The following is a 72089-nucleotide window of genomic DNA, read 5'->3' on the forward strand; positions in this document are numbered from 1 at the left end:
CGAGACAATTTAAAACTCCCAATAATTTAAAACGAATTAAAATTCCAGTTTAAAAAAATTAAACGAAGGGGAGAAAATTAGGCCAGGCCAGCCTGCTGGAATAGAAATGTCTTCAAAGCACGGTGGAAAGTGCGCAGATCCAGGATCCTCCGTATCTCCGGGGGGAGCTCGTTCCAGATAGTAGGTGCTCCCACAGAGAAGGCCCTCCCCCTAGGGGCTGCCAGTCAACATTGTTTGGCTGACGGCACCTGGAGGAGCCCCTCTCTATGAGAGCGTACCAGCCGGTGGGAGGCTGTTTGTGGTAGTAGGCGGTCCCGTAAGTAGCCAGGTCCTAAGCCATGGAGCGCTCTAAAGGTGGTAACCAAAACCTTGACGCACACCCGGAAGACCACTGGGAGCCAGTGCAGCTCGCGCAGGAGACGTGTCACACGGGAGTGCCATGTTGCTCCCATAACCACCCGCGCGGCCGCACTCTGCGTCAGTTGGAGCCTCCGGGTGCTCCTCAAGGGGAGCCCCATGTAGAGAGCGTTACAATAGTCCAGGCGGGAGGTGACAAGGGCATGAGTGACCGTGTGTAAGGAGTCCCGGTCCAGAAAGGGATGCAACTGGCGAATCAGGTGAACCTGATAAAAGATCCTCCCGGTCACGGCCGTCAAGTGCTCTTCTAAAGACAGCCGTGAGTCCAGGAGGATGCCCAAGTTGCGAGCCCTCTCCCTGGGGGCCAGCGATTCACCCCCAATAGTCAGCGATGGCATCAACTGACTATATTGGGATGTCGGAAACCACAGCCACTCGGTCTTGGATGGGTTGAGCCTGAGCCTGTTCCTCCCCATCCAGATCCGCACGGCCTCCAGACACCGGGACATCACTTCAAGGGCATCGTTGGGGTGGTCCGGAGTGGAGATGTACAGCTGGGTGTCATCAGCGTACTGATGGTACTTCATCCCGAAACCACGGATGATCTCGCCCAGCGGCTTTACATAAATGTTGAACAAAAGGGGCAAGAGGACCGACCCTTGTGGCACCCCACATATGAGGGGCCTCGGGGTCAACTTCTGCCCCCCTGCCAACACAGACTGCAACCAGCCGGAGAGAAAGGAGGAGAACCACCGTAATACAGTGCCTCCCACCCCTAACTCTTCCAACTGGTGCAGCATGATACCATGGTCAATGGTGTCAAAAGCCGCTGAGAAGTCTAACAGGACCAGGACAGAGGAGCACCCCCTGTCCCGAGCCCTCCAGAGATCATCAACCAACGCGACCATGCCATTTCCGTGCTGTACCCAGGTCTGAAACCCGACTGGAACGGATCCAGATACGTCGTCTCATCCAGTGCTGGGGAAGCTGTTGTGCAACCACACTCTCAACAACCTTCGCCACAAAACGAAGGTTGGAGACCGGACGATAATTAACCAACATTGCCGGCTCCAGGGAAGGCTTCTTGAGGAGAGGCCTCACCACCGCCTCTTTCAAGGCGGCGGGGAAGTCACCCTCACCCAATGAAGCATTTATAATCCCCTGGAGCCAGCCTTGCATCACCTCCCGGGAAGCCAGCACTAACCAGGAGGGACACGGGTCCAATAAACAAGTGGTCGTGTTCAGTCTGCCCAGAATCCTGTCCACGTCCTCAGGGGTCACAGGATCAAACTCATCCCAGATAACATTCTCAAGACCTGCCCCAGTCCCTTCCCCTGAGACTACCCAGTCGGAGTCCAGATCTTCCCGGATCTGAGTGATTTTGTCATACAGATACTGAACAAAATCCTCGGCTCTACCCTCCAAGGGGTCCTCCTGCGCTTCCTGGTGGAGCAGGGAGCGGGTCACCCTAAACAGGGTGGCCGGGCGGTTATCTGATGATGCAATAAGAGCAGCAAAATAACTACATTTCGCTGCTTTTATTGCCACTAGGTAATTCCTAATATGTGATCTTACCAGTGTCCGGTCCGATTCAGTAAGACTGGCCCTCCAACTACTCTCTAGGCATCTTTTCCGCCGCTTCAACTCCCTCAGCTCCTCAGTGAACCAAGGAGCCAAATGAGATCGGTGCTGGGTCAGAGGCCACAAAGGCACGACCCGATCCAGAGCTCCAGTGGCCGCCCTATCCCAGGCGGCCACTAGGTCTCCAGTCGAGGCGTGTGCCAGAGCCTCGGGAAATGGCCCAAGCTCCATCTGGAACCTATCAGGTTCCATCAGGCGCCTGGGGTGGAACCATCTTACCGGCTCCGCCTCCCTGTGGCGGGGTGCAGCGGTTTGAAGGTCGAGACGAAGGAGAGAGTGATCTGACCATGACAAGGGCTCAGTAACTATATCCCCTATCTCAAGATCACTCAGCCACTGTCCAGAGACAAAAACCAGATCCAGCGTGTTTCCCCCCGTGTGGGTAGGGCCATGAATTAACTGGGTCAGGTCCATGGCTGTCATGGAAGCCATGAACTCCCAAGCCACCTCAAACGCCTCACCCATGGACGGCAGGTTGAAATCCCCCATGACCATAAGCCTGGGGGTATCAACCGCCACCGCGGCGATGACGTTGAGTAGCTCGGGCAGGGCTGTTGCCACGTGGCAGGGAGCCAGGTACGTGATCAGCAAACCCATCTGAACCCCATGACCCCACTTCACGAGAAGGGACTCACAGCCGGCCGTCTGAGGAACAGTGGCCTCCCTCGGTCTCAGACCTTCTTTAATAATAACCGCTACTCCCCCGCTCCTGCCCTGTAACCTCGGCCGATGGAATGTGAGGAAACCTGGTGGGCACATCTCAATGAGGGGGACCCCCCCTCCTGGCCCAACCAGGTCTCCATAATACCCACCAGGTCCGCTCCCCCCTCACAAATAAGATCACAAATGAGGGGGGCTTCATTTACTACGGACCTGGCATTGCACAGCATCAGCCGAAGGGTTGGGTCCTGAGGGTCTGTGCAACCTGGGGAACGGGTGGAGCCTTGGGGGCCAGAGCATGCCACCGCTTGTAAACAGCGGGTACGTGCTCCCTTGACTCGATATGGCCCCCTGCTCCCGTCATACCTACCCCTCCCACTCACGGTAATGATATTCAGAGCACTATCTGGACAAACTATGACTCCCCCCTCGACCCCGAGATCCCCACCTCCCACGCCGTGCTTCCTTGCCAGGCCCGCCCCTCCCCTTTGTGGGCTATCCCTCATACCCACGACCCGCATTCCAATCAAACCCTCCCCCTCCCTAGAACCCCTTAAAAAATTTACAAAAATTTTTGATATAAAACCCCTCAACCCTCTAGTTTACTCATGCCACCTCTCGGGGTTCCAAAGCCCATCATCGAGGTGGGCCCTCGATAAAGTGGAGGGCCAAACTTGTGAGAGGGGGGAGTCTCGCAATGCTAGCAGGTCGGCTTTCTTGTACATCATTGTACGTCCGAGTCCAAGGTGGAAAAGAGGGCCAGTCCAGGGTTCAAAGTCCAGAGAGACCCTTCAGGGTACAGATGAATTTCATAGAATGTAATAGAATAGAAGGAAGTTCAATTGAACATAGTGTGACTTTTTTGCATGACTGGACTGTAAATCTTGAATTTTATATTTAATCATCATGATACATGACAAAAATCAGACTATATTAATATTTCAACTCCCTAGTTTCTCCTGGCAAATTTCTTATTTTACAGCCTCCTCATCTGTCACATAATATGAACAAAGCTGAGAACTCTTCCTCAAGGCCATGTTAATGTGTATTCTTCCATTCTTGAATTTGCAGAAAAAGTATGCCAGAAATCATTGTTCATTCCCAACTTCTATTTTGCCTCAGTACTGAGAGTGAGGTGGTGCTGTCTTTACAAATACACTGTGAGACAAGTTAAGAAAAGCAATTGGTGAACTCCCCTGTTTTTGTTTCTTCTCCCATCAAACTTCTCAACTGGCAGGAAATACATTCATTAATCACTTTCCCTGGCATAGTCTGGGGAAAATTTTGAGGTTGGCTAATTTTGATGATTGATTTAAATTTCATATTTTCCCAGGGCATCACTCAGAATTCCCTGAAGATTAGATAGTTTATCCTACAACTATTAGTCTTGAGATTAACCTTGAGTGATGTGAATTTTATCAAAGTTTCAAAATCTGATACCAAGACAGGTGTAGTTGTATTTTACCCTACAATTTCTTTCTTGCATTTTCCACTGTTTTTAAATTTGTTTTTAAGAGTGTAATGCTTTTCATTTGAATTATCATATAAAATATCGTTATCAAAAAAGATATGAACATGGGAGAAGTGAATTTTACCGCTTTATCCTGATAGTAAAGAAACATGATTATGTGTTGAGAGAAAATAAAACCAATAGATTCATTCATGCCTAAATGAATTAGATTTTAGACTTTTAGTGTATATCAAAGAACAGAAGAATACAAAGGCAAAAGAACATGGCTTAACTAGATAAACTAGTTAGATATACTATTAGAACTATGACAAGAACAAGAGCAATATATAATTATGTAGCAAGTTATAATTCACCAGCAGTACACAATTAGCTATTTCATATGAAATTAAATATTGTTGATTGATTCACCTGCCTTATTTATAAAATATGTATATTTAAATGTTCTAACTACTGATTATAGAATCTACAAGATTAGTTTGTCTCCCCTCCCCCCTTCCCCCCTCCCCCGGTTGCAGTGGCATTGTGGTGGGGAGCAGTCACAAGGTCAAAACAAGCAAGATGATGGTTGTGGCACATATCTGAAGTCTCTCTCTTTTGTACATGCACATGACATTCACATACATACAAAAAAAGTTGGGCTTGAATTGAGCTTCTGCCAGGGATGAAATGCTCCCAGTTCGGACCGGATCACCCGATCTGGTAGCGATGGAGGCGGGTGGTTCGGAGAACTGGTAACAAAAATCCCTGCCCCCCCCCCCATGCCCAGCTGAGCCGCACAATCATCAGAGGCTTTTTTTTAACTTTTAAAAGCATTTTTTCTACAACCTTTTCAGCCGAAAAAATGCTTTTAAAAGTTTAAAAAAAAAAGCCTCTGATGATCATGTGGCTCAGCTGGGATCGTCAAAAGCTTTTAAAAGAAAAAAACCCTTTTTTTCTTTTAAATGCTTCTGATGATCCAAGCTGAGTTGCCTGATCAGCAGAGGCTTTTTTCCTTTTAAAAGCCTCTGATGATCCAAACTGAGTTGCCTGATCGTCAGAGGCATTTAAAAGAAAAAAAGCCTCTGCCAATCAGGCAACTCAGCTGGGATCGTCAGAGCCTTTTGAAAGCATTTTTTTACAACCTCTTTGCCGAAGAGTGTAGGATCCGGTGGGCAGACATAGACAGAGGCTTGGTTGCTGAGAACAATGACTTTGTTAACACGAACACACAACAGCAACTGAAACAGTCACAGAGTGACAGGATGACAAACGCTGTCTGACAGCTGCTTAAATAGTGAGCTGTCAGACCCGTGCACCAATGAGCGAGCAGCAATTTCCCTCCACTTCGCTGCTCGCGTCTGAACCAATCAGCATCACCCGGCAACAGGCACGGGTGCCTATAGTCGTAACTATGAGTCCTTCCCACCTGGACTGCGCATTCGTAGTCCTACAAATATGCGGGCCGACGACGGCACCGCCCAGACTGGCGCAGGAAGGGCGTAGGTGACTCTGCTGCCGGAACCACACCCTCCAACCAAGGAGCTGGTGGAGCCTGCACATCACTTGAAGAACTGGAGGAACTCAAACTCACCACCGGGCTTCGATGTTCAGGTAAGTCCTCTGCCAAGGACTCATCGGGCCGAGGTGGTAGGTTGGACTCCGGTCTGGCTGGTGTCACTTTGGGGTTGTGGTCTCTTATGGCGGCTGCCAGGTCATGGGCAGGCCGTGGTTCTGCCACGTCCGTGGCCTGACATCTCAGCTGGTTTACATGCCGCCTCTAAAGTCTCCCATCGGTGAGTTGGACCCTATAAGAATAGGGCCCCATTATTTGTGTTATCTGCCCGGGCAGCCACCGAAGGTCTTTATCGAAGTTCAACACGTAGACCAGAACCCCCACCCCGAAAACCCTGGGTGGTAAACTAGCCCCCAGGGGTGGGTCCTGGGCGTAGTTTGGGTGCAGGCAGTCCAAGGTCGTTTGCAGCCGCCTGCCCATTAGAAGCTCGGCAGGGCTGTGTTTTGTGGAAGAGCAAGGGGTCAAGTGTTGTGCCAAGAGGTACTGGCAAATTTTATGGGGCCAATAGGTGGTGCCCAAATGGCGTAGCACGTCCTTGGCTGATCTAACGGCCCTCTCCACCAGCCCATTAGCAGCTGGATGGGAGGGAGCCGTCTGGGCATGGGGGATGCCCAGCCGGGCTAAAAACAGCTGGAAGGGTGCCAAAGTGAACTGCGGGCCATTATCAGTGACTATAGTGTCTGGCAGCCCATGGGTTGCAAACAACCCTCTAATATCTTAATTACAGCCAGGGAGATGGTAGAATGCATGGTCAGTTCCACCCATTTGGAATGCACGTCTACCACGATTAGGAATGTTTGGCCCATGAAGGGACCCACCAGGTCCAGGTGGACCCTTGCCCAGGGAGCCCGAGGGGTGTCCCATGCCTGCACCAGAGCCGCTGGGGGAGCCGGCCGTGAAAGTTGGCATTGCTGCCAATGGCCTACCCACTCCTCCACATCTCGTTCAAACTACGGCCACCATACGTAACTTCTGCCGAGGGCCTTCATGCGGACAATTCCCGGGTGGGCATTGTGGAGATGAGTCAGAACCTGGACCCTAAGATCAAATGGCACGACCACCCTGTTACCCCACAGCAGGCAGCCCTGTAATACCGCCAGCTCCAGGCACCTGTGGAAATAAGGAAGGACCGCGGCAGACTCTGGGGCAGCTAGCCAGCCTCGGCGTGTCCAGTCTAGAATCTTGGACAGAACAGGGTCAGCAGCAGAAGACGTGCGAACGTCATTCGCCGACACCAGAGACGGTCGCTTGTCCACCAGTAGGACGGATGCCGTGGGGGCCGGGTCATGGACAGGTAAGGGAAGTGGGCAGCGGCTCAGGACATCAGCGTGCCCTATTGCCTTCCCTGGCTTATAGATAAGTTGGTAAGAATAAGACGCTAGAAACTCAGTCCAACGCAACATGCGCAGGGACAGGATTTGGAGGGTCTGCCTGTCACCCGCTAGCAGCCCCAGGAAGGGCTTGTGATTGGTGACTAGATAGAAAACCTGCCATAAACGTAGTCATGGAATCGCTTGATTCCTGCTACAGCCGCTAAAGCTTCCCTATTGATCTGGCTGTAATTCCTCTCTGCAGCTGACAAGGTCCTGGAGTAGTAGGCAACAGGAGCCTCTGCACCATTGGGCAAGATGTGGCTCAGGATTGCCCCCACCCTGTAGGGGGAGGTGTCACACGTCAAAGAAAGAGGCAAGCTGCTGTCATACTGAACCAGGACAGCGTTCGAGGAGAAGACGTCCTTAATGGCTTGAAAGGAAGCGGAGGCACGATGGTCCCAATGCCACGGGGATTTGGCATCTAGCAGCCTATGGAGAGGCTCCGCCAAGGAAGCCTTATGGGGCAGAAAAACTGAATAAAAATTGAGAAGGCCAAGAAAAGCCTGCAGTTGGGCTTTGGATGTGGGGGCACGGGCATTTTTTATTGCCTCCACTTTGGTCGGTGCGGGTCGGATTCCGGAAGCGTCAACAAGGAACCCCAAAAACTCAACCCTGGGAACCCCAATGTGGCATTTTTCTTTCTTCAGTTTTAACCCAACATCCCTAAAGCGAGTCAGGACAGCCCTCAGTTTGACGACAAGTTCGTCCTGATCAGCGGCCATGACCAGGACATCGTCAAAATAGGGCACCACCCCCAGGAGGCGATGGAGCAGCCGCTCCATGAGACTCTGGAAAATCCCTGGGGCCACACTGACCCCAAATTGCAGCCGGGTGCACTTAAACGCACCGTGGTGCGTGATGATTGCCTGGGCCATGGCAGTGTCGTTATCAACCGGAAGCTGTTGATAAGCTTGGGAAAGGTCCAGCTTTGCGATGATTTTGCCACTGCCCAAAGAGTGTAGCAAATGCTGGACTACGGGCACCGGATAGTGGTTGGCCTGAAGCGCCCTATTGAGGGTGCCCTTGTAGTCGGCGCAGATCCATCCTGTTTAAGGGGAATCACAATAGGGGTCTCCCATTTGGAATGTTCAATGGGCTGGAGGACCCCCTGAGAGATTAACTTGTCAAGCTCCCGGTCTACCCTGGGCCGCAGTGCAAGAGGCACCCTCCGTGGTTTCAGCCGAATGGGCACTACTTAAGGGTCCAAATTGAATGAAATAGGGAGGCCTGTGTATTTACCAAGTTGACTGTCAAACACATCTGCAAATTCACACATAAGCGCAGCAGCAACATCAGAGTTTGCAGCGTGAATGCCGGAGAGATCGAGGCGAAGGGCAGAGAACCAGTCCAACCGACGCAAACAGGGGAGGCTGTCCCAGACAACAATCAGAGGCAGGGAACCAGAAAAGGAGCCATAGGCTACGTGAAACGTGCCACAGCCTAGAGTGGGTATGGGTCTCCCTTGGTAGTCCTTCAAGATGACATGACAGGGCAGCAACCATTGGCGGGAGACAGTGAGTATCAAGGCCTTGAGGACGGGCCAAGCTATTAAGGACCTGGAGGAGCCCGTGTCAACTTCCATCTGACAAGGGGCCCCCTCCAGTAGGACGGTCAAGTAGATCTTACTATCGGGAAACGGGGAGGAGGCATGGCTAATGGAGACCACTGCTACATCGGCATCGTGAGAGATCGCGAAACTCTCTATCGGCAGCCCGGGTGTCGGATCTTCTGGCGCTTGGATCCCAGCTCCCCTGCGTCGTCCATGTCTGGGAAAACTGCACGGCATACTCTGGATAGATGCCCTTGCTTCCCGCACCGTCGGCAGACGGCAGATGGGAACCTGCACTTGGCGCGATTGTGCGGACCCCCGCAGCCCAGGCAGCCACTCTGGGGTGTCTTCGCAGAGGCTGGCCACTTTTTCTACAGAGTCATTTTGAGGCGGCTCACCTCACCATCCGCGTCATAGGTTTCATCTTCGTCTACCTCCCCATAGTGGACAGACTGATGGCCATTGGACAGGCCTCTGGCCCCAGACTGGAATCGCTGGATTTCTGCTGAAGACTTGGCAGACATCTCGGTAGCCCGGGCTTCGTCTAAAGCGATTGGTAAAGTTAAGTCAGAATGGGCCAGCAACCTCTGCTGCAGCTTCAAATTCCTCACTCCACACACTAACTCGTCCAGGAGCATGTCATCGAGCTCCTGGAACTCACAATGCAGGGCTGCGGTTCTTAATGAAGTCATATATTCATTGATGGACTCTTCCTCTCTCTGGGACCTCTGGTGAAATGCGTGCCGCCTCGCGATCTTGGATGGAGCGGGAGAGTAATGTTGTTTGAACTTTCCCAGCAAGGTCTCCCAGGGCACCTCAAACACAGGCTGAGGGGCGGCTAGAGCCCTAGCCGTCCCAAAGATTTCACGGCCGCACGAGCTGAGAAAATAACCCCTCTTACGAGTACTGGATATTTCTGACAGGTCATTTGCCTGCAGGAAGCACTCAAACCTTACGAGGTAGTCCTCCCAGGTCTCCAAAGCTGGCTCAAATGGGGTGAATGCCGGCAGCCCTGTCACCATGGTTGATAGCCGCTCGTAATACGCTCACCACGAATTCGGTCCGGACTCAGGCAACCGTCACCTCAGAAGGATCCCACCTTCATCGCCACATGTAAGATCCAGTGGGCAGACATAGACAGAGGCTTGGTTGCTGAGAACAATGACTTTATTAACACGAACACACAACAGCAACTGGCACAGTCACAGAGTGACGGGATGACAAACGCTGTCTGACAGCTGCTTAAATAGCGAGCTGTCAGACGCGTGCACCAATGAGCGAGCAGCAATTTCCCTCCACTTCGCTGCTCGTGTCTGAACCAATCAGCATCGCCCGGCAACAGGCACGGCGCCTACAATCGTAACTATGAGGACTCAACAAAGAGGTTGTAGAAAAAATGGTTTTAAAAGTAAAAAAAATAATTTGGCCACACCCACCCAGTCACATTACCCCCCGCCCCACCAAGCCACACCCACAGAACCGGTAGTAACAAATTTTAGATTTCACCACTGGCTTCTGCCCTGTGCTTGGTTTGGATGCTCTTTCTCTAAGAAACTGTGGCCAGGTTTTGCAACTGTGTGACACAAGGCTGGCCTCATGATATGCTTTTATCATGTTGATGAGAATATTAGACCCCAAACACAATTAACTGCAAAGCAAACCATCAGGAGAAAAAAGTGTTGTGGCTATTGAGGACGTAATCTCCCCAAGAAGTACTGAACTGGTAGACACCTGAGGCCACCATTTTTTTTTTTTCAAATATGCAGTTTATTTGTTTACAATTTATCTACAGTTTGTCTACAGCTTATCCCAGTAACTTTTATACCCTATGTCTTGGATTCTTTTCTTCTCTTCTGCCTCTTTAGCATCTTGATTCTTTAGATAAAGATGATCCCTTATTCTTTGGATAAGGGAATGCAGATATGAAAGGATGTTTTGATGAAAACAATGACAATTTTGTTTGGATTCCAAAATGATTCAATCTCCCCAATCAGAAGGGATAACAATGACAAATAAATTGGGTAAGTTCTCAGTCCATTCAAAGTCAGTGTAAAAGAGTTTTTATTACAATATTGAAAGTCACATTTAACTATTTTGCCAGTTCCTGGATATTGAATCGAAGGCCTGCTTAAAATCAAGGAAGGCCACAAAAAAGAGGAATTTTTTTTATACGTGTATTTTTTAACCAGTTGGTGAAGTACCAAGATATGATCCACCGTTGATCTTCCTTCTCTAAAACCAGCTTGTTCATCTTTGATTATCCCCCCTGAAATTAGCCAATCCTGAAGTTTATAGTTTAGGTGTTTGGCATACAATTTACTAATAACACTCAGAAGACTAATGGGTCTATAATTGCCTGGGTCATTTCTATTACCCTTTTTATAAATTGGTATAATAATTGCTAATCCCCAATCTCTTGGCATACGGCCCATTTTATCTATAAATGTAAACAGAGATGCTAAAAGTGAAGCCCACCAACTGGCATTCTTTTTGATTATTTCTGGCAGGACATTATCAGCACCAGATGCCTTATTAGCCTTGAGGGGATCAACCGATCAACTGGGATATCTCTTCTGGTGTAACAGAGGGCCTGTAAGAAGTTTGGTCCAAACTAATTTGGCTCTCCTTAGTTACATAGTTGGGGTCTGTATATAGCTCTCTAAAATATTCTTTTTTTTTAATAGACTTTATTGAGATTTTTTACAGAACAAAAAGGAAAAAAATGAGAAAAACAAACAAACAAACAAACAACAATCATTCAAACAATAACATAGAACACATAAATATAATAAACATTTTCAATTTGTATCGGATATGCAGTGTTTTAACTATTTACATAAATAATACTTGTTGATATTTTGACTCACTTTTAACCAATATTTAACACACCTTTGATCTTTCTTCCATTTTATCATGCAACCACTTGTACCACCTTTCCCACACCATATAGTATACTGACTTTTCATCATTTAATTCATAAATTAATTTAGTCATCTCTGCGCACTCGAGTATTTTCTTAATTGTAAGCTCTTCTGGTGGTTGAATTTTCTCTTTCCAAAACTGTGCGTATGCCAATCTAGCGGCTGTAATTATATGGATCATTAAATGTGTCATTTCCTTTCTATATGGCTTCTTTATTATTCCCAGGAGAAAAATCTCTGGTGTTAGTTCAATATCTTCCCCAATTATTTCGTGTAACCATCTCCTGATCTTACTCCAATATCCTTTCGCTTCCGGGCATGTCCACCACATGTGAAAGAAGGTGCCTTGGCCATGGCCGCATTTCCAACAATTGGGATGTATATTGGGATATATCTTCGCTAGTCTGGCCGGGGCTAGGTACCACCTATGAAGCATTTTGTAATGATTTTCCTTATATGCCACCGCTCTAGTCAATTTAAGATTTCTATTCCATGCCTCCTCCCATTCCCCGAAATTTATATTGCACCCTATATTTTTCTCCCATGCAATTATTTGATTCTTTGTAACATCTTCAAACTTCTCATCGCTTAGCAGATAATTGTATAATTTTGCCAGAATCTTTTTATTTGTTCCCATCAGAACTTTGTCCAATCCATTTGGTCCCGGTTCTATACCATATTGTTCTTTGTCCCTCTGATATCTGGATTTTACTTGTGAGTAGGTCCACCAATCTAAGGTTATTCCTTGCTCTCGTAAGGTATCATTTGGTTTAAGCCTCCCTCCTTTGTCTAGAATATCTTTATATCTGGCCATTTTCTCCCTCTCCCACCTATTTGGGTGAGTCAGGGCCTCCATCGTTGAGAGCCAATTTGGGATTTTCTTGTAGTGTTTTTGTCTGATCTGGGTCCATGTTTGTATCAAGGAATCTCTAATTTTATGTCTATGGAAATATGTCTTCTTTTTCCTCTCCATTTCCCAGATGTGGGCGTGCCAGCCTTTTTGCAAGTCATGGCCTTCTAGAGTAAGAATTCTCGCATTTTCCAGGGTGATCCAATCTCTTATCCAAACTAGCTTGGCTGACCTATAGTATGTTTCCCAATCCGGGAGTCCAAATCCACCTATATCTCTTTTGCCTCTTAAAATTTTAATAGAAAATCTCGGTTTTTTCCCCTCCCATATAAATTCTCTAATGATTTTGTCTAATTCTAGAAATAATTTTTTATCTAAATTTATTGGTATATTTTGGAATAGAAATAATATTCTGGGGAGGATGTTCATCTTAATTGTGGCTATCTTGCCCAAAAGTGACAATCTTATTTTTTTCCAGTTATCTAGGTCTTGTTTTATTTTTCTAATTAGGGGAATATAGTTATCATCTTTCAGAGTCGAACATCTTGATGTAATCCAAATTCCTAAGTATTTAATTTTTTTGGCAACCTGTAGTCCTAATACTTCTTCTATCTCGTTTTGCTGACTCTCAGTTATGTTCTTAATCAATACTTTAGTTTTAGTTTTGTTCAATATGAAGCCTGCCACCTCTCCATATTTACTTAATTCCTCCAATACTTTAGGTCCCGACTCTATAGGGTCTTCAAGGATTAGGGCAACGTCATCTGCAAATGCTTGTGTCTTATAAGTCTCCTTCCTGATCTTCAATCCTTTTATTTCATCGTTAGCTCTAATTTTCCGTAGAAGGACTTCTAGGGCCAGAATGAACAATAGAGGGGATAGGGGACAGCCTTGCCTTACTCCCTTACTAATTTGGAATGTTTTAGTCCTATCCCCATTCACCAGGATACTCGCCTTTTGGTTGTTATAGATGGATTTGATCATCATTTCAAAATTTATTCCGAATTTCATAATCTCAATTTGTTTAATCATAAATTTCCAATTTAGGTTGTCAAATGCCTTTTGAGCATCGACGAAAATCAGAGCCATCTGTTTTCCGGGGTGTTCCTCATAGTACTCTAGCGTATCTAGCACAATTCTCATGTTATCCCTAATTTGTCTCCCCGGTAAAAATCCGTTCTGGTCTTTATATATCCAATTATTTAAAATCTTTTTCATTCTTTCCGCAATTATGCCCATGAATAATTTGTAGTCCGTATTTAGAAGCGAAATTGGTCTGTAATTTTGAATTTGTTTTAGGTCGGCACCTTCTTTCGGCACGAGTGTGACATGCACCTCTTTCCATGACTCTGGAATTTTATGGTCCAACAGTGCGTAAAGATTTCTACTAATTTCGGTTGGAGTATTTCTTCTAATTTTTTATATATTTCCCCTGGAAATCCGTCAGGTCCTGGGGCTTTATTGTTTTTCAATTTGGAGAGGGCTATTTTTAATTCTTCAATTGTAATCTTTCTATTAAGCATTTCTTTCTCTTCATCAGTTATTTGTGGGAGTTCTGCTTTTATCAAATACTTTTCTATTTTGTCATCTGATGTCTCCCCTTCTTTATATAGAGATTCATAATATTCTCTCACCCTATCTCGTTTTTCTTCCTCGTTAGTCAATAATTTGCCCTTAGAGTCCTCTAAAGTATGGATTATTCCCCTTTCATTTTCCTTTTTTAATTTATAGGCCAGCCACCTCCCCCATTTGTTAGTGTTCTCAAAAAGATATTGTTTCGTTCTTTTCATTCTTTGTGCTAACTCTTCTTGCTCCATGATATTTACTTTATGCTTCCACATCATCCAATTTTCTTTGGCTGCTTCATCTTCTGGATCATCTTGGAGTTTTCTTTCTGCTTCTCCTATATGATTTAAATAGTCTTCCAGGGTCTTCCTTTCTTGTTTATTTTTATGAGCGGTGTATGAAATCACAACTCCTCTCAGGTAGGCCTTCATTGTATCCCAAACTATTGCACGGGATGTGCCTTTATTTTCATTTTCCTTGAAAAAGAAATTTATTTCTTCTTTGAATTTTTGTATACAGTCCTTGTCGCCCAGTAATTTAGCATTGAACCTCCACCTCCGTTGGTATTTTCTCTGAACAGGCTTCCATCTAATCTCCAATGGATTATGGTCTGCCCAATCATTTGGGTTAATTACAGCTGTTCCAATTTCTAACCCCAAACTCCTACTGATCCATGCCATGTCAATTCTAGACCACGACTTTTGTGGGTTTGAAAAGAAGGTATATTGTCTGTCATTTGGGTGCAAGGTACGCCAGATGTCAATTAGATCCAATTCATCAACTAACTCAAAAAAAGCTCTCGGTAAATTTGTCCTTTTATTTTTTTTTACTTTATTGCTCTTGTGGTCCTTCTCCGGATCCACGATGCCATTAAAATCCCCTATCATACAGATTTCATTATATGCCATTTTCACTAATTGTTCGTGAAGTTTCTTAAAAAATTCTCCCTGTTTTTTATTCGGGGCATAAATGCCCACTAATAATACCTTGGAATTCCCTCTCTTAATTTCAACCATAAGGATTCTACCCTTTGTATCTTTGAATTTCAATTCTGCTTCAATTCCTTTTTTTACGTAAATAGCCACCCCCTCTTCTTTTTCTCTGCCAGCGAATCAAATGTTTGACCAAATTTTTTATATTCTAGACATTTACTTTCTTCTTTTTTTATGTGTACCTCTTGTAAACACATTATATCAACATTTTGTTTACCTAGTTTTGTTAATATTCTTTTCCTCTTTTTATATTCATTTAGTCCATTAACATTTACAGATATTAGCTTCAAGTCATTCATCTCTATACCCCTATCTGATTATTGGTTCTTGTTTGTTTCTTATGGCCCTTACTGGTCTTGCTTTCTTCTCTTTGGCTTCTTCTTCTTCTTCTGTCTTCTCCTCTACAGTTGCTTCGTTTGTGTTCTGTTGGTGTAGGGCTTCCTCCTCCACTACTGCTGTTTCTAGTTCTTCCTTGCTCCCCTGCTCTTCTTCCACACCTCTTAACTGGTCAAGGAAGTCTTGTGCTGTACTCAGGCTTTCTATTTTTATTTTTCTTCCTTGCCAGGTTATTAGCATCCCTTCTGGGAGAAGCCACCTAAATAATATCTTTCTTTTATTCAACTGTATGGCCAAAAATCTATATCCCTTCCTCATCTCCCGGACTCTTCTTGGTATCTGTTTTAAAATTATTATTTCTTTTCCTCAGTATGTAATCTGTTCATCCCTTGCCATGTTGTAAAGAATATCTCTAACTTTTTTCCGTGCGAAGCGGATATGTACTTCTCTAGGAAGCTTGTTCCTTCTTGCATAGTTAGTCTGGACTCTATATACGTCGTCCAGCTCCCTGATTATCGCCTGTTTGTCTTGGTGAAGTGCCTCAGCTATCAGCTCCGCCATCTTTTCACCTAGGTCTTCCTCTTTGTCCTCGACAACATTCTGAAATCGTAAATAGAAGGAAGCCCGGTCCATCTCCAATTGGATTATTGTATCTTCAATCTCTTTATTTTGGCTCGTTAATGTTTGGTCCACAATATCTAATTTCTTTTCAGTTTGGTCAATTCTTGTTTCGGCTTTTTGAATTCGCACTTCATTATTAACTATTGATGTTTGGATATCATTCATTTTCTGGTCCAATGCATGTATGTCTGATTTTAATTCAACATGGTTATTTAACAGTTTTTCCTGCATTGCCATCATCGTTTCTTGAATCAAAGTTAATGATGCTTGCAGAGTTTGCATTGCCAGGCTTTCTGTTGATTTTTGTGTTGCCGGAGAGGTTGTCGCTATAGTGGGATTAGAGGGGGTCTTTTTTCCTGTTTTCCCCACTGTGGATGCCATGCTTGTCATTTCTTTCAAAATTTTCTTTTGCTCTCTAATTATCCTATCAATATTACACTAAATTTTCATTCGCCAGTTAGCGCCTCTATTATCTTTTTTTAATTATTATTATTATTTTATATAAATGTATATTTGTATATATATATTACTGTATCTACTTTTTCCTTCTAAATTTATAGACAAGTATAGCTAGTTTTCCGGTGGGCAATCAATATCAATATCTATACTGTAATTCTAAACTCCTCCTCACAGTGGTAGGCTCATCCTCCTCACAGTGTATTATTTAAATGTATTAAATATTAAATTGGCTTAATAAATATAAGTTAAATAGTTCAATACTATATAAATCAAAATATCAGTTAATCAACAGTTTACAATCAATATATCAAATGTAGCAATATAGCAATTAATTTGGCTAAATATTGTACTTTTAAATACTTAAATACTTAAAATACTATAAATACTATAAATAGAGACTTTTGAATATTTAATTTTAAATGCAATTATGATTTTAGATACTATAAAAATACTGGTAGATACTATAAATGCTAAGCAGCTAAATAAGTTTATAGAAAGATTTAAAATATCAAAGCTTGAGAGTATATAATTTTATCTAGTCCAAGAAGAAATCAATTTATCAAGATATGTTCAATTTTAACAGTCAGGATACTGAAGATAGAATATCTGGAAGTTCAAGTGCTATTATTAATATATATATATATATATATATATATATATATATATATATATATATATATATATATATATAATTTTTTCTCCTTCTTGGGATATACTCAATTCTTTTTTGCTCAGTCTCTGGTCTTCTGTAAGCTCAGGACGTTCCTCCAAGTTCAGCACTCTATAGTATTTCTTGCTGCCAAACTGTCCACCGCTAGGCAGATTATTCCTCCATCCTGTCACACTAATGGCTGAGCTTCCTGTTCATTGCAAAAAAGAAAGCCAGACTCGATCCACCCAATTTCAACCTCCGCTGGGTCTGCTTGTATTCACAATAAAAAAGGAAAGAGGAAATAAATGCTGGTCTTAGATTTTCTCACCGATCCTCTCTTGGCACGCACACTGTCAATACAGATTTCCTTTCTTATTTCGATGCCGGCTCGTCGGGCTCTCTCTCTGCCAGGATACTCAGGAAACTTTCAATCGCCGCCTCTCTCGTTTGTGAGACGCTCCTGCCCGACTTCACCGGCCCCTTTTTTGATGTCTTCTCTCCTCGATGCAGGGAAGGTGTGTGTCAATCCTCACTGCAGCATCCGATCTCTCTTGCTTCCATCTGGCTGCTGGTTACCACGGCTTCGCGTCGGCCATTAATTTGGCCGACTCACGCGTGCTGGATTTGACAGAGCCGCCCGGTCTTGCGATCAGCGTTTTGCGCCTGCTTTCACGCTCGCCCGGCTCGCTCTCTCGTCCGTGGGGCTCTCCGGGCTCCACGCCCCTCAGGGGTCCCCAAAACACGGTGACTGATGGTGTTGAGGAGCAGCGGTCACTCTCTCAATGCCATATCGCCGCGGGTCACCAACCGGAAGTCCAGCTCTCTAAAATATTCTTTCCTGTTGTGTATAAATGCCCACCGTTGCCCATCCCCAGGCATGATAAGGGTTAACACCACATCCACCTAGATCCTCCCCTGACCCCTCCTTACCTCAGCTCCGCCTCCCAGGTACTTAAGACATGGTCCAGGCATCCAGAGGTCACTTCCAGCCACATACCTGTAAATGAAACATTGATTAATAAAGAGAATTGATTCACTGCATCCTATGTTGGAGTTATTGGGTAAGATCCTAGAAATAAGTCACAAGTTGGTAGCAGAGGATGGTTTACCCACAACTCACAGAGATGGCAGAATCAGGAACCCAGACAGAGGCAGAGAAAAGAATGGCCACCAGAGCCTACACCAAGCAGATGAAAGAACTGCAGGCTCTCGAAGGTGCCACAGTGAGGATCACCACAACCAAAGATGATGAAGACTACAACCCGAGTCCACTACCCAGAGATGAAGGGCCAAGAGAAGAAATCTACTATTGCAAAAGGACAGAGCCACCGAGCAATGAAGAATTCCGATCCACCATCCTGGAAATGATGGAAGCGACTGCCAGCAAAGAGGAGCTCATCGTGAAACTCCATAGCCTACTCGAAAGCAATAGAGCAGCTATGAGTATCCAGCAACAAAGAAAAGAAATCACCAGCCCGGCAAGGGAAAGGTATCCCCAAGCTGAAGCTCCGGACATGGAAGATTTCATTTCCGTGCCATGCTCTCGGCGGCCATCTTGGAATGGCCAACAGCCAATGGGAAGCCGAGATTCAAACCGAATGGCGCGAAACAACGAGAACCCCAACTTCGATGGGGAAGAACCCAAAAATAACACCAAAGCAAGATCGCAAGCCTCCAGCAACCAGAAAGAAACAAACCGACGCTCAACAACCCCAAAAGAGCGGCAGGGTAGCCACCGGAACCCTTGCAACACCCCAGCAGACACCACGCAGGACAACGCACCCCAGAAACTACAACCAAGACCCGACCGCCTGCAGGACTGAATACCCTCAGGATTCGCACTCGCCACCCGCCGCACCAACTTCCATAGGCCGCAGAATAAGGAGAAGAAACAACAACTCACCAGCCACGCGGCCTCCACCAGGCTTCCTGACCCATCCGGAGGTCCTCCAACGTCGCTCAGGGTCCACCGCCGCTGCCTCCTTCACCGCCGCCGCTGCACCCAAGATCCCCAAAGGTCCTCGACTTACATCCGCTGCCGCCGCACCGCCGAGCTCCAGGAGTCCTCGACCTATGACCAGCTCGCCGCCCCAGCTGCTCCCATTCTTCGCCGGGGATCCAGAGGCCCAGCCACAGCCTCCGCCATCCAGGGAGGGCTACGGGTCCACCAGGGGCGAGCCCAACTTCCCAGCAACAGAGAGCTCCGCTCCCGACGACCTCCAGTGCGAAATGAGCCTCGCGCATGCCCAGTCGCCACCTATAGGAAGAAAAGAGAACATAGAGATAAATCCATTCAGACTAGCAACAAGCATTCCCCCAGCGTATTGCGAGTTCCCTCACATAAAGAACCATGGACAGCACCAGACTGTAAGTAACATAACTTTTACTGCTGACAACCACAAGTTGAAATTAGATGGGTCTAACTTCTTGGAGTGGAACCATCAACTCCAAATTGTTTTTCTAAAGGAAAATATGTTGTATCTATTTGATGACCCACCAAAGAAACCATGGACTTTTGAGATTGACTGTTTACACCACAGGGCTTACTATCTGTTAATGTCTAGCTTGTCACCCAGCATTTACCCCAGTCTTGGCTGCCACTTAACCGTGGCAGAGATACTACAAAAAATATTTAATTTGTTCTACAGCAAAAGTGCAGCCACAACAACCAAAATATCCAGGGAATTTTACTCAGCCAGGCATAAGGCAGGGACACCCATGGGGGAGCACATACTTAAGCTAAACGCCACCAGGGCAGAACTCATACAAAGGGGGGAAACCATATCTGATGATAGCATGAAAAGCGTCATCATAAACTCTCTAGACCCCAGTTGGGAAAACTTTATTATGCAACTGGATAGTCTCAACATAGAGCACCTCTCTTTAGAGACGTTATCCAATAGGCTGATAGCGGAGGACAGCCTAAGAAGGGACCGTTCATCAAGCTGTAGGGAGAACAGACCAACAAAAAGGGTAGACTTTCAGACCAGGGACCAAGACAAACCAGAATGCTTTAACTGCGGCTCTAGGAATCACTATAGGAGAGATTGTCCCAGAAACCAGAGGGATAGAGACTACGGCTATCGTAGGAAAAGACAGGGCCGCAAATCAGGACACTCAGACAGGCACTCCCCAGAAAGCAGGTTCAGGCGCAGGGACTCACCCAACCCCAGAGAAGGAGAGGATATAGAGATAGCTCCAGGGATAGCCAGACTGGGTCACTATATGAACTCAGGGACCACCAACACTCACACACCCAAACAAAAGGAAAGAACACATGGCTCATTGACTTAGGGGCCACCAACCACACCACCAATAACAGAAACATACTGAAGTCATTCACGCCAAGGGAATATCACATCAATGTAGCCAATCAGAACAAGGTATTCGTGACAGGAGAAGGAAGTGCACACATAAATGGGATAGGGAAGATAGAGGGAGTGCTACTCATCCCTGAGATACCCCACAATATATTAGCCATACTCAAGCTCAGTAGAGACTTGGGCATTGAGACAACCTTCAAGGAAGGGAAAGCGTACATGACTAAAGGAAAGAAAAACATAGGAAAAATCATCATAGAATCATCATACTTAGTACCCCAAGAACACACAAACACAAACACTAACTCAGAAAGTAAGAAGAAAGAGACAAGTACACCCACGGAAACTAGAGGGGGTGAAAGAGGACACACTGCAGAAGGCAAACCCACCTCAGACACAACACACATAGAGAAACCACTCATTCATGATGAGTGCGCCCACCTACTACATAGAAAATTAGGCCACGCTAGTTTTCCAACGGTACAAAAAATGAATGAATGTTCAAATGGCTTACCATTAAAGAACTGTAAAAATTATTTGGAGTGTTCTGTGTGCAAATGCTCAAAGATCAAAACCAAACCAAGGCCCAAGAAGGCCTCCCGCACCACCAATTCAATATTCCAGTTAGTTCACATGGACGTGGTGGGACCCATGAGACCCTCTATTAAATACAAGAAGAGGTTCTTCCTAACCATAGTCGATGACTATAGCCATTATGGATTTGTGTACACCCTCAATCACAAAAGTGAGGTGTTCCAAAAATTTAAAGAGTTCTACACGAGGGTAGAAACTCAACATAACATAAAGATAAAACAAATTATGACAGATAGAGGCTCAGAGTTCCTATCAAGGGACTTCTCCAATTGGACAAAGAAACACGGGATACTACACTTCTCCTCTTTGCCTTTTTTGCCATTCCAGAATGGAGTATCAGAACGCAGGAATGGCATATTACAAACAATGGTAAGGTGCGTCCTAGAAGACGCCGGGCTGGGGCAACACTTCTGGGCAGAGGCACTCACATATTCAAATTACACACTGAATAGAATATGGTCAAGCGTAGTGAACAAAATTCCCTATGAGGTCATGTATAATAAGAAGCCCCAGATAGCTCACCTACACATATTTGGGGTAACTGCAGATGTACATATACCCAGACAGTTAAGGAGAAAAGGGGACAAAGTGTCGAGGAGACTAAGATTCATGGGGTATGAGTCCGGAACCAAGGGGTACAGATTCATTGACAAGGACAACAGATTTGTCATGTCCAGATCAGCTGTGTTCCACGAGAACACAAACTGGTCAAGAATACACCTCAACGAGGTACTGCCCGGACAAGGAGCCAATGACAATGTTAGAACCAACAACAAACCAGACACAACCAATAACGAGACACACGAGAAACAAAAACCCAAACACAAAGGGGTAACCACCAAAGAATGGAAGGAGAACCACCCCATCATAAAGGTAAAAGTAGATGCACTCACAGAGAGAGAAGCCCAACACATGCACGACTCAGAAACAATGCCCAGCAGACCCATAAGACACAACAGAAACAAAATGCCAAAAAGATTAGACGGTTACATACTTTCAATATACACAGGCACCACAACACCCAACTCCTACGAGGACATTCTTAGGTTACCATGAGAGGAAAGGGCCAGATGGGAGGAGGCCATAGATAAGGAGATGAACAGCCTGAAAGAGTTAAACATGTATACCCCATCCAGAGTACCAGAGAACAAGGTAGCCATCGGGACTAAATGGGTTTTCAAAATCAAAGAACTAGAGGACAATAAAAAACTGTACAAAGCTAGGCTAGTAGCACAAGGGTTTGCTCAAAGGTACCCAGAGGACTACACAGATATATACTCACCCACGGTCAGGACAGAGAGTGTAAAAAGTGCTCTGATAGTAGCCACAATCCTAGGACTAGAAGTCTACCAGTTCGACGTGCAGAAAGCCTACCTCCACGCGAAGCTAGATAAAGAGATCTTTGTCAGGGCACCCCCGGGGAGAAAGACACAAGGGGAGGACACGTGGTTACTGAACAAAAGTCTGTATGGGCTGAAACAGTCCAGTAAGAGGTGGTATGAGTGCCTAGCAAAGATCCTCAAGGACATGGGGTTCACAGCCACCTCCGCCGACCTATGCTTTTTCACCAAGAGGGAGGGCACATCCATAGAGTACGTACACATCTACGTGGATGACATTTTGTACTGTGGTTAGCATAAACAAAATTGTGACAAGTTTGCCAATCAGTTGGGGAAACATTTTGCCCTAAAGACTCTGGGAAAGGTGAACAAATACCTGGGTGTCCAGATTGATAGAACTCAGAAGGGATTCAGGATCTCCCAAAGGGAGAAAATATTGGACCTGTTAATTAAATGCAACATGAAGGAAGCCAAGCCATGCGATACGCCCATACACATTGACTTCCTGAAACACATGAACGAGGAAAGTGAGACTTTCAAGGACAATACCCTCTATAGGTCTGTTGTTGGGTCACTACTGTATATAGCTAATTGGACTAGGCCAGACATCCTCCTGGCAGTCAACCTGCTATCCAGACATGTCAGTAATCCAAAGATGTACCACTGGGAGGGTGTGAAACGTGTGCTCAGGTATCTAAAACACAGCATGGACGCATACCTGAACCTAGAGCCAGAGATGTCCAAAGAACCCATCCTAACCTACTGTGCCGACGCTGACTGGGCAGGGGACACAAAAAGTAGAAAGAGTACATCCGGCTACGTGTTTCTCATCAACGGCTGCCCAGTACATTGGTACACCAGGAAACAAAACCTGGTAGCCACTTCCACAGCCGAGGCGGAATACATCTGTCTCTCCAAAGCAGCTAACAACCTGACATGGTTTGACGACCTGCTTACCAGCATCTGGACCGAACCAGCCTACCCGATAGTAATATATGAGGACAATAAGGCAGCCATAGACATATCCACGGCAGAAGCAGTAGGCCAAAGGTCCAGACACATAGACATTAAGCACAAGCATGTCAGAGAATTAACGAACATTAGTTTTATTAAGGCTGTACATTGTGAGACCGCCGAGCAAGCCGCAGACATCCTGACCAAACCTCTACCAAATAAACAAATTAGAGGTGCGGGTGCAAAACACACAAGCAGGTCCAACTGTTGGGCATTTAGAGGGGGATTTGTTGTGTATAAATCCCCACCATTGCCCATCCCCAGGTATGATAAGGGTTAACACCATATCCACCTAGATCCTCCCCTGACCCCTCCTTACCTCAGCTCCGCCTCCCAGGTACTTAAGACATGGTCCAGGCATCCAGAGGTCACTTCCAGCCACATACCTGTAAATGAAACATTGATTAATAAAGAGAATTGATTCACTGCATCCTGTGTTGGAGTTATTGGGTAAGATCCTAGAAATAAATCACATTTCCAAGCATGAATCAGTACCTCACTAGTTGGGGGTAGGGGGGATTTTCCCAAGCCTCCAGTGGTTTACCAGAAAAGGGATTTATTTTTTGTCTTGACTAATGCAATTAATCTATGCCAAGATACACTTTTCTTTTCTTTTGGGAGGGTCTTATTTGTGCCTTCAACTGCTTTAAGTACTGAGTATGATCCTCAGAAGGGGCGTTTTTACTTTTTCTGTACTCCCTGTTATATATCCTTTTCAGTTGCACGCAATCTCTATCAAACCATTTTTTATTTTTTAAAACCGGCCTTTTGGAGTGATCTAGTGTTCTGTTAGTGAGAACTGATTTCAAATTTGAAATTATGATTTCAAACCCCTATAGGTATGATCCTTCAAACTTATTTTTTAGTAGAGATGTACTTCATTCTATGGTTTCTGGAACTAACATCCATTTAGTAACATCCTTTGCATTTTGCTCGGTCCATTTAATTTTTACCTGGGTATTTTGGCTCTCTAACCTGGGTAGGTAGATTGAGCCAGCCCTTAAAAATTTCTGGTGTAATGTAAGAGTAAGGATTACTGTATTATGATAGTTTTCCAGTCATGAGTCTACCTCCATCTTCTGTAAGAACTTCTGGAGGTCGTATGATATTATCCAGTAATCAACTGTGGATTTTCTTCCTGTTCCTCGATAAGTATATTATGTTGGGTAGTCGCCCCATGTGGAACCATTAAGGATACAAAGATCCAAATGTACAGTCATCCGTTTTACACACAAACCTGCCCGATTTGCTTTAGGGTCTTTAAATTGTCTGGAATGCAGGGGTTCTCCCGATACATTCTCATCATAATGGATCTTAAATTGATTAAATAATGCTTCATCATTTGGGCCCATCCTAGTGTTAAAATCGCCCCCCCCCAATAATTATTGCTGCTGTGGGGTATTTGTTTGAGCAGCCAAGGATAAAATCTTCTATGTCATCCCAAATCTTGTTGATCAAATTATTCTTATTAAGTGGAGGAATATAGATATTAAAAAGCAAAATCTCCACCTGTTTAATTAAGAGTAAGGTAGTCACAACCCATGGCTGAAAAGGTGGCAGTGATAACATTTAAATTGCAGGGATGTATTAACTAATGTCACAATAACCCCTTTAGCTTTCCCACCCGCCTTACTTGGGACAGCCAGGATAGAGTTAGCCCAATAACCATCTAACTGTATCTCTGCGGAGGCCCAGGTTTCCTGTAAGAAGAGGATGTCAAATTGTGATATATAGTCAAAAAAAGAGTTGGTCTTTTGCTGGAACAGTCCAACCTGCTACATTCCAGGTAATTTTGCCAGTGAAATTATGTTATGTTCATTTGTTTGGGTTTGTCAAGCAACTAATATATTGAGCTTTTAATAACTATCTCTTGCTTTTAAAAGTCTTATATCTCCAAGCTTTAGCAGCCAGGAGAGATTAACTGTTGTATGGAAAATTGTTGTGAGTGCACAGGCTAAATTAAGAGATTGCTATTGGAATGGAAACAAAAAGAGTGACATAAACCTATACATTTTATATTTGCATTTAACAAAATTATCACATTCTAAAAATAATGCTTTAGAGTTCCTCTACATATTTGTAAGTCAAGCTGTTTTATAATTCATTTATTATTATAAATAAATGCATTTGCTTCAATACAAAGAGGATATTTTAAAAATTAATATCATCTTGTCCTTATAATTCTAGAACAATTAAGCTTTTTAATAGTCTTAGTTTTCACCATAAACTTTTAGTTTGGCTAGTTAGTACTTAATTAGGTGGATAACTGAGCAAAATGAGTTTGGTTGTTATCATATCCCTGTTTCTCTTCAGATCTGTAACAGGAAGTAAAAAAATTGAAAATGGAAAGTGTATATTAGGTACCAGTGGTGGGTTGCCCCGGTTCGGACTGGTTCTATAAAACTGATAGTAAAACCGGCGGGAGGCTCCACTCACCAACCCTGACATCATCAGGAAGCTTCAGTGCATGCGCAGTAGCTTCTGCGCATGCGTGCACGTGGCCCCGTTGCGAACCAGTAGTAAAGGTAAGTAGAACCCACCTCTGTTAGATACGGTTTGTTCTGTTGTGCCATAAAACAATGTGCTATTAAATAGCACCCTATAGCATATGTGGCTCATACACACTAAATCTGACTCTCTAACCTTCCAAGACAATACACCATTGCCCTATGTCTTGGTTGCATTATAGATTTCTGGAAGGAAACTAAGCATTTTCAGAAAAGACATTTCCTGTACATGAATTTTGTTAAATGTCAGGTAGGACTATTCAGAATAAAAAAGGTGAACTCTGACAAAGAAGCCTATCTATTGCTTATTTGAAACATCCTGCACATGTCTGCAGCATATTGCGTCAGAATAGACAGCATGCCTGGAAAGCTGTCACTAGTTATGCCTAGAGATATGGAAGTACTATAGTCTTATCTGAAAAAAACTGTCAAGAAGAAAGCATTAATTAAAAAAAAGTAATTGTCCTCTTCCTTCTCCTGGTCATTAGGACTCCCCCCCACCCTAATGAAATCCTCCTATGATTCTGATGATAGAAGAGCACTCTGGGGAGAAAAGGAACTTATTTGCCAACTATTTGTTCTCAGGTGTTGTTAGAGCAGGGGTGTCAAACTCAAGGCCCAGGGGCCAGATGTGGCCCATGGGATGTTTTGATCTGGCCTGCAGGGCTGCCCTGGAAACAGGAAAGGACAGGCCCACAGTGCCTCTGCCAGCAAAAATGGGCTCCTGAGCTCCACTCCTGTCACAGCCTCCTGCAACCCTCTGCCAGTGAAAACAGAGCTTAGGAGGGCCCTTGGGAGGATTTTCACTGGCAGAGGGTTGCAGGAGGCCGTCACAGCCAAAAATGGAGCTCAGGAGCCCATTTTCACTGGCAGAGTGTTTGGGCCACCACAGGTGCCCCCGACACCAGTGGTGGCTTGCTACCGGTTCTCCCCAGTTCTTGTGAACTGGTAGTGGAAATTTTGAGTAGTTAAATACCACCTCTGCCTGGCCCCGCCCCCAATCTATTCGCTGCCTCCCGGCTCCCAGCTGATTGGCTAGAAGGAAATGATCAGGGCTCACTTGACAAAGAAGAGAAGAAAAAAACAAGACACCATCACTTTAAATTGAGAACCAAGAAGCCTTCCAACTGATCAGCTAGAAGGAAAAAAGCAGAACTCCTTCTCAGCGGGGGGGGGGGGGAGAGACACCATCACTTTAAATTGACAAGCTAAGAAGCAGCTGCTGGAAAGAGGTTTTTGCTTGCAGAAGCGAAGTGACATTCAGCAGTTCGTTTCTGGGTCAGCTGAACAACAAACTGGATAAGCAGAGGGATTCTTCTTTGGTTCTATGTTTTTGAAGTTTTGGGCTTTGTGTTTCTAAAAAGGTTTGGGCGATTTCCATTGTGAAATATCCTGTCTTGAATGAGTTTTCTGCCTGCTTGTAAATGGAGCAGAACTTCTGGCTTCCATTTTCTATTATCTCTAAGCACTGGTAGCTGTTTTCTTCTTACAAAGTTTCCTTTATGCAGCTGGCAGGAATGTGGAATGAGTATCAGGCAGGTTCCTTGTTAGCAGCTTGATTTTTCCTTGCTTTTGTTATGAGTAATATTTTATTTGGGGAAATGAAGAGGGGGGAGTTTGATTCCTTCCCAGAGCAGGTTAGTGGGGTGGGGAGGGAATGGGGATTTTTTAAAAATTTGATTTATATGCCGCCCTTCTCCAGAGACTCAGGGCGGCTTACAATGCATTAAGCAATAGCCTTCATTCTTTTGTATATTTATACAAAGTCAGTTTATTGCCCCCATAATCTGGGTCCTCATTTTACCTACCTTAGAAAGGATGGAAGGCTGAGTCAACCTTGAGCCTGGTGAGATTTGAACTTGTAGTAATTGCAGGCAGCAGATGTAAGTGAATGTTAATTAGTCTGTTGAGCCACCAGAGGTCCTTGTAGTAATTTTGAAGGTTATTTTGAAGTAACCTTCCACTGGAGTGGGGAGGAAATGGGGAATTTTGTGGTATACTTTCCCTGTCATGCCCGCCACGCCCACCAAGCCACATCCTCAGAATCAGTAGTATAAAATTTTGAAACCCACCACTGCATAAGTCCATCTTAATACGCTATTCCTGGTATGTGATGTTTTGTATACATACAGAGAAAGAAGCACTCTTGTAATCTTTGACTTTTAGGCTTGCTGTCAAACATCAGCCATAATACTAATGACTGTTTTGAACAATATGTACTTTGTATTACACAAATGGGTATTTTATATGTGAAATTATGACTGAAATAATTCTGCACCTATATTGGTTCACACGGTCAGGAAGTTTCTCCTTAGTTTTAGATTGCTTCTCTCTTTGTTCAGTTTCCATCCATTGCTTCTTGTTTTGCCTTCTGGTGCTTTGGAAAATACATTGCCCCTCCCCCTTCTTTCTGGCAGCCCCTTAAAAGCCTGTTGCCTATCACACTCTTGAGCAAAGTATGTGAGCCATTTCCTCCTTTCAGTGGTCCATGAAAGTGCATCTATAGTATGTAGATAATAAAGTTGAAAAAGGTGAACAACATTTTTACGGAACTGTAGATATGTTGAGGCTGGGTGTGATAAGAAATGGCTAGGAGGAGAGGGGCCAGGCGAGGCACTCCTTGATATGAGTGACATTGAATTGGCCATGCCTACCCAGTCACATGACCATCAAGCCACACCCACTGTCACATGACCATCAATCCACGCCCACAGAACCGGTAGTAAAAAAATTTAGAACCCACCCCTACCCGACACGAGTGATGTCAAGTTGGCCATGCTCACACCAGCCATGCCTACCCCGGCCCCCGGAGGTAAAACACCAAACCTGATGTGACCCTCAATGAAATCGAGTTCTACACCCCTGTGTTAGAGCATTATAAACAAAGGATTCCATTTTAATAATTTTTTTCTTCCTAGTGTTCCACATAGAGTCCACTGTTCAGGTCAACCAAATGTTGATCTATTAATTGTGACAGGTTTGTGACAGGAAGTGACCAACCAGCTTGTCAACCAAGCCTGATATCTTGAACTGAGAGAGAGTGACTTGCTCAAAGTTGCCCAGCCAGCTTTCATTATTATTATTATTATTATTATTATTATTATTATTATTATTATTATTATTAAATCTTTAGTGAGATTTAGTGAGATTTGAGGCTGGTTAATAGCTCAGCAGCTCGAGTCCTAACCAAGGACCTAGGAACTGTTAAGGTATCGTAAGAGGATGTAAACTGTTCCGAGTAAGGTGGTTTTTTGTAGAGTCAAAATGTTCTGTTATTATAAAATGTTGTTGTTGTTGTTGTTGTTGTTGTTGTTGTTGTTGTTGCTATTATTATTATTATTATTATTATTATTATTATTATTATTATTATTATTATTATTATTTATTGAATTTGTATACCGCCCTACTCCCGAAGGACGCAGGGCGGTGAACAGCCAAAAGATAAAATACATATAATATACAATACAAATGTTAAAAAACCATTAAAATACAATTAAATAATTTGGCCCAGAAAGCAAAAATTTAAAACACCCCAAATTTATAAGACAAATTTAAAATTTAAAAAATTTAAAACAGTTTAAAAAAGAGGTTAGGCCAGGCCAGCCTGCTGGAATAGGAATGTTTTGAGGGCACGGCGGAAAGCGCGCAGGTCTGTGATCCTCTGTATCTCCGGGGGGAGCTCGTTCCAGATGGCAGGTGCTCCCACAGAGAAGGCTCTCCCCCTGGGGGCCGCCAGTTAACACTGTTTGACCGACAGCACCCTAAGAAGCCCCTCTCTATGGGAGCATACTGGTCAGTGAGAGACTACCGGTGGCAGAAGGCAGTCTCGTAGATACCCCGGTCCTAGGCCATGGAGCGCTCTAAAGGTGGTAACCAAAACCTTGAAGTGCACCCGGAAGACCACCGGGAGCCAGTGCAGCTCGCGCAGGAAGGGGGTCACATGGGAGCGCCATGTCGCTCCCATAAGCACCCGCACAGCCACATTCTGGACCAGCTGGAGCCTCCGGGTGCTCCTCAAGGGGAGCCCCATGTAGAGAGCATTGCAGTAGTCCAGACGGGAAGTGACGACGGCATGAGTGACCGTATTTAACGAGTCCCGATCCAGAAAGGGACGCAACTGGCGAATTAGGCAAACCTGATGAAATGCCCTCCTGGCCACAGCCGTCAAATGCCCTTCTAAAGACAGCTGTGAGTCCAGGAGGACACCCAAGTTGCGAACCTTCTTCGTGGGGGCCAACGACTCGCCCCCAATAGTCAGTGATGGCACCAACTGACTATATTGGGATGTCGGAAACCACAGCCACTCGGTCTTGGATGGGTTGAGCCTGAGTCTGTTTTTCCCCATCCAGTTCCGTACAGCCTTCAGGCACCGGGACATCACTTCAAGGGCATCATTGGGGTAGTCCGGGGTGGAGATGTACAGCTGTGTGTCATCAGCGTACTGGTGGTACTTCACCCCGAAACCATGGATGATCTCACTCAGCGGCTTCACATAAATGTTGAACAGAAGGGGTGAGAGGACCGACCCTTGTGGCACCCCACATACAAGGGGCCTCGGGGTCGACCTCTGCCCCCCTGCCAACACAGATTGTGATTTCATTCATGCCTAATGCAGTACTAGAATTCAGCCTCCTGGTTTAGCTTGGTGCTTTAACTATTATACCAAACTTGTTGGGGAATTATATAAACCCAGCCATTAAAAAAAGTTATTCTTAGTAATTAATAAAATAGTTATTGTAGTCATTTAAGCCCAAATTGTATGTCTTTTTTGTAATCTTGAAAATATAGAATCTTCTAGGAAGAGAAGTATATAATACCTCTCCTAACCAGAACTTTTTAATATGATTCCCTTGTATCACTGTCTTGGTTAGATAGGAACATAGTCATGTTTTGGCCTTATTGATTTCAATGGGCATAAAGCTAAGCTTAACTGGATCCAAATTAAACAAATTGGCTTTATTTGTTTTTAAGCTTATCCTTTTGTTTCAGATAACAGCTTACCTACTGGATTTTAAATGTAGTTTTGTTCTACAGCTTTGAGGAAAGATTCTTGTTGGGGCTGCAACATTGGAAGAAAGGGGAAAATGATATTGATCTCCCTTCTGCCTTCAACTGATGTTTATTTTATTTATTTATTAGTTTGTCAAACATGTACAAGATATCAGGTATAAATATAAACATGGATATGAACAAAAGAAATGAATACAAATAAATAGGGACAATAGGACAGGAACGGTAGGCATGCTGGTGCAGTTATGCACGTCCCCTTTACGGATCTCTTAGGAATGGGATGAGGTCCACGGTAGACAGTTTAAGGTTGAAGCTGTGAGGGTTTGAGGATGTAACAATGGAGTTGGGTAGAGCATTCCAGGTGTTGAACACTCTGTTGCTGAAGTCATATTTTCTGCAATCGAGTTTGGAGCGGTTTACCTTGAGTTTGTATCGATTGGTTGCCCATGTATTATTGCAGTTGAAGCTGAAGAAGTCATTGACAGGTAAGACATTGTAGCAGACAATTTTGTGTACTATGCTTAGATCAGACTGCAGGCAGCGCAGTTCCAGATTGTCCAAGCCCAAAATTTCAAGCCTGGTGCCATAAGGGATTCTATTGTGAGTAGAGGAATGGAGTACTCTTCTCGTGAAATACCTCAATCATATTAATGTCTGATATACAGTGTGGATTCCAGGCAGATTAGCTGTATTCAAAAATTGGTCTGGCAAAGGTTTTGTATGCCCTAGTTAGCAATACAATGTTACTGGAGAAGAAGCTTCGCAAAATTAGGTTAACAATTCTTAATGCCTTTTGGCAATGCTGTTACAGTGAGATTTGGGGCTTAGATCATTTGAGATGAGTACTTCTAGTTCCTTGACAGAGTGAGAGTGGTCTACGAGGTTGTTTTCGCCCAACTTGTATTTGGTGTTCTGATTTTTATTGCCAATGTGTAGGACAGAGCATTTATTAGTTGAGATTTGGAGTTGCCAAATGCGCGACCATTCTGACACATGGTCAAGATCACTTTGTAGGGCAGCAGCATTGTCAGTGGTGTTAAATAATTTTACACCATCAGCGAAGAGGGCGCAGCTGCTTTTAATATGATTGCATAGGTCGTTGATGTAAAGCAGAAAGAGTGTGGGTCCTAGAACGCTGCCTTGGGGAACACCGCTGTTAACTGGTGCCAGATTTGATAGGGCGCTCCCTATTTTGACTACTTCTTCCCTGTTTGACAGGAACGCGTCTATCCATTTGTGCAGGGATCTGGAAATGCCGTAAGAATTTAGTTGGTTTCCCTTCTGCCTTCAACTGCTTTTTACAAAAAGAGTTACATGCTCCATGGAACCCTGCATTTAACATCCTGTATACCTTAGCTTTGAGTGGTTGGAAAGAATAACCTGATCAACCTCATCTCACAAGGCTCTAGGAATGATAAATGGACTTGCTTCCTGTGTATTGCCTCCTCGGGATAAAATATCCATCTTGGAAGAAAGATAAAACATATATATAATAAATCTGAGGCTGTTATGTGCAGATCTCTTTGTCAGCCATGTTTTATTACCACCATCACAATATCACTGGGATAATATGATGCTGAGAAAACATAACTGGTTCTAAATCATCCAATAAACTCTCTTGTTGAGTGAGGACTGGAACATAGGACTAGGGGTGAAATCCACTTACCTTTGCTACTGGTTTGCAAATGGGAGCGCATGCGCGACACCTCTGAGCTTGCACAGGACCTTCTGTGCATGCGCAAAGCATAAAAAATGGGACATGATGATGTCCGGGCTGGTGGGCAGAGCCTCCCGCCACCTGCACTACCAGTTTGCCTGAGCCAGATAGAACTGACTGCATTTCACCACTGCAGAGGACTCCATATTCCACTTCAAAAAATAACTAAGCTATTCTAGATATAATTGTAATGCAGCTATAAAATAACTATTGTTATTGTTTTAAATTTTATTCCGGTGATTTTTTTAATTTTTTTTAATTTATTATTTATTATAACATAAACCAACAATGCAAGACATACAACATATATATGAATACTCTTTTTTTTTTTATTGAAAAAGTTTTACAATTACATTTTCTCCCCAATTTCCCCCCTCAACCCTCCCTAATCCCCCCCAACCCTCCCCTCCCCCCTGGACTTCCGCAAAATTTAATCCAAATCAAAATCACATTTTATAAAACTTGAACCCCTCCACCCCATGTATATTTTTCACATCTTCACAAAATTCTATTATTCTATTCCTATATAATACTTTCAGTTAAAAGCTATCTGATATTTCCTAGTTTGATATTTATTCTGCACATAATCTATCCAGTTTTTCCACTCCCATACATAAGTCTCTTGTGAGCGATCTTTTAAATATGCTGAAATCTTCGCCATCTCTGCAAAACTGGCCATCTTCAAAGTCCATTCTTCAATAGTAGGCATAGATTCATTTTTCCAATATTGTCCTATCAGTAATCTCGCTGCTGTTATCATGTACAATATCAACTTTGTTTCACCCAATGTAAAACCCTTAACTATACCCAACAAAAACAATTGTGGAGAAAACTGAATTTTTTTCTTCAAAACATTCTGCATAACCCACCAGATTTTTATCCAAAAAGCCTTCACTTTCTTACAAGTCCACCACAATATGTGGCATCTGGGCAATCACATCTCCAGCATTTTGGTTGAACATTAGGGTACATGCACGACAATTTCTTAGGATCTAAATGCCATCTATAAAACATTTTATAAAAATTTTCCCTCAAATTCTGCGACTGTGTAAATTTAACATTCTGAACCCATATTTTTTCCCATGTTTCCAACATCACTGGTTCTGCAAAATTTTGTGCCCACTTTATCATGCAATCTTTAACCAATTCAGTTTCTGAATCTCTTTCTAACAAAACATTATAAACCCTTTTAATATGCATTGGACCTTTCTCTTTTATATGTCTAACCAGTTCTTCCTCATGCATCATTATACCAGTTTTTTGGTCCTCTTTCCATCTCAGTTGAAGTTGATTATACTGTAACCAAGTTAAATTAATCCCTTCTTCCAACAGCGTTTCTAAAGTCTTCAATTGCCATCTGCCGGCATCTGCAAAAAGAACTTCTTTATATAACCCCCCCCCGAGTGACATTATATTTGTATTCCACATGATATGACCAAGATCCAGCCATAACAGTATTTTGTAATCCCACTTGAGTCGGTGCTTCTTCCAAACTCTCATCAAAGAATCTCTAAGTATGTGGCTTTTGAATACTTTATTCACTTTGTTCTCATAAAATAAGTAGGCATGCCAACCAAATTCAAGGTCAAAACTTTCTATATTCAATAATCCAGTCTTTTTCCTTCCAAACCAGTCACTTGCTTGCATCAAAGCTGCTGCTTCATAATATAATTGTAGGTTTGGAAGTTTAAGGCCTCCCCTTTCTGGAACATCTTGCATAATTTTCAGTTTAACTCTCGGCTTTTTCTCGTTCCAGACAAACGTATTCAGTCCTCTTTGCCATTCTCTCAATTGTTTATCACTTTTAAGCACCGGAATCATTTGAAACAAGAAAAGAAATCTTGGCAAAATGTTCGTCTTAACTGCTGCTATTCTTCCAAGTAAAGACAGCTGCAGTTTTTTCCAAGTCTCCATGTCTTTCTGTACCTCACGCCACAACACCTCATAATTATTTTGAAACAGTTTCATATTTGATTCTGCAACCTGAACTCCTAGATATTTAACCTTTGGTACTATCTCAAAACCTGCCTTACTTTCAAGTTCCTGTTTTCGATCTTGTGTCATATTTTTAACTATCATCTTAGTTTTTTTCTGGTTCAATCTAAATCCTGATACTGTACCATATTGATCTATAATGTCTTTCATCTGGATTATTGATTCCATCGGCTGTGTTAGGGTAACAACCAGATCATCTGCAAATGCCCTTATTCTGTAATCCTCTTGCCTTATCACTATTCCTTTCAAGGTGCTCGAGTCCCGTATTGTATTCAATAAGACTTCTAATGTTAAAATAAATAACAATGGGGATAACGGACAACCTTGTCTTGTTCCTTTTTCAATATTAAAGTCTATTGTCAAACTTCCATTAATAATAATCTGTGCCTTTTGTTCTTGATAGATTGCTGAAACCGCCTGTATAAATTGATCCCCAAAGTCCATCTTTTTTAAAGTCTTTAGTAGAAAATTCCAGTCCACTCTATCAAAGGCCTTCTCCTCATCCAAGAAGACCAGCACTGCAGGGATCTGTTTATTCTATTCAAGATATTCCAGTAAATCTATAACTTGCCTTACATTATCCTTCATATAGCTGCCTTCTATAAATCCCGCTTGGTCACAATGAATCATCTCTTGAATAACTGGCATCAACCTGTTGGCTAATACTTTTGCAAATATTTTGTAGTCATTGTTCAGTAGAGATATTGGTCTAAAATTCTCAGGTTTTTTAGGACCTATTTGCTCTTTCGGTATCAATGAAATATAAGCTGTTTTCCATGATGGGGGTATTTTACCCCCTCGTTGTATGCTACAAAATAACTCTTTAAGATGTTCAGTCATTTCTGCTTGTAAAGTTTTATAGTACACTGCAGTTAAGCCATCCGTCCCAGGAGCTTTAGCAGTTTTCAATTGTTTAATTGCAGCAATAATCTCCTCAACTGTTATAGGATAATTCATTTTCTCCTTTTGTTGACTGGTAGTTTTTGTGACTCTTTTATTTTCTAGATATTTCTCTATAAGTCCACTGTGTGTATCATCTTTGGCATATAATTTAGTATAATAATCTACAAAAACTTCTTTAATTAATTTTTGTTGAGAAATTTCCTTCCCTCCAGTATCAATACTCTAAATAATCTGTGTACTCTGCTTCTTCCTTAGTGTATAAGCCAACCATCTGCCCGGTTTATTAGCGTTGCAAAATGTGTTGTGTTTCGCAAATTGTCAATTTGTTGCTGTTTGCTCCGCCATAAGCATTTGAAATTGATCTTTCAGAAGTTTTATAGCTCCTCGTATTCTTTCATCTGTTGGGTTTTTTATAAGTAACTGTTCTTTATTCTTTATTTCTGCTTCGATTTCGGATCTTTTCTTTTGTCGATTCAGTTTGTGTTTACTGTTCATATGAATGAGTACCCCTCTCATATACGCTTTACTCGCATCCCACACGATTTCAATAGGGGTACCCTTATTCAAGTTCATTTCAAAAAATTCTTTCATCTGCTTTTTAAGTTCTATTATATTTTTTTCATATCTAAACAGATTTTCATTTAATCTCCATGATCTTCTCTTACTCTTTCCCATCTCAATTTCTATCCATACCGGGCTATGGTCAGTTAAAGTCCTTGGAAAAATCTTTGTTCTTTTTGTTTTTACAAGTAAATCAGCTGATAGTAAAATAAAATCAATCCTAGAGAAGGATCTGTGTCTATCTGAAAAAAAAGTAAAGTCCAATTCTTTTGGGTTATGTATTCTCCAGATATCTTTTAATTCCAAATCTTCTTTCATATCAAAAAAAGTCTGTGGTAGTCTAATCCTTGACTTCGCCGAACTCTTTTTATCTATTTTAGAATCAATTACTCCATTCCAATCTCCCATAATTAAAATACATCTATAATCCCATTGCAATATTTTAGAATGCAAGATTTTATAAAAATTATCCTGTTGTTGATTAGGAGCATAAATTCCAATCACTAGAATTAAACCACTTGCTGTGTGCAGTTCAATTGCTATAAACCTACCACCTTCATCTGCTTCTATAATTTTAGCTGACAGTCTTTTATTTATATAAATAACCACACCGTTCTTTTTTTCCAGATTTGAGGCTATAAAATGTGTTCCTAATCTTGAATTTATCAAATATTTTTGATCTTGTGTTCTAACATGAGTTTCTTGTAAACAAATTATATCATTGTTAAATTGTCTCAAGTATGTAAATAATTTCTTCCTTTTCTGTGGTGAGTTTAATCCATTCACGTTCCAAGATAAAAACTTAATCGTCATGTACACTTTTTTGAAGTGACAAGAGCTCGTGCTGAAGATTTTCCGAGTCGGTGGTCTTCGGCTTTGCTCCTCCCATGGCTCCAGATTCTTGTATATTGCTCTTGACTCCTTTCTTATATTGCTGTGGCTTGGGCCTTTCCTGTTGTTGTTTTTCTTTGAGTTGCTTAGAAATTGCTCGAGTTATACGCTGATCTTTAGCTTCAGACATCCGGGCTAGGTCCAAAGCCACTTCTCTTGTACTCTTAGGTGGTTCAATCACAATTTTCGAAGGAAGATCTAGCAGGGGCTCATCCAGAAAACCTCCTGTAGCTCCCTGCATTTCTACCTCTGGTTCCAGCTGCTTAGGCTGCTCTTCCATCTCTTGCTGAAGCTGCTTTTCCTTGTCACTCTCCTTTATCTCCAACACAGAGGATGTACGTGGAGATGGTGAACTCTCTTTAAAGACATTAGAATAAAATTCTTCCGCCTTCTCAACAGTATTTAATTGGTATCTTTCTCCCTTATACCTCAAGATTATACCAGTTGGAGCATCCCACCGAAATGGAATTTGTTGCTTATTTAATTATTTAATGAATACTCTTTTTACTGCAATTTCATGATGATCTTTCTTTGTTATACACAATTTCCCCTTATTTCTCTTTATATTATTCCAATTTACTTGTCCCCTTCATTTTATTTAGAATATATTTCTCGTCATTCATGACAAATTCTTAATTCTAATACTTAACTAATGCTTTAGTTTTTAACATTTCTATCTTTCCCCCCTATTTTTCTTCCTCATTTTTCCTTTCCTCCAACCACTTGTACCATTTATGCGAAATCGTGTAATATTCTGTATCCTCTTTTTCTTTAGGTTCTTTTGCTAATCTGTCCATCTCGGCACATTCCAAGATTTTTTTTATTAACTCTTCATCTGTTGGTATTATTTCTTTTTTCCAATTCTGGAAACCATGCGACCGGCTGTTAAAATATGTAGTATCAAGTATTGTATATCATTCATAAATTTTTCTGTAAATATCCCTAATAGGAATGTCTCTGGTTTTCCCTTCACCAATTTTCCTATTATTTTCTCCAACCATTTTTTGATTTTCGCCCAAAATTCCTTCACTGCTGGGCATGTCCACCAAAGGTGGTAATATGTTCCATAATTCTTATTGCACTTCCAACATAATGGGGATTTATTCGGGAACATCTTCGCTATCCTAGCTGGTGGTAAATGCCATCTGTGGAAGAATCTTCCTTGTACTCTGTAGACATTGTTAATTTTATATTTGTTTGCCACATCTGGTGATGTTTTGTCCTAAAATAATCTATACATTTGAGTGTCAGCACTTCAACCTGCATTTACTCTAGTGCTGACATAAGAAGGAGAAGAGGGGGCAGCTGGCAAGAGGACGCTTGACTTCTCACCTACTTATTCTCCCTGAAGATAATATCCCCTAGGAGATGAGATGGGAGGGGGGACATTCCTGGGAGCTGAAGTACTAAATATGGGGAGAGTGATTTGGAAGAGGGCCAATGAGACGCAGACAATTGGGGAACAGAAAGGGAAGGTTTGGGGTCAGGAAGTCAGTGTTGGCTACGCCACAATCGGGGACAGGTTGTCATGCTTAATAAAATGAAAGATTTCTTCAAAAGACTATTTGTTTGGAAATGCAATTTATTTTATTTGAGACGACATCGAAACCTGACATTGAGTACATCTTTTTAAACTAAGAACTCTGTTGCAAAGTTTGGAGAAGTATGAAAGACTAAACATAACTGTCCTAATTTCTACTTGGAATGCTAATTCATTTCTAAACACCGACAGATTGAAAGCTTGAAGCATCCCTACAGTCCACAGAATTCACCCTTCCTTAGCTTCAGCAAGATAATTTTCCTTAAAAATAAGCAAGAGTTTGGGGGATGAGAGAAGGAAGGCCAGCAGTTACACTAAGCAGGTCTGCCATAAACCTAATGGATGCTAAGCTACATGCATAGCAGTTCCCCAAGGAAGCAGCTTATTAACTGCCAGCACTACCTGAAGTAGCAGCTCACTAAGTTTCTGAAACAACCCAAGGGACTGAAAGTAATTTCTTTTTCCAAACTTCAGGAAAGATCTACAGAGAAAGGTAAGCAGAATACTGCATGCAATTAATAAACATAAAGGTGAGAGTAAAAGGAACATTGCAGATTTTCGTAAATCAGGGCTGAGCTGAAATGGAGATTCATGAGACCTCTTCGCAGGATATATTTTGTACTCTTTATGAGAGGATGTAGAAATGTCCCTAGTTCCAAAGTTCATATCCTTTCTTTAGAGCCAATGCCATTGGCTATTTCAGGATTCAGCAACATGTCCTGATTGCAGCAAAATGAAGTCATCCCACTAACCATTTGCTGTTCTTATCTGAAGCAGGTTGAAGTAGAGCTAAGGTATTCTGGCATGAAAGTAGTGTTTTCTGTATTATGCTAGCAGAAGATCTCCTGTGAGGATATTCTAGGGCACATTGAGGGGAAGCCTTCAGAATCTGGACTTTAAATGTAGGGCTGTACGCTTCCACCTGTCTGGTAGAGTCTAAATCATCCAAAGAACTTGAGTGAGATGAATGGACATTTTTGCTCTGACATCTCATAGCAAAAGGTGCTCAAGACACCTCTCTTGTGCATCCTGTCTTCCAAGTATATGTTATTTGGATCTGACAATCTAAACAACCTGGAATTCTGTGAGGAGTAGAAGTTAGGGGCAGCATGGTGCTCCAGCTTGGGGCTCCCTTTGGTGAGATGGGAGTGCAGCTAGTGAATGAGGAATTGGGCCATGTCAGGGTGGTGGTGAAATGTAGGAATTATATTGTGGCAAACAGCATGTAACTCCTCATGAAAGCGGAGACAAGAAGTTTTTCAATGTAGCAGCAATAATTGGAAATAAGTAATCAATTAAATAAATTGATTTAATGAGTTGACCCTGGTACAATTAAAACAAATCTTGAATCATCAAAACTTGCAAGGGATTCAGACTCATTGAACCCCTGTCCTAGGTCAGGTTCAGGAAAGCAATGGTAATGGAATGACTTTTCTCACTGATAATAACATTGGATAGAGAAGAGATAAGAACAGCAGGGCTGTGATAATCATTGTCCTGAAACAATCACATTACACTATGTGCAAACAGCAAAACGGTATGGTCCCATTCTAGAAGTGTGGTAAATGTGGCTGTACAGACAGTAATTTTAAATTGGTATGCTTTCCTCTTGGTTCAACAATAGGAAGAAAACATATTATCACATAAGGATAATCTATAAGGCAAAGCTGCAAATATAACCATCCAAGTTCAAGTGCTTTGGACTTTGTTACTGAGTGAAAAGCATGCATGAAAAATGAATAATACAATTTGAAATTGTTCTTTTAAATGGTTCTCTGAAATATATATCCCCTTGCAATGCAAGGGGAGATGGTCAGTAAAGGGATAATTGTTTGTGTTTTGTTTATTTTTACACTTATTCCTAAAAAAATATGTATTATGACATTGACCCGTGCGCTCCCACAGAGAGGGCCTCCTCGGGGTGCCATCAGCCAAACAGTGCAGGCTGGTGACCCCCAGGGGGAGGGCCTTCTCTGTGGGGGCACCTACCCTCTGGAATCAGCTGCCCCCAGAGATAAGGAGAATCCAAGACCTCAGTGCCTTCCGCCGTGCCCTTAAAACCCATTTTTTTAAGCAAGCCGGGCTGTCTTAAGAAGAAATTTTTAAATGTTTTAATTGGTAGTGAGTTTTAATTGGGCCAAATTTATATATCTTTTAATTGTTTTTTAATATTTGTATTGCATGTTTTTAAATTTTGGCTGTATACCGCCCTGAGTCCTCAGGGAGAAGGGCGGTATAGAAATTTAAAATAAATAAAATAAATAAATAAAATAAAATCTAATATGTTTGAATCGTTCCACTATTTTGTATAAGTTATTTTGGATTAATTGATTGTATTAATGAGTTCAATATGTGCTTCAGGCAACCTATGGCCCATAAGTTGCTTATAACCATCATATAAAATGTACAATGGGACTAGGAGGTCTTTGTTCAGTTAGAATCTGGGCATCCTTTCCTGGCTCAAGGGGCTTTCCTCACAATTACTTGTGACCTTGAGATCTTGCAGCTGGACTACTACAATGTGTTTCTGCTAAGTAGTTAGGATTGTACTGCAGTTCATCCATGCATCACTACTGTGGAAATAGCATTGTTGACTAGTTAGGATCCAGTTGTATGTCAGGATGCTAGTCATCACTTTTAAAGCCCTCATGGGTCAGAAAGCCTACCTATCTGCTCAACCATCTCCTCCAGTTTAGAATAGAATAGAGCTGGAAGGGACCTTGGAGGCCTTCTATCCCAGTCCCCTGCTCAAGCAGGAGAACCTATACCATTCCAGATAAATGACTGTCTAGACTCTTTTTTAAAACTCCAGTGATAGAGCACCCACAATTTCTGAAGGCAAGCTGTTCCACTGGTTAATTGTCCTCACTGTTAGGAAGTTTCTTCTTAATTCCAGGTTGCTTCTCTCTTTGATTAGTTTTTTTTTTTTTAGATTGTTTCTTAACCTGCCTCTGGTGCTTTGAAGAATAATTTGACTCCCTCTTCCTTGTAGCAGCCCCACAAATACTGGAATACTGCTATCATGTCACCCCTAATTCTTCTTTTCTTTAGACTAGCCAAATCCCAAACCTGCAGCTGTTATTCATATGGTTTAGTTTCCAGGCCTTTGATCATCTTAGTTGCTCTTCTCTGAACTTTTTCCAATGTCTCAACATCTTTTTTGTAGTGTGGTGACCAAAATTGGTTGTAGTATTCAAGGTGTGATCTTACTAGGGTTTTATAAAATGGCACTGATATTTCACATGATCTTGATTCTACGCCTCTGTTTCAAGGTCCCTCTCATTGTTACTGTTTTTGAGCCAAGTCTTGCCTAATCTGTACTTACTTTGGTTTTTCCTGCCTAAATGTAAAACTTTGTTTTCCTCCACATTAAATTTCATGTTGTTCGATAGGGCCCATTGTTCAAGTCTGTCAAGATCTTTTTGGATCCTGAGCTTCTCTTCTGGGATGTTGGCTATTCCTACCAGCTTAGCGTCATCTGCAAATTTGATAAATTCCCCTTCTATTCCCTCATCTAAGTCATTTGTGAAGATATGAAGAGTACTGGACCTAAGATGGAGCCTTGTGGTACCTCAGTGCTTACTTCTCTCCATGTGGATGTAGTACCATTAAGGACTACTCATAGAGTATGGTTTGTCAGCCAGCTATAAATCCATCTGGTGGTGATATTGTCTATTCCATATTTTCTAGTTTACCAAGAAGTAGATTGTGGTCTACTTTGTCAAATGCCTTATTGAAATCTAAGTATACTATGTCCACAGCATTTCACTGGTCTACAAATTTAATGACTTTATCAAAGAATGAAATTAGATTGGTTTGGCATGATCTGTTTTTAACAAACCCATGCCAGCTACTAGTTATACCTTCTTTGTTTCTAAATGTTCACAGATCTGTTTTATTATTATTATTGTTATTATTATTATTATTATTATTATTATTATTATTATTATTATTATTATTATTATTATCTTTTCCAGGATCTTCCCAGCTATTGATATTAGACTGATTGGTCTGTAGTTTCCTGGGTCTGTTTTTCCCCCTTTCTTGAAGATGGGAACCACATCAGCCCCTCAGGTACTTTCCCGACACTCCAGGATTTTTGAAAGTTATGGTACAATGGTTCTGAGGTAACATCTGCCAGCTCCTTCAGAACCCTGGAATGTAATCTGTCAGGACCTGGTGATTTATATTTGTCAAAGTCAGATAGGTATTCTCTTACCATTTTCTTGCTTATTTTAATTTTTATTTCTAGTTTGTCTTTTATAGTAGTTTTTTTAGTATGTTGGGCTATAATTTCCTTTTGCTTTCTCCATACTGCTAGTTACTTCCTTGCCGTCTTCTCTCTTTAGTGGACCTATTGTTTTTTTTTGACTTTTTCCTTGTTATTAATATATTGAAAGAAACTTTTTTAAAATTATCTTTGATTTCTGTAGCAAGCCTTAGTTCATTCTGAGCCTTTGCTTTCCTGACTTCATCTTTGCATGTTCTGGCTATCTGCTGATAATCAATCTTAGTTATGTGTCCCTCTTTCCATTTTTTGTGCTTGTCCTTTTTGTCTTTCAGTTTGTCAGAGAGATCTTTGTGCAGTCATGCTGTTTCTTCTATAATTTCTTGTTTTTTTCTTTCAGTGGTACTGTGCTGGACTGGGCTTTTATGATCACATTTTTCAGAATTCCCATGCTTCTTGGGTTGTTTTCCCCTTTAGGATTTTCATCCATGGAATCTTTCCTAGGCTATCTCTGAGTTTGTTAAAATCAGTTCTTTTAAAGTTTAAGACACCGGTTGGATTATTTTCTATTGCTTGTGTTTACATTATATTGAATTCCAGTATGATGTGGTCACTTTCACCCAAAGTTCCGGCAACTTCTACTCCCTCTATCACTTCTTCTCTATTAGTAAGAATTAGGTCCAGTGTAGCTTTACTTCTAGTTCCCTTTTCTATCTTTTGGATGATAAAGTTGTTGCTAAATTGGTTAGGAATCTGTTTGATCTCCACTCACTGTAGAGTTGGTCTCCCAATTCATATCTGAATAATTAAAGTCTCCCATTACTACTGTGGTATGCTTCCTACATACATTTGTTAATTGGTTGGCAAAGAGTTCATCTATTTCTTCTGATTGGTTGTAATATACACCTATGGCAATGCCACTTTCCCCCCCTTTTATATTGACTCATATACATTCTGGAGGGGTTTTATCTTTGATCATGTGCATTTCTGTAGATACAGTATGTAGTGATCTTTTACATATAGTGCAACTCCACCTCCTCTTTTTGTAGATCTGTTTCTTTTGAACAATTTGTATCCATCCATCAGTGTCAGGTTTCGGTGCTATCTTAAATAAACTTCATTTTCAGCGCAAAGTCTCTAATGAATCACTTTTATTTAAAAACAGAAAAAACCGACATTCCTGATTCAAGTTGCAGCCAAACTGGCTCCTCCTTCCAACCCCCTCCTCTTCCGCTCTCCAAACCCAATGTCCCATTGGCCATCATACAAATCCATCTCTACGTCAATTCAATTCAATTTTATTTATTGATTAGCCCTTTGGGCCATATCAAGTGCAGAATTACAAAGACAAATCATTACAAAGGTTTGGTAAAACAAATTAAGTAAGATTGGAATAACTCGCAATTAAAATACAATTAGAATAAAATACGATCTAAAATAAAATCGGGATAAAATACAATAATTTAAAGTACCATTTAAATATAATTAAATTTATATTATAATGTCGCCCCTGCATCTACCCAATCAGTGTTAACTGCTCTTAAAATTACATTGTTAGATCAAGTGATCATTCTTACAATCTACCGCATTTTGCTGCACCAACTTTGTCCTCCTTCCCATCAACTTTACCATAAATTTAGCAATCCATTTTACCAACTGCAAGTTGGAACCTAACAAACAATATCGCAAAAAGTGCTCTTTAGACTTAGGGGTGCTGGTATAAAAGATCCTGCCCAGTTGATGTCCTCTCAGGTCTGAATATAGGGGGCAATCAAAAATTACGTGGGACGTTGTTTCGACTTCCCCTGTCCCACATAGACAGACCCTTTCCCTTACAGGAATACCCTTATATCTACCCCAGAGCATATTTGTTCCAAGTTGGTCCAACCTCAGTTTTGTAAAGAATCTTCTCAGGACGGGAAACAAAGGCAGAGCTAAATATTTTTCTATTTTGAAGATTTGTTTATTGGCTGATAACCAGGGGCAAACTTTTACTGCTGTCACCTGTGCAATATCCGATTGGGCACTTATGTCCTTAAATCTCTGTGCAATCCAATTTCGGATCTGCCTATAGTCGTACTGCTGCCAATTTAAAGGGATACCAGAGCTAGATACCTGCTTCAGAACTCTTGATAACCAGTTATTTTTATTACTTGAGATAATCTGCTCCATTAGTGCTAATTTTGGTAACCTCCCTTCCTCCATCTCGATTATTCTCAACCAATAATAAACAGTCTTCAACAAGGCCCTAGTGCCAGTCGCATGGACTCCTGTTTCTGCCCTTACTACACATGCTGGGGTTCCGGGGGACACTGCCAAAATTCTCCTAAGGAACTTATTTTGAGGGGTTTCCAGCCCATGCAGCTTAACTGACCCCCATATTTCTGCCCCATAGGTAAGTACTGGTTCAATTTTCGCCTGGAAGACCTTTAGCACTGGGATTAATGAAGATGGAGTTTTCTCTAAAATAAGTTTGTTTAATTGAGCCATGCGAGCCATGGCCTTCCGTGCTCCGGCTTTTACCTGCTTATTCCATTTGCCATTTGTCTGAAATACTAGCCCTAAATAGGTAAATGACTGAACTTGTTCTATTCTTCTGTCATTTAAAACCCATCTCCTTATATTTTGTTGCCTGCTAAATATCATTACCTTTGATTTCTCTATATTAATTGTCAAGCGATTTTTTATACAATATGCTGCCAACCTCCCAAGTGACCTTCGTAGCCCCACCTGTGAGGCCGACAACAAAATTATATCATCGGCATATAACAAGCAATTGACCTGTCTTGTTCCTATACTAGGCCCATGGAGTGATGTATCTTCCAGACATTTTGGGAGGTCATTTAAATATAAGTTAAAAAGTGTTGGGGCTAAAATGCAACCTTGTCTGACGCCCTTTTTTAATGGGATTGCATTTGTTACCGATCCTGACCTATTCACTCGAACTCTTACTTGGGTTTCCGTGTATAACAGTCGAATTAAATATAACAATTTCTTTTCTATTCCCGTAGCCTCTAATTTATCCCATAAAATTTTTCTATCAATTGTATCAAAGGCTGCCTTCAAATCTATGAATGCCACATACAGAGGTTTTTTCCAAGACTTAAACTTTGTTATTAGATGGTCCAGCACAAAACAATTATCCATAGTAGATCTTCCGCTCCTGAAACCTGACTGCTCTTCAGCTAAGATGTTATTTCTCATTATCCAGTCCTCTAATTTATGAAGCAAGTGCTTAGCATAAATTTTTGCTGAAATATTGATTAGACTAATTAATCGAAAATTATCAGGATTATCTCTAGAACCTTTTTTATGTAAGGGGATAATTATTGATGAACGCCAACTGGCAGGAATTTGCCCTGTTCTATTGATAAAAGTAAAGAGACCCGCCAAGACAGGCGCCCACCAGGCTATGTTATCTTTAAATAAGGATGCCGGGAGCGCATCCTGTCCTGGAGCTTTGTTTGTCTTCAGGGAGGAGATTAAACGCCTCACCTCCGTGATTGACACTTCTTCCCACTGCGGTAAGGCTTCATATTCCTGTATCAAGCTCGGAGAGGATATAAGCTCATCAGAGTTTTCCACTGCTGCTGGCGTGGCCAAATGCTTCTCCCATCTTTCTGCACTAATGTTTGGGTCACTTATTGGTTTTCTATCTCTAATAATTTTTGAGACCTCCAACCAGAATACTGTGGGGGAGGCCAGCTTTGCTGCCTGTTCTAGACCAGCCCATAGGTTGTCGATATAGGAGGCCTTTTTTCTCTTCAGTAGCTGCTTATATTTCTGCCTTATGGTAATATACTCCTTCTGTAGTTCCATGTTTGGGCTGCTTAAGTATCTCCTAAGTGATTTCCTAAGCTGTTTTTTCTTTTCCTTACAGTCACTGTCAAACCATGATGAGTTACTAGAATCAGACGGGCCCATTGGCTTGGTAGTCATGGAAAAATGCTTCAATTTATGGCATATTTCCGCAAAACAAACTATAGGCTCTTGTTCACCCATACTGTTTGCACATATATGCGCTAAGGCTTCCATACATGGTGAATTCATGAATTCAGTCACTGCTTTGCTATCAACCCTCTTCCATGTTAATCTTTTCTCTTGGGCTATTTCTAAGTTGAGGTCTATTTGTTGGATTGATTGATTCCTTTTCCTTAAATCTGAAGGGATTGCCAGGGACGTCGCAATAGGAATGTGATCACTTTCTGACCTTGGTAACGTCAAGACCGAAGTTGCCCCTGCTACTAGGCTGTGAGAGACACAAAAATAATCAATAGAACTACATGCCTTGGGGCCAAAAAAAGTTATGGGGTACCTTCTGAGCTCCGAGTACTGGCCTACAATTTGGAGGTTACAGTTATATATCATAGTTAGAAATTTCCCCCCATCTTTGTTCTTTTTCCTGTCTTGGGAGACCCATGATTGTTGGTTATGTAAATATCCCTCAGGAATTGTACCATTTTCAATAAAAGGTTCCAACGAGGGACCCACACGCGCATTAAAGTCTCCTGCCAAAATTAGAGGTGTTTTTGTGAAATTTTTCCGTATTTCTAATATTTTTACCTCTAGAGCCTCCCACAAATCCCCCATTGCTGGGTTGACGTACACATTTGCAAGTATCATTGACTTCCCTTCATATTCCAAATGGATTGCTTGAAAAAATAGAGGGCCGTAATCCAAGCATAATCTCATTTCCCTTCCATCCTAGTTCGGCTTTCACCAAAATGCCCAATCCTCCAGAGGCTCTTCCTTTTTTAGCTACTCTCTTTGCTGGCAGCTGCCAAATATTAAACCCGGGGAGCTCAATTGGGGTCTCATCGTTGCTAACCCATGTCTCCTGCAAGGCAATTACATGGTACCTATTTAAAAATTTAATACAATCATCTGTGCACCAACTTCCTCTCCATCCTGCCACATTCCAAGAGAGGAAGTGCACTCTTGAAGGACGTGGTTGCTCACTATTTCCTAGTCAGGCTTCTTGGATAATCTCTCCTACCCCTCCTCCCTCGTTTACACACACACACCCATTTAATCGCCTGAGTTCAATAGAAGTCTGTTTGGGCATCATTGCACTGCCTGTTACTTTCGGACTTGCAGGTCCATGGGCTCTATTAATCTCTGCCTCCACGGTAAATGATTTTGCATGAGGCACCGCGTTTGTGTCGTTTCTTGGTATCATCTTTGCCGCTAAGGAGGACTGGGGGATTCCTTCCTGGGTGCCTTCCATCTCTGATGTTTGTCCCACAACACTTTGTGTTTTCAAATCTACTGTCTCTGGTACCTTGTGCTGTATAGACGTGGGCATCAGGCTTCCTGGGTTTATAGGCTGCTGGCTCTCCGGAGCTGCCTCGTGCCTTGAAGGGGGTAGAGCTATCGACGCTAAAGGAGCGGCAGAAGAAATAGTCTGCTTCAGCAGCTTCCTCGTCTCTTTAAGTTTTTTAAGTACTTCTTGCTGCTCCATTTGTGAAAGTGAGGAAAAAGTTTCCAAACAGGCAGAATCAAATGTCTCATCTTGTACCAAGCCTATTGAAGGAAGTTTCACTTCAGCTGGGTCCAACACCCTAACCGACATTTCCTCTGTAACGCTAAATCTCCTCCCTACCTTGGCCAGCCTGCTTTCCCTATTCAGTCCACTTTCCCAAACAGCTGTCCCATGCACTGCCACACTCTCCCTAGGGGCTCTCTGAATTAGCGGAATGGCCTCACCACTAGAAAAACTCGGGTAGGTAAAATTTGATAATAAGCCAAGAATCCTCTCATTCGCATAAGCAGGCTTGGGAAGAGCTGTTGTTTGAACTTAAAAAGAATTCTGATATAATTATCACGTTGTGGAAGATGTTCATATGCTGCCAAATCTACTGCCCCCTTGTCACACCGAGTAAGCTGTGACAAAGAGGTCACTATCTGTTTTTTTGAAGACCATCTACCCACATTTATCTCAGAATTATATATATTCAATACAATCTGCTCCTTCAATAATTGCCTGTTCCCCCCCCCCACTCTTGTTCCGTGGGATTTCAGGTCCAACCAGCTCACCATCTCTTGCTTTTTTTCCATGCTTACAGTCAATATATTGTCTGCTTCTTCTTTCCCTCGGTTGCACCATCTGGCCAGGTCGTTCTGTCTGACAGCCAGTTGAACGTACCTGCGGCTTTTTCGTCTGTGCCGCAGAAATAAGATTGATCACAGAGTCCAACTTTAAACGCACTTCTGCAAATTGGTCAAAAATGGCCAAGACTGTCTGAGAAGTGAGCATACTGTGTCGGCTAATGAAATCCCTTGTACTAACATTTAGCTGGTTTTCAAGTCCTAAAGCTAATTCACTATGGTTGTAAAACTCCAACTCTAAGCCCTTGTCCCGGCCTGGAGCCGATTCACCCAAAGTTGCTGAGTCATTTGTCGTCAAATTACGCAGAGGGGTTCGCAAGCTTCCCAGCTGACTTCCTGATTGATTCTCCTCTGCCTGCAATTCCCACTCCAGGGGGGAATCCCCAAACAATGCCAAAACATCACGGCTAACCGGCAGGGAAAGGGGGGAGGATGCATGACCCACTGTTGAGTGCAAAGGCTGGCAAAATCCGTCAATCTTCTGTTGCTTTTGAGGATTGGTTCCAACTTCCTTACTGTTTGGTGAGCAATATGCCGTCTTTCTTTTCTTCCCCTTGGGAGAGGCCATCCGGACTCCAGTCAAACACGGCTGCAAAGGTTCTTCCCAGGAGCGTCTGCAGCCAGTCAGTTCCTTACTGTACTCGTTCCAAAAACAAACAGCTCAAAATCCCCTCCGAGGTTAGGGGCCTTCACTGAGGTTTGTCAACAAGTCCGGTAATCCGAATTTCAGGCCTTGCAAGGAGAAGTCACAGGAGTAGCCTAAGCCAGGAATGCAGGTTGTAGTATTGTTAAAATATGTCTAAAACAAACAGTAGCCACACTATATGTGCTTTGTAAAAGTCCAGTATAAATTAAAAATAGATTAAAAATGAATTAAAAATATAAAAATACTTTAAAAACGTTAAAAAAGAAAAACCTAATTTGCTTTTGGGAGAGCATTCTAACCACTCTCATGGTTGTCCCAAAGGTGTTTTTTCAGGAGGCAACTTGACTTCCTTGTTTTTTCTTTAGAAGACGTTTCGCTTGTCAGCCAAGAAGCTTCTTCAGCTCTCCATCTCTACGTCCCAGCACGTTCTTTTCACAGGAATGTGGCCCCCACCCTCGTCCCCCAGGAAATACTATCTGTTGCATACAAAAAAAACTAGGTAGAAGTTCATCTCAGCAATAAATCAACGCTTCTGCTCTTTGCTTCATCTCGTTCATGTCAGCGCTGGAAGAGAGCCTAATTTGGAACGCTGACATCCGGCCCCTCTCCCTTCACTTCTGCGACATCACCTATCCCATAGGGAAAAACACAACAAGATAAATCTCATTAGCCCCTCCTTGGCTGTGCACCCCCCCCTCCCGGCTTCCCTGGGTGGTCTGCATGGAATTTTGCTATAAGGCGATCAGCTTGGATGTTTGCGCTCTTCACCCAGGAAGCCTCTGACAATGGGTAGCCCTTCCATTTAGAGGAAGGAGGTACTGGAGGCGCCCCCTGTGCCATCTTGAATCAAGAATCCGCTGCACTTCGTAGTGTGTTTGGCCCCCAACAACCAGGGGCCCAGGGGGTTCACGTGGCGTTGGCCTTAAAGTAGACCCCACTACAGGTTTTAGAAGGCTACTGTGAAAAACGGGGTGAAAAGCCGTGGCAACTGCAATTGCACTGTAATTGGGTTGATTATTTTTATTATAGGAAATGGTCCTATAAATTTTGGGCCCAATTTCCTGCTCGGGAGTCTAAGTCTCAAGTACTTGGTGGAAAGGTAAACTTTCTCTCCCAGCTGAAATGGTCTTTGGGGAGTTCGGTGCTTGTCTGCTTGTTCCTTATAAGATTGAGCCGCCTTTGGCAGCGCCCTCTTAACATTCTCCCAAGTTTGTCTCAACATTGCCATCCAGTCGGTCAAACTGACTGAAGAAGGGGGCTCCCTCGGGTATTCTGGCATGGGGACAAAATCCATGCCACTCACTATTTTGAATGGGGTTAGCCCCATGGTGCTGTGGACAGCATTGTTATATGCAATCTCCGCAAAAGATAGGAGGTCTGCCCAATTGGACTGCTGGTAGTCGACGTAGCATCTTAAATACTGTTCTATCATAGCGTTCAGTCTTTCTGCCCCCCCATTGGTGCTCGGGTGAAATGCTGAGCTGAGCCCTTGGGATGAACCTATGGATCGTAGAAACTCCCTCCAGAACTTTGCTGTGAACTGGACCCCTCTGTCGGAGATGATTCTCCTGGGGACTCCATGTAGGCGGTAAATGTGTTTCAGGAACAGTTTGGATAACTGACGGGCTGAAGGCAGTCCACTACAAGGAATGAAGTGTGCCTGTTTGGAGAATAAGTCTATTACAGTCCAGATCACTGTATTTCCACTGCTCCTCGGTAGGTCTACTATAAAGTCCATTGCAATCTCCTCCCATGGTCTTGTTGGCTCAGCTACTGGTTGCAACAATCCAGGCGGGCACCCTGGTCTTGTCTTCATCTTGGCACAAATGGTGCAGCTTTTTACGTAACTGTCTACGTCCTTTCTCATGTGTGGCCACCAGAACTGCCTTCGTACTAGGTGCAGAGTCTTTAGGAACCCGAAGTGTCCTGCTGGTTTAACGTCATGGCTCCTCTTGAGAATCAGGATGTGTAAACTCTGTGGGACATAGAGCTTTGTCCCCCTCCATGCTAGTTCATCTCTTTTTGTCAAGAGATGTTGATTGTCCCGATACCAGGGGTCTGTCAGCGTTTCATTTTTTAATTTTGCAGTTAAGTCACTAGCAAGTTGGCCTTGCTGGTCACGTTGTTGCCGTCTGGTGATCACTTGGGCCGCAGCTTGGGTGGAGGGGATGATGGCATTCACTACCTGCTCTTGCTCACTGTTGTACTGGGGCATCTGGGAGAGGGCGTCAGCTAGGAAATTTCTCCCTCCTGGGATGTGCTTAAGCTCGAAATTGAAACGATTGAAGTATTGTGCCCACCGCACTTGCCTGGGCGACAGTTTTCATGGGGTTTTTAGGGCCTCTAGGTTTTTAAGATCAGTCCAGACTTCAAATGGTTTCTGGCCTCCCTCTAGTAGGTGCCGCCAGGTCAACAAGGCCCATCTTACTGCAAACGCTTCCTTCTCCCACGCCGCCCATTGCCTCTCCGTATCGGTGAGTTTGCAGGAGGTGTAGGTGCAGGGTTGTAGATCACCTTGGTTGTTCTTTTGGAGTAACACGGCTCCTACTGCCACATCACTTGCGTCTGCTTGGATGACAAAAGGCTGTTCCGGATCCGGGTGTTTTAAGACAGGTTCTTTCGCAAACAGTCCTTTTAGTGTCTCGAACGCCTGTTGGCAGGTCAGGTCCCACTGTAGGGGTTGTCCCAGGCGAGGTTTCATCGCTGGGCTTCCTGTCTTTAGGAGGTCCATCAAAGGTTTGGCAATCTTCGCGAACAAGGGGATGAATTGTCTGTAGAAATTCGCAAAGCCTAGAAAACTTTGCAGTTGTCTGCGGGTGCGAGGGGGCTGCCATTGTAGAACTGATTGGACCTTGGCTGGGTCCATCTCTATCCCCTCGTTTGATACTCGGTAGCCCAGGTAGTCTAGCCGTGATTGGTGGAAATCGCATTTTGACAGTTTGACATATAGGTTTGCCCGTAGCAGTTTTTTCAGTACTTGGCGGACGAGGGGTATATGTTCGTCTATGGTCTCCGTGTAGATAAGAATATCGTCCAGGTAGACGAGGACCCCTTTGTAAAGGTGTTCATGTAAGACTTCATTTATTAACTGTATGAATACTGCCGGGGCTCCTTGCAAACCAAAGGGCATTACTTTAAACTGGAAACTACCCAGGGGGCAGTTGAACGCTGTTTTCCATTCATCTCCTGCCTTTATGCGTACCCGGTAATAAGCTTCTCGAAGGTCTAGTTTGGTGAAAATCTTCCCTTTAGGTAGGTGGGCTAGCATGTCTTTCATGAGGGGGAGGGGGTACAAGTTGTGTACGCAAACAGCGTTGATACTTCAAAAGTCGACCACCAATCTCATGGAGCCGTCCTTTTTCTCTTTAAACATGACCGGCGCCGCTACCCTTGGTTTTACTGGCTCAATAAATCCCCTTTGTAAGTTTTTGTCTATGTAGTCCCGCATTTCCTGCATTTCTCGGGGCGTCATGGCATACATTTTTGGTTTGGGTAGTTTCGCTCCCGGGATAATCTCGATGGCACAATCGATCTCGCGGTGGGGGGGCAGAATGTCACAGTCGGCCTCGCTGAATACTTCAGCAAGGTCTTGGTACTCCCCTGGGATCTGATCTGGATTACAAGCGGTGGTGGGTGCGGCTGCCAATTGCTTTACTGTACCTTCTGGGAGGGACCCTTGTGTTGGTGGTGTTTTGTTTTGTGGTGGAGGGCTGCTTTGGGGTCTCAGCGTGGGAGGGAATTCTTCTGGTCGGGGCGGCAGGGGTTGGGGGCCCTTTGCTATTCTCAGTCTGCGGGTCCCCTCTTGCCACCAAATGATTGGGCCCCATTTGTCCAGCCACGAGAGTCCCAATATGACTGGTTCTGTCATCTTGGGGGCTATTATGAAGCGGATCGTCTCCCAGTGATTGCTAGTTCTAGTCTCACGGGTTCAGTCAAGTGTGTGGCGTATGCTCCCCCCACTAGGGACCCATCAACTTGCTCAGAACGAATTGGTTGTTTGAGCTGTTTAGCTCGGATTCCCAATTTCAGAACTGTGGGTAGGTTGATTAGGCACCGTGTGCTACCAGAGTCTATTAGGGCTTGGAAAATCTCTTGGGCCCCTGTTTTGGGGGCTGTTAGGCGTATGGGGAAAAGAAAAGGATGGACAGGTCCACTCACCATCGGGTCATCTTCGCCTTCGTCCTCCGTGTCGTAGGGTTCGGGGAACTGATCTCCCTCATCTGGGGTTCTTCTGGTTTCGGTCAGGTGAGCAAAAAACTCCGGGATTTGGGGGGTTTCCCGTGGTACGTGGGTGGCGCGCTTGGGCCCTCGTTCCGGTCGTGCTTTGGGCAGTGGAGCTGGTCCCGGTCTAGGCATTCCACATCTTGCTGCTATGTGGCCGCTCCCCCCACATCGGTAGCATTTCAGTGAGCTCTGTGGGGCAGTTGGTCTGTGGGAGGGCTGTGATGTTGGGGTTTCCCGTCTGTTGAGTGGCCCTTGGTCTGGTTGACCTCTCTCCTTTCCCTCTGGTGGTTTCGGCGTGTCCTCGCCCGCAACCCTCTGTTGACTTTTATCGCAACCCGGAACGATTCAGAGAGTCGGTTTGGGATGTCACGATAAGCAGTCACTTGGGAAATTCTCTTATCTAGATTTGTTCTAAAAAAATACACCAGCAATCGCTCTGGCAGGGCAGGCAGTGTCCCAATGACTCTCCTGAATTCACGGATATGCTCTTTGATGGACTTCCCCTTCTGCATTAGGTTTCTGAGCTCGTCTTCCACATAGGGGTCGTCCTCCTCCTCCTCATAATGGGCTCTCAATAGTTGCAAGAACCCATCTGCATCTTGCAGCTGGGGGGCCCTGTTTTTATAGAGGGATGCTGACCACCTGTTTGCTTCTCCCTCCAGCCCTTCCGAAATGGCATTCACTAGGGCTCTGGGGAAAGGGTAAAGGTGTCCAAAACGCTCTATGTATATCTCAGCTGAATCGAGGAATTGGGCGAGGTTGTCTGGGTCACCGTCGAACTTCCCTCTGAACTGGGGTGGTTCCTCCCTCTCTGCCCTCTCCTCTCTGTGCTGAGCTGTCTAGGGCCGGCCTTGGTGTTGATAGTCCCCTGCCTAGCCTCTCATCCTGGGGTAGGGAAGTGCTGCCTCATCTAGGCTTTGCTGCTTTCTGGGAGGGGGGGGACCCATGGATGCATTGTTGGGCTCCTTCTCCTCCTGCTGTGAAGGGGGGAAGGGCTGCGCCTTGGCCTACGTCCTCTCGGGTCAACAGCCCAGACTGGTTCTCTCTTTTCTTTGGGTCTGCAGGATGGTCCCTCCCCCTGAAGGGTGGCATGGTCAAATTTCTCTTTCAACTCATCTATGGGGCTTTCGAGTGGCTTCCTTAGAATTTCTTGGCGCTTACTTTGTTTTCTGGCTTGTTCCCATTCCCATAGCCAGGAGGCACTGCCCAATTCACTTAGGGGTTTTCCCTTGTCTTTCACGTTTGGAAAGGGAAATTCAGCCTCTGAGGCTTTTGGCACAGTCCCCGGGTACTTATCTGATTCAGGCTTCTCTGTTTGAAGTTTTTCCGAGAAGGAAGGCGGGGAGAGTTGAGCCTTCGTAGTTTCCAAACTGGCTGGAATCACGACCGCTTCTCCTCCACTCGTTGCTTGAAGCAGGCTTTCCTCCGAGAGCTTCGCTTCAGCCATAGTGTCAGGGGATAACCTCCAAACCGACCATACGTCTGGGAGGGAACGGGATGATTTAAACTCAGCCAGCCTGGCTTTGAGAGAGTTTGGCTGTCTGTCAGGTTTCGGTGCTATCTTAAATAAACTTCATTTTCAGCGCAAAGTCTCTAATGAATCACTTTTATTTAAGAACAGAAAAAAACGACATTCCTGATTCAAGTTGCAGCCAAACTGGCTCCTCCTTCCAACTTCCTCCTCTTCTGCTCTCCAAACCCAATGTCCCATTGGCCATCATACAAATCCATCTCTACATCCCGGCACGTTCTTTTCACAGGAATGTGGCCCCCACCCTCGTCCCCCAGGAAACACTATCTGTTGCATACAAAAAACTAGGTAGAAGTTCATCTCAGCAATAAATCAACGCTTCTGCTCTTTGCTTCATCTCGTTCATGTCAGCGCTGGAAGAGAGCCTAATTTGGAACGCTGACAATCAGTACATTCCAGTCATGGGTTTCATCCCACCACCAGGTTTCTGTAATGGCAACTATGTCATACCTGCCCTTGTGTACCCATGACAGTTCACCCTGTTTGTTCCCCAAGCTTTGAGCATTTGTATATAAGCATTTAAGACTTCTATGCCTGTCCATGGGTATGTTTCCTGCATTTCCTAGTTGTTGTTTGAGTTTTTCTTTTTTCTCATCACTCCCTACGTCATTGTTTGATTCCCTTTCTTGGGATTTCTGATTGATATTGTGTTCTAGAGATTCTAAAGTTTGGTCACTCTCCCCCTTCAATTTTAGTTTAAAGCCCTTCTGATGAGTTGGGCCAGTCTTTTTCTGAGTACATTTTCCCCTGTTTTCATTTATTTATTTATTTTATTTTATTTTATTTTTATACTGCCCTTCTCCAACAGGACTCAGGGCAGTGAACAGCCGAGATAAAACATAACATATAAAATTTAAAAAACAGTTTAAAAGACATTAAATAATTTCAGCTCTCAATTTAAAACAAACCAGTTAAAATCAATTTCAAATTAAAACTGAAAGGATGGGATCAAGCTAGCCCGGCTAGATGAAATAGATGAGTTTTCAGGGCCCGACGAAAAGTCCGGAGGTCTGGTATCGTGAGTATCTCTGGGGGTAGGTCGTTCCAGAGGGCAGGTGCCACCACAGAGAAGGCTCTCCCCCTGGGGGTCACTGGCTGACATTGTCTGGCCGATGGCACTCTGTGCGAGCGAACTGGCCGGTGGGAGGCTATTGGCAGCAGAAGGCGGTCTCATAGATACCCCGGCCCTAAGCCATGGAGCGCTTTAAAGGTGGTCACCAACACCTTGAAGCGCACCCGGAAGACCACCAGAAGCCAGTGCAGCTTGTGCAGGAGAGGTGTCACATGGGAGCGCCCCGTCGCTCCCATAATCCCCCGCGCGGCCGCATTCTGGACCAACTGGAGCCTCTGGGTGAGGAGGGGAGCCCCATGAGGTGCAGCCTCATGTTTAATCTGCCAATCCAGTATATCTGGAAAAGAGGACTTACTGACAGTTCCATCACAGTGGGAATATTGTCTTCCAGAGTCCTGGGCTCAAGCCTTTCCATCATGACCCCTCATTTATTGAATAGCCTAATCCTGGATATTACCTGATTGCTTGCAACATTATTGCTTTAAGAAACAATAAGAATGTGGCTTTATAGAAAGGGATTTAGAAACAAAATAAAGATTACACTACCCATAAATTATAATCACATTAACTGATTTTTGTTTTTAATGGTATTATATCAACACTTTGTTAACCAGTCAATTTCAATTAAGATGGTAACTTATACTTTGAAGCAATAAACATTTTTTTTTGGCAATTCTCAGAACTCCCTCTGAATATAGAAAAATATGGAGAAACAGCCGTGCAATTCTCTACCACTCTGAGGGCTGTTTTAGAGGTTTTAAATTTTAGTCTGGGCTTTTAATACCTTCTATAGAGCTGGAAAAAGGAATGATCAAGCTGAAGCTGATCTTGTTTTATGGAAAAGCAACTGAGAGTCTCTCTCTGTCTCTCTCTTCTTTGCAAGTCTAAGTAAGGATTCCATTCTTCCTATAGTTGCAGTGATTCAGTTAGCACCATTGCATGACCACCTGATCATTCCAAGAACTGAGAACACAGTTATAAAAAAGGTCATAACCCTGTAGTAACCCTGCACATACCACAGTTAAGGAAGGTGATTTCTACAATTAAAAAGAGACAGAAAATAGGAAGGGAAGTAAATTAAAAGCGAGTGAGATGCCCTTGTCCTACAAATAACAAGCCAAAGTGAAATTCTTCCTCTGGAGAATTTTTTAAGAAACATCTAAAGTATCATTTTGTCTTAAAAATACCCTTCTTGTCATCCTTAACAAATGGATAAATTAAATATGAACAAATAGTTTGACACTTCATAGTTACAAAATTACATCTGTAATCAAGTTTGAGATCCCTAATGTTAATTTATGTTAAGAGAGGCTATCAGAATATAAGGAGAAAGAGAACCCATGCCCATTTATTGAGAGAACCCATTTATTGAGATCCCATGCCCAAACCTGAAAAGGAGCTAAATGTTCTTACAAACATTTTAACACGTATTAAAATAATCACTTCAAAACTTTACTTAAAATTCAAAACATCAAATATATTATAATAATATGTAAAATATTAAATTACATTTTACTTTGCTGCCATGTGTATTTTTTATTTGACTGCGCAGCTTTGATCAATTCTTTGCGTTTAAGGAATAATTCTTTAATTTCAGTACAACGTTGAGAAATATTAAAAAATATACAAAGTTGTATTTGCACGCTCCTCTCTTTCGTTTTAAAGAATTTGAAATCTCGCCGCTGTCACTCTCATCACTCGACGCCATTTTAGGTCAGTCGACACAAGCTACAATACATTTTAAAAATGTGAACTGTACATAATTTTATAATATATTTTTATTTTAATCTCATCATTAATTTTTTCAGAGAATCGAGTTCAATGGATATTCGATCTTTGTCTCATTCTAACTTACGAAAAAAAAGACAAAACGCGATTCTCCTATCCTTATTCTCTTAGACTGTACAGCTTTAGATTACGTACCATTTCATCATAAAGCTTCTGAATAAAAAAAATGTCCACTATTTTGTGAAAAAAAATAGTGAACATAATGTGAAAAAAGCAGACTGTCCGCTCAAATAGTGGACACCTGGCAAGGCTATAGACTCAGAGTGAGAGGCAGAGAAATGCAGGTATACATACAGAAAGGAAGACATTGTTGCATGGATTTCCAGTACTTGGGTTAAAAAAACAAACCCCAAACCATAAACAAAGAAGAAAACAGGTCTTGAGAAGTGCTGCTCAGTTGAGCAACAACTGAAGTTTTCTGAATGTGACATTATGCCAGCTTCTAGAAGCACTTCTGACACTTAGGGAACTATGATAAATGACTTAGAAAAAAAAATGCTTTTGCCTGAAGAATCAGTAAATCTTTTTTTAGAGGCTTTTTGATAGTCATTGCAGCACTGATATAAACCAATAAAATACAAAGGAATAGTATTATAATGTTGCTCGCTCATGGAAAAACATCACCAGCTACAGTATAACAATTTCAATAATTATAAGTTGCTCTACTAAAGCAGGTTCAATACAATTCTGTAATTGTTTATTGTGACAATTAAATGTAATAATGGACATATTAATTAATCAGTTTTTTATATACATTACTATTGTTGATAGACACTAATCCATAATATGGCTTGTTTGATTTTGGCTTAGTAAATGGAGATGCCAACTACTGAAATCATAGTATGTCTCAGTGTCCTCTATGAGCCACACAGTCCTGACTATTCATTAAACAATGATTAAACAAACCATGCATTACTATCAATTGAGAACCAAACCAACATCAAGTGACATACAGTATTACTGTGATATTGGCCATTGTTTTAATCTGTAAAGCATGGAATTTAGTTTTTCTCAAAGTGTTGTCTTTCTGATACATTCACTACAAATTCCAGATTTTATTTGCCAGGATTGTCAGCTTTGGAGAAGGTTTATAACCAGATTTAGTTCCATATTTTAACCAACATGAAAATGGATTAGGTGAATGAAGAATAGGAACATGTACCCACATACAAACACACAAACATTGAATAATAGTCTTCAAGCTTTTAATCTATTTTCTTTTTTCATTCTAAAATCTTCAATAACTTTCAGTTATTCTCCAAGTTTAAGAAAATATCTATTCCTACTCAAAACAAAACAAAAATCCTGCATATTTATGAGAAGATAATAAAAAGATTTTCTATATAACACATTTAAATTATACTATTTTTGTATTTTTTTTAAAAAAGAGGTATTTTATTTTTGTAAATGAAGATCCCAGCCTGGTTTTTCTACCATTTTGAACAACATATTTTTTCTCTTTTTCTCTATACGTGCATTCAAGAAGATAAAAATAAACCATCTTTCATGATATAAACTGAATCCTACAGGAAAACCTGAAATTATTTTCTTCTAAATGGTGTAAAACTGCCCAACCTATTCCCACAGGATTCCCACATATTATACAAAGAAAAACACACTTCTGTTCCCTGTGTAGCTGAATATTTTAATTAGTTTAAATATTAATTTAATATTTTAATTTAATTAATTAGGAATATATTTTACATAGGAAGCTCTTTAGATTAAGATTTGCTGTGGATAGTCCAAAGTTTATTACTCTATGATACATATAACATGTGATTACTAGAGAAGATATGTAATGAGCTTCAGAAACACAGGAAAGAGAGGTTGGGTTGTTTTTTTTTTTTTTTTGCTATGCACAGGATTGTTTTATGGTACTGAGTAGGTTAATACTGTTAATATTTTCTCATCAATGCTGCACACAGAAGTAATTTTTCTGCATATTTCCTCATAAGCATTCTTCTATCCACATTCTATATCATTTTAATCTGAAGAAGCAACTGGTCTTAGTGATGTTTTATTTATTTACTACAGATGCTTTTATGCAGCTTTAGTCAGCATTCAGCCTCCAAGCAAAACTATTCAAGCAGCATAAATGTTTTAATGCAGTGGAATCATCTATTTCTTTCATCTTTGAATAGAAAGTTTATGTTACAAAATCTGATCTTTGGATGGAAACAAGATATGCAAATTGAAGTTCAACATCCCTTTAACTTACTCAGATAGCTGTTTGGGTAAATCCTTGAGGAGACAGAAAATGCAGGGGCTCTTTGAATCACACATTTAATAAGCACGAACAAGGTTAGTGTGCTATGTAATACTATTATGCAAACCATCAGTTACTGATATATGCAACTCAACAATATATGCCAATCAGTTTGCGGGACTATTGAGGCTATTTAAGGTTCTCCACTTTGAATTAAATTATGTCATTGGGTTCAGTGTCTTCCAAACAGCATTTTCGAATACAGTGTTTTCCTGTCCCCAAAGCATAACCTGGTCTAATTTATAATTAACTAACTAACTGATCCAGCCAAATCTTCCTTGTTGACCTAGTAAGATCTAGTAAGCAACCTAAATTATATTCTAGTTTAAATGTTCCTATGAGGCTTTTGAAAAAGCAGAGTTAGTTCAACTCTGTGTATGATTAATTAGATATATATTTAGGTTAAATTTAGTTCCACTGGCTTAATTGACACTTCCTCCTCTTTTTGTGTTCCTTTTCCATCAGGTTAAGTCAATGGTTTTTGCCCTACAAATAGGCTAACTGAGTTACTCTATGGGGTGAGAGAGTGCTTTCTCCACATTGCAATTTGAAGAAGTATTAATGCCTAGGTGGTAATAGGAGGTATCCTATTAAATAAAACAATGTTGGGTCATCTAAGAAATCAGGACATTCACGATCCAGTGATCCAGAATGATTTTGTCCACTGTATTATTTTGCAATCTCTACAGCTGCTCATGCTTCTTGATCCCAAAAAGTCCCTTTAGGAATTTTATACCGTGCTTTAATTGGAACACAGATAATCAATCGGAATGACAAATTTTATTACTAATTTTTCTGTCTCTCCTACACTATCCATCCACTCCCATCGACCCACATCCACATTTAATTAAATTTCCGCCCACAAATTCTATAATTTATTTGGTCTATCAAACCAAATGAAAAAGAGTAAAATATCGGGGGTGCGCATGCGCTGTCTTTGAGCGATTGCGCACTCCGGCCCCCAATGCGTGACTCGTGTCCTGGGTTGTGTAGAGCCTCAGGCCCAGGGTCCGCGGCTGATGTTGTGTAATGCCAGGTCGGTGGTTAATAAAGCCCCCCTCATTTGTGATCTTATTTTGGAGGGGGGTGCGGACCTGGCAGGTATTACGGAGACCTGATTGGGCCAAGAGGGGGGGGTCCCCCTCGTTGAGATGTGCCCACCAGGTTTCCATGCATTTCATCAGCCAAGGGCCCAGGGGAGGGGTGGGGGAGTGGCGGTGATTATTAGGGAAAGTCTTTGTCCAAGGGAGACCACTGTTCCTCAGATAGCCGGATGTGAGTCCCTTTGTGTGAAGTGGGGCCGCGGGATGCAGATGGGTTTGCTGACTAGGTACCTGGCTCCCTGCCACATGGCAACGACCCTGCCTGAGCTACTCGATGTCATTGCTGGGGTGGCGGTTGATACCCCCAGACTTATTGTCATGGGGGATTTCAACCTTCCATCCACGGGTGAGGCGTCAGAGGTAGCTCAGGAGTTCATGGCTTCCATGACGGCCATGGACCTGACCCAGTTAGTTCAAGGCTCCACTCACATAGGGGGACACACTCTGGACTTGATTTTTGTCTCTGGTCAGTGGTTGAATGATCTTGGTAGAGGGGACCTAGATATCAAACCCTTGTCATGGACAGATCATTCGCTCCTTCAATTAGACTTTCCTACCGCCTGCCCCCACCGCAGGGAGACGGAACCGACTAGATGGTTCCGTCCCGGGCGCCTGATGGACCCCGAAAGGCTCCTGACAGAGCTTGGTCCATTTCCTGAGACTCTAACACACGACTTGACTGAAGAGCTGGTGGCCGCATGGGAAAGGGCAGCCGCTGGAGCTTTGGACCGCGTCGTGCCTTTGCGGCCTCTGACCCGATGCCGATCTCAATTGGCTCCTTGGTTCTCTGAGGAGCTGAGAGAGATGAAGCATCGGAAAAGACGCCTAGAGAGCATCTGGAGGACTAGTCAATCCGATTCCGACCGGACACAGGTGAGGTCTTATATCAAGACCTACCTAGTGGCGATAAAAGCGGCAAAATATAACCATTTTTCCGCTCTTATTGCATCTGCAGAGAACCGCCCAGCCACCCTGTTTAGAGTGACCCATTCCCTTCTTCCGGGGGTAGTGCGGGAAGATCCCTTGCAGGGTCGTGCTGAGGATTTTGTGCAATTCCTGCACGATAAAGTCGCTCGGATTCGGGATGGCTTGGACTCCGATTGGAAGAGTCCATGGGAGGAGACGAGGGCAGGTCTTGAGAATGTTATCTGAGAGGAGTTTGATCCTGTGACTCCTGAGGATGTGGACAGGGTTCTGGGTAAGATTAGTGCCGCCACGTGTTTATTGGACCCGTGTCCCTCCTGGTTGGTACTGGCCTCCCGGGAGGTGACACAAGGCTGGCTCCAGGGGATTGTAAGTGCTTCTCTGAGTGAGGGTGCCTTTCCTGCTGCCTTGAAAGAGGTGGTAGTGAGGCCCCTCCTCAAGAAGCCTTCCCTGGACCCGGCTGACTTAGCCAACTATCGTCCAGTCTCCAACCTTCGTTTTGTGGCGAAGGTTGTTGAGAGCGCGGTGACACGACAACTTCCCCGGCACCTGGATGAAGCTATCTATCTAGACCCATACCAGTCGGGCTTCAGGCAGGGGTACAGCACAGAAACGGCATTGGTCGTGTTGGTGGATGATCTCTGGAGGGCTCGGGACAGGGGCTGCTCCTCTGTCCTAATCCTATTAGATCTCTCAGCGGCTTTTGATACCATCAACCATGGTATCATGCTACAGCGGCTGAGGGGGTTAGGAATAGGGGGCACCGTTCTGCGGTGGTTCTCCTCCTTCCTCTCCGACCGCTCGTAGTTTGTGTTGGCAGGGGGACAGAGGTCGACCTCAAGGCGTCTCGCATGGGGAGTGCCGCAAGGGTCTGTCCTCTCGCCCCTCCTGTTCAACATTTATGTGAAGCCACTGGGTGAGATCATCCGTGGTTTTGGGGTGAAGTGTCATCTGTACGCTGATGATACTCAGCTGTACATCTCCACCCCGGACCACCCCAACGATGCCCTTGATGTGATGTCTCGCTGCCTGGAGGCTGTGCAGGTCTGGATGGGGAGGAACAGGCTCAGACTCAACCCCTCCAAGACCGAGTGGCTGTGGCTTCCGGCGCCCCGATATAGTCAGCAGGTGCCATCGCTGACTATTGGGGGTGAATCTTTGCCCCCCACGGAGAGGGCTCGCAATCTGGGTGTCCTCCTGGACGCACGACTGTCTTTAGAAGAGCATATGACGGCCGTGGCCAGGGGGGCCTTTTATCAGGTTCGCCTGATCTGCCAGTTGCAGCCCTTTCTGGACCGGCACGCCCAGTGCACGGTCACTCACACCCTTGTTACCTCCTGGTTGGACTATTGTAATGCTCTCTACATGGGGCTCCCCTTGAAGAGCACTCGGAGGCTCCAGCTGGTCCAGAATGCAGCCGCGCGGGTGGTTATGGGCGCAACTCGTTGTGCCCACATGACACCCCTCCTGCGCAAGCTGCACTGGCTCCCAGTGGTCTTCCGGGTGCAATTCAAGATGTTGGTTACCACCTTTAAAGTGCTCCATGGCATAGGACCCGGGTACCTTCGAGACCGTCTTCTGCCACCAATAGCCTCCCACCGACCAGTCCACTCCCACAGAGAGGGTCTCCTCAGGGTGCCATCGGCCAAGTTATGTCGGCTGGCGACACCCAGGGGGAGGGCCTTCTCTGTGGGAGCCCCAGCCCTGTGGAATGAACTGCCCCCGGAAATACGTAAGATCTCCGACCTCCGGGTGTTTCGCTGCGCACTGAAGACCCTGTTGTTCCGCCAGGCCGGGCTATCAACATAATAGTTTTAAATTGGGGTATTTTAAATTTCTGGGGTTTTAATTGAGCCAAATTTATTTAATCATTTTAAATTTTAATTGCTGTTTTGTCTTGTGTTTTTAAATAGGCTGTACACTGCCCTGAGTTCTTCGGGAGAAGGGCGGTATAGAAATAAGATGATGATGATGATGATGATGATGATGATGATGATGATGATGATGATGATTATCTACCGATAGGATAATTTTGTTGGTAAATCCATCACTTTTAGCATCCTATTCTGCAGCTGTGTTTGCATTGCTGTTCTATAATTAGACTCAACAGTCTAAACTAAAATGGATTTGATAGATTCACCTGTACAGAACATTTTAATTTTAATTTTGAATTTAGCTTTGCTTTCCACTATCATTGCTAGTAAAAAGTAATTCTCAAAATCAATTATAAAACATGTCATGTAGAAACACATTTTTATGTTAAGTGTCAAAAGATCATTTAGTTAGATGACAAAGGCATAGCAGATAATACTGTTTTCATTATAGGTCAGTAGTATTTGCTGGTAACTGACGTTCAATAATAGGATGATATAACAACCAAGAGGATTGTAGACAGAATCAAAAATAAAAAAGCAATTTTATAAGATATCATAGTGAGATACATCATAATTAAAACTATAATTAGTATCTATATAGGTCAATCCTTATAATCACTCCAAAATAATGCTAGGTGCTATTTCACTTTCTGCAGTATTTTTATATAAAAGTGGTGGTCCTTCCATTGACCACCAAATGAAACTATGCAATCTATAACATGTCATGTTTATTTAAGTAATATGTGAACAATATCAACTATGGCATTTACACTACATATGCAAGATCTTTCAACGTTACAAATCCTCCCAAACCTCATGATGTTGGGGTATATGGATTGTTAAATATTTTTCAGTGTGAAATATAATTTTGTATCTAGCCAGCCATTTCAAAGATGTAGCCCATTTAAGCAATATCCACTTGAATATCAACATCATAAATTCTTTGCTTGACAATTTTCTTAACATTTGGACTTATTTGTTGTAGAAATTGCATTGAAATTCTTTCTTTTAAGATGGTTTTGGGATTTTAGAAAGCCAAGGTACACTGAAATGTGTGACAGGACTCTTATTCCAAGCGCAGCTGTCTATTTCAGTTGATTGGATCTTCAACATACTTTAGTTATGAGTTAGATACTTTAATTATAAGATAGTTTTGTATGGCAAATATTCCCAGGTTGGCCCTAGCCACTGAGGTTGGCATGAATTAATCCCACCAAGGAAACATTTCAGATATGAAGACTAAATTTGTTCCAATATAGGAACATTACTAAACCTCATAATTCTATTCCATATGTTAATATTGGAACTGTTTTTGCACTATAGACTTTAAGAATTTGGGGGGTATTGCTATATAATGGCATATCTATCTTTAAATTAGGTGTTCTCTTTATACTTTTAAGAGTTCATTTAAAATTGACTGTAAATATAACATTTATTTGAAATTGTTGTATACTCATTCCTTATGTTCATCTACTGGGAGTTGATAGCTGGAAAAATAGAAATGAAGGGGGAAAAAAGGATTGGGGGCAAAGGACAGTAGAATGGAGGAAGAGAGAGATACAGAGAAAAAGAAAGGAAGTTTGGAAATGGAAGAATTGGATGCTTTGCTTTGCTAAAGATCTCAGCAGGATGATCAAGTTTTGCCTTGCTTATACTGCTCAGTTTGCAATTGAAGGAAAATAGTAAAACAACAACAACCCATAAGCTTCCATGTAATTTAAAGGAGTATGCTTGTGTTCTGAGATTCTTAAATACTTCCACTTTGACTCAGGTCCTGAAGCAAATAAAGAACAGTGAAAGAACTATTTTGTTTGAAACCATCTACTATGGTGTGCTGGACAACAATGTTGTGATAAACCCCAAAACATTTTCCCAACATTAAGAGCTGTAAAAAAGTTGAAGACTATTATAGTTTTCTCCGATAAATAATAATTTCCCTGCTATGAACGTTATGCAGCTGAATGTACATTCATCATGTTACTTTTACGGTGCAGTATATTTAGAAATTCACAACTTCTCTATGTAAGTATTCAATACAATTGTTAATGGGCCTTATGTGCAGGCAACTGTATATTTGGCATGGTAGCCTGAAGAAAAAAAGACAAATGAATAGAATATGCATGAACCAAAAGCAATTAAGAGATAATCCTAGTCAATGCTAAAGCTTCTTGTGCATAGTTTAGGGTTATCCAAAGTTATCCAAACTTCTAGGTTGCTTCTCTTTTTGATTAGTTTCCATCCATTGCTTCTTGTCCTGCCTTCGGGTGCTTTGGAGAATAGCTTGACTCCCTCTTCTTTGTGGCAACCCCTGAGATATTGGAACAGTACTAACATGTCACCCAGTGGTGAAATTCAATTTTTTTAACTACTGGTTCTGTGGGTGTGGCTTGGTAGGCATAGTGTGGCTTGGTGAGCATGGCTTGGTGGGCATGACAGGGGAAGGATACTGCAAAATCTCCATTTTCACCCCACTCCAGGGAAAGGATATTGCAAAATCTCCATTCCCACCCCACTCTGGGACCAGCCAGAGGTGGTATTTGCTGGTTCTCTGAACTACTCAAAATTCCCACTACCAGTTCTCCAAACTACTCAAAGTTTCCACTACCGGTTCTCCAGAACCTGTCAGAACCTGCTGGATTTCACCCCTGATGTCATCCCAACTCCTTCTTTTCATTAAACTAGACATACCAAATTCCAGCAACCATTCTTTATATGTTTCAGCCTCCAGTCCCCTAATCATCTTAGTTGCTCTTCTCTGCACGCAACATTTTTTTACATCGTGGTCACCAAAACTGGATGCAATATTAACAGATTTTAACAGATTAACAGAGTTGGAAGGGAGTTTATAGGTCATCTAGTCCAACCCCCCACTCAAGCAGGAGACCCTATACCCGTGATGGCGAACCTATGGCATGTGTGCCAGAGGTGGCACACAGTGCTCTCTCTGATGGCACACAAGCCATTGCCCCAGGTCAGCTCTGCTGCACATGTGCATATGCCTCCCGCCGGCCAGCTGGTCATTGGGTCTCTGCCGCGCATGCACGGGGGGGTTCTTGCGGGAGGGCAACGTGTGCATTCACGGGCCCCATGTGTGCATGCACAGGGCCCACATGCCCATGCATGGGGCCGTGCGCATATTGCATTTTGGGGGTTGAGCACGCGGCACGCATTTGCACACGCACATGCATGCTTCGGTCCGGAAAAGGTTAGCCATCACTGCCCTATACCATTTCTGACAAATGGCAGTCCAATCTTTTCTTGAAAGTCTCAAGTGATGAAGCTCCCACAACTTCCGAAGGCAAGCTGTTCCATTGGTTGATTGTTCTCACTGTCTGTTCTGCCCAAGCTACGGATCTCAAAGAACACAGCCCACACAAACTCTAAACAAAACTTAGTTTACTCAAATAATGCAGTTTTAGCAAATGCCGGCTGTTAATAAAGCGTTCTTAACAGCCTGCCAGAATTCCACAGATAAGATAGTCAGAGTCTTACTGGAGTTGGCAGAAAGCCCAGAAGCAAGGTTGCAGAGACATCCCAACGCAATGATTAGCGAACCAAAATTGTTTCCTGCAGCTTGTTACAAGCTGCGTACTTTCTTAAATAGGCTAAGGGAGTGGCCAATTAGCCCCAAGCCTTACTCTCGAGGAGACCTCCTCCTGAGGAACCACTCCTGCCTTTTGGCAGCTCTGCGTGCCTGTGAATTGAGAAGAGGCTCCTCCTCTTCATCTTCTTCACTTAAAGGAGCCTCTGGAGATTCTGAAGGTCCTGACTGAATCCCTGCCTCTGGCACCACATCTTCTTCAGCCTCCTGCTGTCCGACTCGAGCACTGGCTGCACAGGCTGCTGGCGCAGCACCACACCTGCCTCGTCGTCGGGATCAGCAACAATACGCGCAGGCCTCTGGCAGGCCACAACGCTGTCAGAAAGTTCCTCCTCATTTCTAGATTGAATCTCTCCTTGGTCAGTTTCCATCCATTATTCCTTGTCTGACCTTCAGGTGCTTTGGAAAACAGCTTGATCCCCTCCTCTCTGTGGCAGCCCCTCAAATATTGGAACACTGCTATCATGCCTCCCCTGGTCCTTCTCTTCACTTGATTAGCTATATCTAGTTCATGTAACCGTTCTTCATATGTTTTAGTCTCCAGTCCCCTAATCATTCTGGTTACTCTCCTCTGCACTTTTTCTAGAGTCTCAACATTTTTTTTTTATAGTGTGGTGACCAAACCTCAATGCAGTACTCTAGGTGTGGTCGTATTAGGGTTTTACAGAGTGGTATTAGTACCTCACTTGATCTTGATTGTATCCCTCTATTAATGCAATTTAGGATTGCATTGGCTTCTTTAGCTGCCGCTGCATCCTGCTGGCTCATATTTAGCTGATTGTCCACTAAGACTCCAAGATCCCTCTCACAGTCACTGCTATTAAGCCTGGTTTTCCCCAGTTTATGTGTGTGCTTTTGGCTTTTCTTGCCTAAGTGTACGGCTTTACATTTCTCTACATTGAATTTCATTTTCTTAGATAGGGCCCAGTGTTCAAGTCTGTCAAGATCCATCTGGGTCTTGAGCCTATCTTCTAGGGTGTAAGCTATTCCTGCCAGCTTAGTATCATTTGCAAATTTGGTGAGTTCCCCTTCTATTCCCTCATCTAAGTCCTTTATGAAGATATTGAAGAATACTGGGCCTAAGACGGAACCTTGTAGCACCCCACTGCTTACTTCTCTCCATGTAGACATAGACCCATTCTTTTGTGTGAATTTTTTTTTTATTTTATAAACAAACAAACAATACATAATCAATCATTCAATGTGTCATCTAAGTACATCTTTTGTGTCTTCTTCTTACTCCTCCAATATTTATCATATCTTAATATTATCATTTCATTTATTATGACATTTCCCCCATATTTCTTACTTCTCTATTAATACACTTATCTATCTTTTTATTTTATTAAAAATTTTACAACAATTTTATTCCCACACAACCTTCAACCCCCCTCCCCACACACACCCTGACTTCCCAGAGCAAAAACAGCGTATAACATTTAACAAACCTAAGCTAAAATATGCTAACTTACTACAAAATTCAAAACTCCCTCACGTTCTTTAACTCCCCTTTTAAAAGTTATTCATCAACCTTCCTTTTATAAATTCTCTTATCACATTTCACATTTGTTACTAAAATCCTTCCCATACCTTCTTTTTCAGCATTACTCCCTAGTAAAATTCTAAATTAAACATTTATCCTCTTTAGTCATTCATAAACCACTCGCCAATTTCTTTCTTTCTTTTTTTTTTTTATTGCAAAAGTTTTACAATTACATTTTCACCCCTTTTTTCACCCCCCTCCCCAAACTTCCCATCCTCCCTAACCCTCCCTAACCCTCCCCCCCCAGACTTCCCTATTATGTACTCATAACTAATGACACTGATATATAAGCTTGAACCCATCCCTCCCCCTGTATAATTTTTCCTCTTTGTCTCTTTACATTAAAATATTTCTAATACATTATTTTCAAATAAAAGCTATTTGATACTTTCTAGTTTGGTATTTGTTCTGAACATATTCTATCCACCTTTTCCATTCCCATTCATAAGTCTCTTGTGAACAGTCTTTTAAATATGCTGAAATCTTCGCCATCTCTGCAAAACTAGCCATCTTCAAAGTCCATTCCTCGATAGTGGGCAAAGCTTCATTCTTCCAGTATTTACCTATCAACAATCTTGCTGCTGTTATCATATACAATATCAGTTTTGTTTCACCCCATGTAAAACCCTTAACTATACCCAATAAAAACAACTGTGGAGAGAATTGAATTTTTTTCCTCAAAACATTCTGCATGACCCACCAAATTTTTATCCAAAAAGCCTTAACTTTCCTACAGGTCCACCAAACATGATAATACGTAGCATCCAAACATTCGCATCTCCAACATTTTGGCTGAACATTAGGGTACATACATGACAACTTTTTAGGATCTAAATGCCATCTATAAAACATTTTATAAAAATTTTCTCTCAGGTTTTGCGACTGTGTAAATTTAACATTCTGAACCCAAATTTTTTCCCAAGTTTCCAGCATCACTGGTTCTTCAAAATTCTGTGCCCACTTAATCATACAATCTTTAACTAATTCCGTTTCTGAATCTCTTTCTAACAAAGCATTATAAAGCCTTTTAATATGCATTGGACCTTTCTCTCTTATATGTCTAACCAATTCTTCCTCATGCAACATAATACCAGTTTTTTGGTCCTCTTTCCATCTCAGTTGTAGTTGATTATATTGTAACCAAGTTAAATTAAACCCTTCATCCAACAGTGTCTGTAATGTCTTCAGCTGCCATCTGCCCGCATCTGTGAAAAGAACCTCTTTATATAAAACCCCCCCGAGTGACATTATATTTGTATTCCACAAAGTATGACCAAGATCCAGCCATAGCGGTATTTTGTAATCCCATTTGAGTCGGTGCTTCTTCCAAACTCTCATCAAAGAGTCTCTAAGTATATGACTTTTAAATACTTTATCTACTTTATCGTCGTAAAATAAATAAGCATGCCATCCAAATTCAAGATCAAAACTTTCTGCATTCAATATTCCAGTCTTTATACTTCCAAACCAATCACTTGTTAAAGTTAAAGCTGCTGCATCATAATATAACTGTAGGTTTGGGAGTTTAAGGCCTCCTCTTTCTGGAACATCTTGCATAATTTTCAATTTCACTCTCGGCTTCTTCTCGTTCCAGACAAACTTATTCACACCAGACTGCCAAACTTTCAGTTGTTTATCACTTTTAAGCACCGGAATCATTTGAAACAAAAACAGAAATCTTGGCAAAATGTTCATCTTAACTGCTGCTATTCTTCCAAGTAAAGACAGTTGCAGCTTTTTCCAAGTCTCCATGTCTTTCTGAACCTCTCGCCACAACACCTCATAATTATTTTGAAACAATTTTATGTTTGATTCTGCAACCTGAACTCCAAGATATTTTACCTTAGGTACAATTTCAAAACCTGCCCTCCTTTCAAGCTCATGTTTACAATCTTGTGTCATATTTTTAACTATCATTTTAGTCTTTTTTGAATTCAGTCTAAAACCTGAAACTCTACCATAGTCTTGTATAATGTCCTTCATCAGGATTGTTGATTCCATTGGTTGTGATAGGGTAACAACCAGATCATCTGCAAATGCCTTTATTCTATAATCCTCTTGCCTTATCATTATGCCTTTCAAAATTTTAGAGTCCCGTATTGTATTTAGCAAGACTTCCAATGTTAAAATAAATAAAAGTGGGGACAACGGACATCCCTGTCTTGTTCCTTTTTCAATTTTAAACTCTGTCGTCAGACTTCCATTAATAATAATCTGTGCCTTTTGCTCTTGATAAATTGCTGAAATCGCCTGTATAAATTGGTCCCCAAAGTCCATCTTTTTTAAAGTCTTTAGTAGAAAATTCCAATCCACTCTATCAAAGGCCTTCTCTGCATCCAAAAAAACCAGCACTGCAGGAATCTGTTTATTCTTATCAAGATATTCCAATAAATCTATTACTTGCCTTACATTATCCTTCATATATCTGCCCTCAATAAATCCCGCTTGATCCTCATGAATCACCTTTTGGATTACTGGCATCAACCTGTTGGCTAATACTTTCGCATAAATTTTATAGTCTGTATTCAAAAGAGATATTGGTCTATAATTCTCTGGTTTTTTAGGACCAACTTGTTCTTTTGGTATCAAAGATATATAAGCAGTTGTCCATGATGGGGGTATTTTACCCCCTTGTTGAATATTGCAAAATAAATCTCTAAGTTGTCCCACCATTTCAGCTTGTAAAGTTTTGTAATACACTGCGGTCAAACCATCCGTACCAGGAGCTTTAGCTGTTTTTAACTGTTTAATTGCTGCTATTATCTCCTCCTCTGTTATAGGGTAATTCA

General features: G+C 42.6%; 1 pseudogene; it reads left to right on the forward strand.

Moving 5' to 3' along the window:
• The first annotated feature begins 22714 nt into the window (after window positions 1-22714).
• LOC148112843 (uncharacterized) lies at window positions 22715-37215 on the forward strand (annotated as a pseudogene).
• The last annotated feature ends 34874 nt before the right edge of the window (window positions 37216-72089 follow it).

The sequence above is a fragment of the Pantherophis guttatus genome, chromosome 7 (genome assembly GCF_059756535.1).
Source record: "Pantherophis guttatus breed Tessera chromosome 7, ASM5975653v1, whole genome shotgun sequence".
Lineage (NCBI taxonomy): Eukaryota > Metazoa > Chordata > Lepidosauria > Squamata > Colubridae > Pantherophis > Pantherophis guttatus.